Raw genomic sequence first — 60,948 nt, forward strand, 5'->3', positions numbered from 1 at the left:
TTAAATTCTAGTGGAAAAACAATTGAAGTTACTGCTATAGTTATTTCCTACAATAGATTATACTGCAGTGATCCCGTTTCCCGAACCAAGCTAGTCAATATACACACAATTATCTACTGACCTACCAATCAATACTAACTCAACTGGTAATCACAGTGAATATTAAATGTCAGCATTAAATACCATTGTATTTAGTCCTACTGGTATTCATTTCCCCTTTGGACCGGATGTGTTTTTCCTTGTCTCTAATTTGGCTATTACAGAGAGCCTAAACTGAATCATGCTTTTTCACCCTAATATGTATAGTTATGAAATGGATGTTTTAGCTAATGGTAAGGAAAACATTTGGCTCTACATATTGATATGGTAAATACAGAAATAAATAAAATAGCAGGCGACTGATGAATGCGATTAAAAAATGGTCTTTGCAGGGGTCATATACACTATATACAAAAGTATGTAGACAAAAGTAGTGGATTCGGTTTCAGACACCCGTTGCTGACAGGTGTATAAATTTGAGCACACAGCCATGCAATCTCCATAAACAAACATTGCCAGTAGGATAGCCTAGTAGGATAGCCTAAAGAGCTCCGTGACTTTCAACATGCCACCGTCATAGAATCAATCAAATGTATTTATAAAGCTCTTTTTACATCAGCCGATGTCACAAAGTGCTATACAGAAACCCAGCCTAACAGCCCAATCAGCAAGCAATGCAGATGTAGAAGCACGGTGGCTAGGAAAATCTCCCTAGAAAGGCAGGATCCTAGGAAGAAACGTAGAGAGGAACCAGGGTCTGAGGGGTGGCCAGTCCTCTTCTGGCTGTGCCGGGTGGAGATTGTAACAGAACATGGCCGAGATGTTCAAACATTCATAGATGACCAGCAGGGTCAGATAATAATAATCACAGTGGTTGTAGAGGGTGCAACAGGTCAGCAGGTCAGTTGGCTTTTCATAGCCGATCATTCAGAGTCAGAGACAGCAGGTGCGGGAGAGAGAGAGAGAGTCGAAAACAGCAGGTCCGGGACAAGGTAGCACGTCCGGTGAACAGGTCAAGGTTCCATAGCCGCAGGCAGAACAGTTGAAACTGGAGCAGCAGCACGACCAGGTGGACTGGGGACAGCAAGGAGTCATCAGGCCAGGTAGTCCTGAGGCATGGTCCTTGGGCTCAGGTCCTCTGATAGAAGAGAGAGTTAGAGGGAGCATACTTAAATTCACACAGGACACCGGATAAGACAGTAAAAATACTCCAGATAAAACAGACTGATCCTAGCCCCCCGACACAAACTATTGCAACATAAATACTGGAGGCTGAGACAGGAGGGGTCTCCGATGTGCCATATTTCCAACAAGTCAGTTTGCCAAATTTCTGCCCTGCTAGAGCTGCCCCAGTCAACTGTAAGTGCTGTTATTGTGAAGTGGAAATGTCTAGGAGCAACAACGGCTCAGCCGCGAAGTGGTAGGTCACACAAGCTCACAGAAAGGGACAGCCGAGTGCTGAAGCGCGTAGCACGTAAAAATCGTCTGTTCTCAGTTGCAACACTCACTACCTAGTTCCAAACTTCCTCTGGAAGCAACATCAGCTAAATAAATGTTTGTTGGAAGCTTCATGAAATGGGTTTCCATGGCAGAGCAGCCGCACACAAGCCTAAGATTACCATGCGCAATGCCAAGCATCGGCTGGAGTGGTGTAAAGCTCGCTGCCATTGGACTCTGGAGCAGTGGAAACTTGTTCTCTGGAGTGATGAATCACGCGTCACCATCTGGCAGTCCGACGGATGAATCGGAGTTTGACGGATGCCAGGAGAACACTACCTGCCCCAATGCATTGTGCCAACTAAAGTTTGGTGGAGGAGGAATAATGGCCTGGGCTAGGCCCCTTAGTTCCAATGGTTCGGGCTAGGCTCCTTAGTTCCAGTGAAGGGAAATCTTAACTCTACAGCATACAATGACATTCTAGATGATTCTGTACTTCCAACTTTGTGGCAACAGTTTGGGGAAGGCCCTTTCCGGTTTCAGCATGACAACGCTCCCGTGAACAAAGCGAGGTCCATACAGAAATGGTTTGTCAAGATCGGTGTGGAAGAACTTGACTGGCCTGCACAGAGCCATGACCTCCTCAACCCCATCGAATGAGCCATGCCTCAGTGCCCAACCTCACTAATGCTCTTGTGGCTGAATGGAAGCAAGTCCCCGCAGCAATGATCCACATTGATTTTGGAATGAGATGTTCGACAAACAGGTGTCCACATACTTTTGGTCATGTAGTGTATTTTAATAGGACAGTTAATTCTGTATGTTGAAAGTTGGCCAGTAGAGGTCACTATCACCTCATCTAAATCCCAAAGACAAGTGCAGTGACAAGAATATACATAACCACAGAAATGTAGATTCAATATTGGTCTCCTATGTTCATGATAAAACTCTTGGAAAAATCCATATTTTCATAGGTAGGTGTGGTGACCATATAATTATGTAGATGGTTATAACTGGCTACATCCAGAGCCATATACAGTCATGTGAAAAAGTAAGTACACCCTTTCGAATGTGGTCTTTTTTGGGGGGTTTACATATTTGGACACATGGATATTTGAGCTAAATTCCAACCACATTCATTGATAAAGGTAACCCAATTTAACAAATTACACACAAAAACAATTGCTTTGAAAATGTTATACAATTAAAATAAACACAAATGCACAAAAATGTGTACACCCCTACCTTTACCATCACCTAAAATGGCTAAGATTAGGATCAGGTGCCCCAAAACAGGTGCAAATGATTAGGAAATCATTAGAGAATACATTGGGAGGATCCACCCTTCCATAAAGATTAGAAAATTGGTCTGGTTTTGTCTTAACCATATAGTAGTAACACATCATGCCAAGATCAGAAGACCTCAGAGGCCCTCAGAAGAAACATTATTGATGCCATGAGTCTGGGAGGGGTTACAAATCCATTTCCAAGCAATTTGAAGTACATTGTTCCACTGTCCGATGGATCATCTACAAATGGAGAAAATTCCAGACCACTGGCAATCTACTTAGGACAGGTCATCCCACCAAATTCAGCCCAAGAGCTGACCGAAAGATGCTCATAGAAGTCTCTAAGAACCCCAGGGTAACATCATGGGATCTACAGGCCTCTCTTGCCACAATCAATATCTAAGTGCCTGAGTCAACTGTCAGAAAGAGACTTCCCAAACTTGGCCTACATGGGAGGTCAGGAAGGAAGAAGCCTCTGCTCTCAAAAAAAGAATATCAAGGCTGACGTTTGCCAGACAACACCTGGGTAAAGACCAAAACTACTGGAACGATGACCTCTGGACAGATGAGTCAAAGGTGGAGTTGTTTGGCCGCATCTTTGGCGAAAACGAAACACGGCCTTTGAACAGAACCTCATATCAACCGTAAAGCATGGAGACGGTGGCATTATGGTTTGGGGCTACATTAAGTTATTTCAGCAAAAGGGGGCAACACCAGCTATTGAAGCTAGGGGTGTACTTCTTTTTTTTGCACTATGGTATTGCATTTCTGTAGATTCTTTTTTGCAATAATTTATTCATAAAAAGTATAATCTGTTTCATTTGTTAAATTAGGTTACCTTTATCTGTCAAGTGTTGAAGTAAAGACTTCATATACATCTGTCCAAATATTTACAAAAAATTACTACTTTTCAGGGGGTGTACTTACTTTTTCACATGACTGTATGTATTTATAATAATAGATGTAGCCAGAGCCATATCCAACCCATCCAATAATAATATCTAATATTTGTCATATGTAAACAACAGGTGTAGACTAACATTGAAATGCTTACTTACGTGTCCTTTTCCAACAATGCAGAGTTAAAGTGGAATATAAAAATTATAGAAATAGTGACACAGGAAATGAATACAGTGAATAACAATGAGTAAAAAGAACATGGTTATATACAGGGAGTACTAGTACCGAGTCGATTTACAGGAGTACGAGGTAATTGATGTAGCTATGTACATATAGGTAGGGGTGACGAGGCAACATGATAGATAATAGACAGTGGCATCAGCATATGTTGCAAGTGTGTGGCGTCTGTATGCATGTGTGTTCTTCTTGTGTGGGCATATGTAGTCAGTGTAAATATGTTTGAGTGTGTGGGTAGAGCCAATGCAGGAGAGTTAAAAAAGAAAGCTCAATGCAGCTAGTCTGGGTAGCCATTTGATTTAGCTATTTAACGGTTTAGCAGCCATGGCTCGGGGGTAGAAGCTGTTCAGGGTAGTGTTGGTTCCAGACTTGGTGCTCAGGTACCGCTTGACGTGCAGTAGTAGAGAGAACAGTCTATGGTCTGGGGGGCTGGAATCTGAAAATGTTTTGGGCCTTCCTCTGACACCATCTGGTATAGAGGTCCTGGATGGCAGGGAGCTCGGCCCTAGTGATGCACCGGGCCGTACTCACCACCGTCTATAGCGTTTTGAGGTCAAGTTCCTTGCAGCTGCCGTACCAAGCGGTGATGCTGCCAGTCAAGATGCTCTCAATGGTACAGCTGTAGAACTTTCTGAGGGTTCGTGCCAAATCTTCTCAGCCTTCTGAGGGGGAAGAGGCGCTGTCGTGCACTCATCACAACTATGTGGGTGTGTCTGGACAATGATAATTCCTTAGTGACGTGGACACAGAGGAACTTAAAGCTCTCGACCCACTCCACTACAGCCCCATCGATGTGAATGGGGGCGTGCTCGCTCCTCTGTTTCCTGTATTACAAGACAAATATAGTTTGTCTATGTCAAGTGTGTAAACTAAGGGTAAAGCAGTGATTTATTACCTATTTTTTCATTTCAAGATCCCTCGTTTTTTTGACCAGGTGGGTACATGTCACCATCTGGTGGAGCCAGTAGGACAATACACACATTGAACAATTCATCAGGCCTACTCAACTACTTGACATTCAACCATCGTTGGATACTTTGCCCTTGTACTACTATGGAATAATCTGCCATTTTAAAAACACGCTAAGAAATACTACAACACACATTCTTATTTGTTAGAAGTTTGTCTTTTTTACATAAGATCATTAGTAGAATCTGAGTCATTGATCAATTTGTCTTTGTTCTATCCTTGTAGTTGGACTCATATAAATAGCTTTGTTCCTGAATTTCTGTCTATAAAAGTGATATGTGCTGTAATTGCAGTGTAGGGCTGAATGCGTCGTCTCCTACTACATAATAGGTTCAGTGGGGCTGTGCGTGTGGTGTGAGTGTCGGGGTGTGAAGCCCCTGTCCCTGGGCCTGGCAGACGGGCATAGAGAATACGGCTTAACACAAGAACAATGGAGTCCTTTGACCAAAAAGACGCCCCCAAGACATGTGGCCTCCTGTCACCGTGGCAACCCCCCATGGGATAGCGAGCGGGCTGACAGCTGGAGAGGGAGAGTTACAAAAATGGAGTCCATTCTTTCCACTGAACCTCTCCTCGTCTACTCTATCATTCCCTCTCTCAATCATCAACGTGTGTGTATGTAGTAGGCCTATATGTTACACTGCACTTTCCAGCTGTTGCTGGATAGGTCCACTTTATGATCTCAGGTTTTAATATACTATATAGGCCTGGCAGGCCGACCTATTCTTTTAAATAAAAAGTGTGTGTGACACCAGGTGATAAATAACACAATTGTTATTTCCTGCTCATGGAACAATGACATTTACCAATGGGGTCATTGATACTTATGAGTGATTTACAAGATCTTGCAGTACATCTGTTTTTACACATTGTGCAAAAGCTATTCCAACAAAAGAAAACTTTCCTTAATAACAAGATAACACTTGATTTATATAATGTTACATACATTCTACAACACACATCCCTTCTCTGCTAAGGAGGTGAATGGTGTTAACAGTTTTGTTCATATCTGCTCCTCGGGACCTTAGTGTTATAGCAGGATGAGGATATGTGCTCTCAACTCTCTATTATTTATGCTGCGTGGTGTCGCTCTCCCTCAGCTCTGCATGGGTTTCCTGTAAAGCTAAGGACAGCAGAAGGATGAGGGAAACAAAGAGTGGAGGAGACTACTGCAACACCAAGGGCTCCTAGGGCCCCTCCCACTGGGAACACACTGGTTGAATCAACGTTGTTTCCACGGCATTTCAATAAAATGACGTTGAACCAACGTGGAATAGACATTGAATTGACGTCTGTGCTCAGTGGGCTTCCTCCAATCTATTTGTGTTTTTCTCCTGATCTGTCCAGCTGCTATGGTTGTAGTGGTGTTAGTTGGTAGGTGACTCGCCCCAGGGCTCTTATATGAGTAAATAACATACAAGTCTAATTTGAATAGAAGATTAAGTAGAATAGAATTGTGGTGGTCACTTGATTGACAAGTGACTTGCGGTATGTTAACAAGCCAAACCAACATACAAGATGTTCTGCGTGAGGGACAGCCATTAAACGTAAGAGCTGTGCTGCTGCCCAGTTGAAGAATATAGAACACCTCTAAGAGAACAGTTCTGGGCATGTCTGGACTAGATGAGACACAATCTGACAAGGTGTGTCTTTGGGATGAGGTGAGGAACATACCCTGGTTGAATCAAAGTTCTTTCCGCATCCTTTCAAATCAATGTGGGAAAATGATTGGATTTGCAAAAGGTAATCGACGTAAGGCCATTTCCTATCACCTAACTTTTAACGTCAATCCAATGAGATGGTGACATTTTATTTGTATTTTACGTAGAATTGACGTTAGTTGACAACTCAACCAGATAAATCAAAACTAGACGTTGAACTGACGTTGAACTGACGTTGAACGTCTGTGCTCAGTGGGTAGTTCGCCTGTGTGTATCTCTGTGTGTTTCTGAGGGAAGCTCATTCCCCAGTGGACCTATTATAGCATGAGCTTTTCGATGTGGAGAACCTAGACGAGAACGTAATCATGGTTCAAAACACAGGTGGCTGGTGGCACCTTAATTGGGGAGGACAGGCTCATAGTAATGGCTGGAACAGAATTTTAGGAATGGTATCAAACACATCACACACATGGTTTCCATGTGTTCGATACCATTCCGTTCACTCCATTACAGACATTATTTTGAGCTGTCCTCCCCTCACCAGCCTCGTGTGGTTCAGAACCTGATGAATGCACTAATGAAGATGAATGCACTAATTGTAAGTCGCTCTGGATAAGAGCATCTGCTAAATGGCTAAAATGTCAATATAAACATGACACTGGACAAGGCTCCATATCAGAGATGACTAGCCCACCACAGGGATGATACTAACTAGACGCTGTGTGACCTTGAAGGGATAATAGAAGTAGACTACCCAGGAAGGCTTGCAAAAAATATATACTGGGGTCGTATTCATTAGACACCAAACAGAAGAAAACAGTCGGAAACAGAGATGGATGGACTACATGCATTGGTTCAATAACAAACACTCATTTTGGTTGTTGCATTAGGTTTTGCTACGGTGTGCCATAATGAATATGCCCCTGATCTGAATCTGTAGAAATTAACTTTGGGGTGTGACTGTGAGAAATGATGTGTCTCCGTTCATGACAGACGTCAACCATGATAAATTAGCAGATGTTTGGGTCGGTGTTAAGTAAATGGAGTCATTATTGACAACTTAAAGCGCTCTCTGTTTGTGGTGGTATCAGTGAGGAGTCCCAAGCCCTGGCTGGCTGCCCGCAGTAAAAGGGGTTGTTGTGATTCCAAGTGGGTCGGGAGGGAGTGGGACTTAGCCTGGAGGTAAATTGTGTCTGTGATGTAGATGGAGAAAGGTTAAGTTGTGGCGGGCTGATGACCTTATAGAGGAAGTACAGGCAATGGTCTTCTATGGGCATGTGGCAGCTGACAGAGGGCCTGTAGATTAGCTGTGACATGCCCATTTCCTGTTTATTTGAACAATTCTACTATCTCTGACATCATGGCTATAGTACATTATGGGAGACGTTACTGCATCTTATGAGAAAAATATGCTCTAAACGTATTTTCCCTGATCTTTCTAGTTTCCCCTGGTCGACACAGGGGGGAGACAAACATACAGATCTGTACACAAACCTGAGCCTAATTATGTGCTATCTTGAATGGCTAAATGAATAATGAGGATCATAGAATACTTAGCAAGGATAGTCATTCATCCCAACTCATAATGAAGCTAATAAAGCAGAAGCAGTGGTGATACTAGTTATTGAGAAGGCCTATGAGGAGATTATTGAGAAAGTAAGTGTTGCAGGAGAAAATGGGGATATACTATGGGAGTCTGCAAAGACAGAGTGGAAGAGAAGCAGTGCAGACAATGAGCTCCAGAGGTTAAGTCCCCAGCCCGCCAATAGGGCCCACAGGAATGCGAAAGGGTCTTGGAGGGGGCATTGTTGTCTGAGGTGCATCCTGCTCAGTGTCTGAGACTACACATTACAACTCAAGGTCTATAGACTGACTGGTCCATGGGAATACTCAAGCTTATTTTTGTAGGAAGAAGACATACTGTAGAAGACATAAATCACGTGGGGTACACCAATCTCGCAACTTTTTCTGTGTGTCATGTTTGTTTTTTTCTTTTGCAATAATCTAAATAAATATGTAAATAGTAAACAGAAACACTGATCATCCAGGATATTGCAGCATTCTTCTCTGTTTGAAGAACCTTCCGGATAAATACAACTTGGGGCCTCGATATCCCTTGGCTGACTCCTCTCAGGCAGAGCGGCATGTGGTACCACTGTGTATCAGGGACTATAGCCCCAGGGGAGTCCTAGCCTTAACCCAGTTTGTGTCTGGGAAAGACAAAGGGGGTCCAACAACACACTGAATGGACTGGGGGCTGTTTATCCCCCTAGGAACATGCCCATGGCAGAAATGGAGCTAAGCCAGAGTTAAACCACCAAATGTGTTTTACCACCTTCAATAATGTTCCTCTCTTAACACATGAAAAGGGAGGCGTTAAATTATGACATGCATCCCGCTGTAAGGTCTAGACTTGTCTGAGAATTCTGTGATTTTGGGGTATGGCAAACTGGCAGTGTTTTGGAATGATGCCTTGGCAAATGGATTCTCTCCAACAGGGTTTGGCTATGGTAGCAGTACCAAAGGGACCCAAATTGCCTGTACAACAATGAGTATGTCACAGTAATGCCTTGCATTATGACAGAGTAATATTCCTGTTTTCAACCAACAGGTTCCTTCATGGACATGCAGATTTGTTACAGTTGACAAAGCTCTTTGTCATAGATATGTCAGTACTGTAGCGCTATTGTCTGTCATTGTTTCTGAATACAGAACTCCACCATTTAGGATGAATTATATTAGAGTCAGAATTAGTTGTTCATGTAAATGACCTTGTCAGTGGCACATCTCTAAATGTACTCACACTGAAAGGATTGCAAGGCACATTCAGCGAGACAATTGATTTGTCAAACCTCAGAGTTTTCCAAACAACCTCTTCCTTTATCTTTCAATTGGGCAATGTCTATGACAGAGAAGTGTTCTTCAAGGCACTTTAAAAGTACTTTAAGTTACTAGCCGAGGAGTTTGTGTTTTCAGCTGAATTTCAGAAAAAGGAAAGACTGCAGAGTTCTCCACCACTTTGTGAGTGTGTGAGAGGTGTCTGGCTTGACTTTAAATTCAAACCTCAATCCCTGGAGTGTGTCCAGTCAGGCGGGGCCCTGGCTCTGGGTTTCCAACAAGCTGCACTTTACCTTCCAGCTGCTCTCTGTCCCCTTTGGATTGAGGGAGGGGAGGGAATAGGGGCCATGGGGGTGGAGATGGGTGGGGGCATGCTCTTGCCGGACAGGCCTGGAAATGTCCTTTTTATGTTTCAGCAGCCCATTCCAGGATGGGAGGGGTGTGAGCTGTGGGGCTTTGGGACTTGGCTAGGAGCCAGCCACAGCAGGAAGCTTGCTAGTTCACATGGACAAAAGCAGTCCTGGCCACTGCCTAGCTATCTGTGCAGGACTCAACAGCCCTCACTCACCCAACCCCCAAAACAGGAACTTTGCACAGTTATATGGGTCCGGCGGCACCACTGCACAGATTGACTGCAGTCAGTTACTCACAGCTGCACTGACTATTCAACCCTCTTTACACATGAATGCATGTATGTAATGTCAGCAGTGTTTGTCTTCATTGTGTTTACAAAATAAAGTATTCTCTTTGACTAAATGCAACAGGCATAGAAGGATTTTCTTTTCATGTTCCCTTATGTTTTCATTCGTTATTTGATACTCTGTGATATTGTCTTTCTCTATTGCTCAAAATCCAGTTGTTTGACCGTCTTTATAGCTGCCAAGGCTATTGGCAGTTATTGGTTAGTGCCTCTCCTCCTGTCTATGCACCCTGCCTGTCTGTAAAAACCTAATCAAATCAAATCCCATTGGTCACGTACACAGATTTGCAGGTGCAGCGAAAAAGTTGTGTTTCTAGTTCCAACAGTGCAGTAATAATACCTAGCCATTTTTTTTAAGGAAAGAAATAAAGAAATATCAGAATGAGCAATGTCAGTCTGGATATATACACTGCTCAAAAAAATAAAGGGAACACTTAAACAACACAATGTAACTCCAAGTCAATCACACTTCTGTGAAATCAAACTGTCCACTTAGGAAGCAACACTGATTGACAATAAATTTCACATGCTGTTGTGCAAATGGAATAGACAACAGGTGGAAATTATAGGCAATTAGCAAGACACCCCCAATAAAGGAGTGGTTCTGCAGGTGGGGACCACAGACCACTTCTCAGTTCCTATGCTTCCTGGCTGATGTTTTGGTCACTTTTGAATGCTGGCGGTGCTTTCACTCTAGTGGTAGCATGAGACGGAGTCTACAACCCACACAAGTGGCTCAGGTAGTGCAGCTCATCCAGGATGGCACAACAATGCGAGCTGTGGCAAGAAGGTTTGCTGTGTCTGTCAGCGTAGTGTCTAGAGCATGGAGGCGCTACCAGGAGACAGGCCAGTACATCAGGAGACGTGGAGGAGGCCGTAGGAGGGCAACAACCCAGCAGCAGGACCGCTACCTCCACCTTTGTGCAAGGAGGAGCAGGAGAAGCACTGCCAGAGCCCTACAAAATGACCTCCAGCAGGCCACAAATGTGCATGTGTCTGCTCAAACGGTCAGAAACAAACTCCATGAGGGTGGTATGAGGGCCCGACGTCCACAGGTGGGGGTTGTGCTTACAGCCCAACACCGTGCAGGACGTTTGGCATTTGCCAGAGAACGTCAAGATTGGCAAATTCGCCACTGGCGCCCTGTGCTCTTCACAGATGAAAGCAGGTTCACACTGAGCACGTGACAGACGTGACAGAGTCTGGAGGTGCCGTGGAGAACGTTCTGCTGCCTGCAACATCCTCCAGCATGACCGGTTTGGCTGTGGGTCAGTCATGGTGTGGGGTGGCATTTCTTTGGGGGGCCGCACAGCCCTCCATGTGCTCGCCAGAGGTAGCCTGACTGCCATTAGGTACCGAGATGAGATCCTCAGACCCCTTGTGAGACCATATGCTGGTGTGGTTGGCCCTGGGTTCCTCCTAATGCAAGACAATGCTAGACCTCATGTGGCTGGAGTGTGTCAGCAGTTCCTGCAAGAGGAAGGCATTGATGCTATGGACTGGCCCGCCCGTTCCCCAGACCTGAATCCAATTGAGCACATCTGGGACATCATGTCTCGCTCCATCCACCAATGCCACGTTGCACCACAGACTGTCCAGGAGTTGGCGGATGCATAGTCCAGGTCTGGGAGGAGATCCCTCAGGAGACCATCCGCCACCTCATCAGGAGCATGCCCAGGCATTGTAGGGAGGTCATACAGGCACGTGGAGGCCACACACACTACTGAGCCTCATTTTGACTTGTTTTAAGGACATTACATGAAAGTTGGATCAGCCTGTAGTGTGGTTTTCCACTTTAATTTTGAGTGTGACTCCAAATCCAGACCTCCATGGGTTGATAAATTGGATTTCCATTGATTGTTTTTGCGTGATTTTGTTGTCAGCACATTCAACTATGTAAAGAAAAAAGTATTTAATAAGATTATTTATTTCATTCAGATCTAGGATGTGTTGTTTAAGTGTTCCCTTTATTTTTTTGAGCAGTATATAATGCCCTCTCTGAACCCCTCATAGGCCAGTATGTAAACAGCAGCATGGACCAAAACAAAAGTCCCACTGTTGATCTGTCTGGCAGAAAACCATGCATCCTTTTACTCGCATCCAGGGGGTGTTTCCACTGATTTTGTTAAACCAGACTTCTGCATCAATTGATATGATCTCTGTCATAGATCTCTGTCATAGTGCATGACATTATTCATTGATGTTGATTGCTATATGTTTATGTTCATGTTGTGCACTTGGGGGGTTATGGTCTCAATACATATCACAACAAACTTATGTTCAGTTTCATTTAATGATCACTATAGTACTGAAATATTTTAAAGATACAATTTTGTAATATTTGAAGATGTATGCCATTTACAAGCATTTCGCTACACTCGCAATAACATCTGCTAAATATGTGTATGTGACCAATAAAATTTGATTTGATGTGATGGTAGTTTCATGCTGGTTTAGAATGTTTATTGCACTCATATATTTATCTTCTGTCAAAAGCGACTACAATAGCCTGCCTCCTACATTCCTACCTACTTACTGTGTCATACGAGTAGCTACTTTAATGTGCATATGTTTTGTCTCATGGTTTTTCTAACCAGTGAAAACCTCCTATGATCTAATTGCTCCCTTTACGACTTGATAATCCCTCTCTGAGGACTGCAGGGTGCTAATCATTTTAAACAAAGCTTCACATCATTTCATTTAGCGTCCAGGGAGATCATAAGATCATCATGAATAGGGAGTTTTAATAGGGAGGGCTGGTCTTTGCCTGGTTGATATACAGGCAGGCGTTGATGTTTTCTATTCAACAAAGAGCAAACTAAAGAATGTAATTCATTTCTTCAGTTCCAACCCACTGGGCACACACTGGTTGAATCAACGTTGTTTCAACGTCATTTCAATTCAATTACGTTGAACCAATGTGAAAAATACGTTGAATTGACCTCTGTGACCAGTATGATGTGACAATTTTAATGTATTATACATTGTTGATATGATCATATAAAATCGTATAAATAAGATCACTCACTGATAGCATTAAACTGATCCATGCATGGTGTAGCCCTACAAGACATAATGCACTTAACACATAATGTGGCACTTGTAGATTCAGAGATCGTGTAGTGAGATATCAAGAAATGTTCCCTAAATGTCCAAATGATATGCAAATGAAAATATGCTATTATTTCAAACAATACCATTTTGTTTGAAAAAAGCTCCCCTTCTGAAATGCAGAACATTCATGAGCGGGAAAAGGTGTTACAAGATTCACCTGTCAATTCCAATTTATGGTCGTTTCTTCCGGTGTAGGTTGGTGTGGTTCTCTGTTGCTCGGCATTGCGCTCATTTAACATAATCGTTTTTTTGTGGGAGGATAATATTAGCCATAATAATCTGACTGGCGAGGAACCAGCGATCATCCTAAACAGATATACTTTGTCGAATGATACTAGTGTAGTCGGATACTAGTAACAAGCCTCCGATATTTATTTGGGGCACTGTATCTTTGCTGGTTCATTCTCCTGCTCTAATAGATAACAGAGCCTCTACAATAGATTGCAGAACCTACCGGGCTGTGTAGAGCGGGCTCTCGCTTTGATCTTTAAATACCTCTCATTTAAAACCACACTCAGTTGCTTTGATTTTTCTCTCACGAGCCAGCTGTAAAATGTATAAATTCAGACGTTCCCTAAATGACACTCTCCGTGCGCGCGCGCCCAGTGGAGACAGCAAGAACACCTTTCTATCCTTTTTTCTGCTCCACCATCTGTCCCTCCCTTTCTTCCATTTCATGTGTTCAACCGATATCCACCCCTCACAGCTACAACTCCGTTGTTCCCCCCTCTCCCCTTGCATTGAGTTTCCCTGTCCACTCGGCTTTGCAGTTTGAACGACGCAGACGGTCCCTGGCCCCGACTGTTCCCCCCTCCCCCACTAGCTGAGCTGCTGTTTCACTCAAAGATGGCGTCAGCTTTGGAGCCTCTGGTCTCTGGCTGCATTTTTGGGCTTGTTGTTGTCTCGGATTCGAAGGATTTTTGGCACATTCTCTTCGGCAACTCGACACGAAATTCCGGTGAGTAGCGGCTAGTGGGGAGAGGATATTACAAGGTCTCCGAGCTTCCTTTTGAAACCCGAACTGGACCAGTCCTAGCTTTCTGGGAACCGCGAGAGGTAGAGGGAACGGGGTACGGGGAGATGAAGATCGCGAGGGGGGAGGGAGGGGGCGAGCCGAGGCCTACTTCGCTCCAACGGCCTTGTCTTCACCGCAACGCAGTCCGCAGGCACTATGTGGGTGGGTGATGCAGGAAGGAAGTAAGGAAAGGTGAGGGATTGGTAGCCGTGTGTAGAGACGCGTCTTGCCGGGAAATATTTTCACCCAGAGCCGAGGCCAAGGAGGCCGAACGGCCATAGAACATATATTGTAACGTTGAAAAATTATCCACTATGAAGTCGTCATTTTGGCACTTTCCCGATAGCGGTTATGGCCGTTTACAACTTACATTGTGCATTTGCAGTCAGCGATCTCATCGTGAATATCATCCATTCTATTCTAAATTAGATTGTTCCTTGTGATTGTTGCCTGTGTTATTGTTTGAAACCTCGGGCGTTGTAGGAATCTGTCATTGTTGATTGTGTCAAAGCACTGGTTTCCTTAAGACAGCTAGCTAGCTACACGTTGTTACTGTTTTGAGCTATTTCGTTACTGCTAGCAAGCAAATTAGCAATATCAGTTCGCGGGAAGGTTTGTAGCAACACAGCTAATTGCCTATCATATCAGTGAGAGTAAACAGGAGTAGGTTGAGAAAGTGAGACACTTGGCTATTGCTTGGCTAGCTAGCTAACGTTAACTACTGTTAGTTAACTGTGCTATAGTAACGGTAACACCAATCAGTTTAGAAATAAATGGCTAACGTTAACATGGTTACTATAGCTCGCTACCAGTAATGAGACAGATGTTTAGCCAGATAACGCACACATCTAACGTTAGCTACCTTAGGTCACGATGTATCTTAATCAGCTACTGCACAAATGTAATCCAAGATCATGTTTGTTGTGCATGGAATACAAATATATCTAACGTTAGCATGCTTGCTGATATCAAGCCAAGGCACTGAAAACATGTGGATAGCTAGTAGTGTTCTGTTTATTTAGCTATTTCAGTTGATTTGTTTTGCTGTTCAAAGTGAGAACCATGTGGCTTGGCAAAATCATAATGTCAAGGATTCAACAACAATGTTTCCCGTTCTCCATAATCTGGCCTGTTGTTGTTATGACCTTTTATCAATGTCTGTTTCTAACCCAATTCATGAGCCCATGTTGTGAAATTCTTAGGTATATAAAGATAATATACTATAACATGTAAATAAAGGAGGTAGGGCTTTCTTCCGTATTGTTTACTATGACACTTATGAGAGTTGCTCTGGTTTTGTGGTCTGCATTTCCACAAAAATGGAGAACAGAATGTAAAGTTACCTCCATAGCTACATTAGAGATCATCACAGTGGCTGATGTTTACCTACTCAGAAGCTAGTCTGGCACCGTCCTTCTGAGCTAACTATGCCCTCTGCTCAGGGTTTTCTCTTCCCGTCCTAAATGTTTTTGTTATGTTGAGTGTTATAAACGTTGCAGTTGTCAGGTAATGTTGATCTAGACTTCAGGCAGCATGTATCCATCTCATACAAGATGTGTGCTCCCTAACTGTGTGTCTGTGTTTAGTTGCCAAGCATGACTTTGTTTACATGCTGCTGTTGTTTTAGGAGTGTCTTAGTACATGTCTTTTGAGGGTTACATTCAGTAGGCACTAAAGGAAGCAAATGTTTTGAAACGGCAGAATTACCTCAACTCTAATACAAAACTTAAAGATGGTTTTTCTTTCAGTTTTTGCCTGCAGAATGTGTCCGTCTTGCTGCTTTCTCTCTTGCACACAGTTTCTGACCCTTCCGTGTGTGTCCTTTGTTTCTGCAGGGTGCGTTTCCTGCTGAAGTTGACTGTGCATGAAGGTGATCAGCCCTCGCTGCTCCCTGGGGTGATATCTGTCCCCTTCCAGGCCGGAGAACAAGTGGATACCGCTGGAGAGCGAGGGAGAGAGAAAGAGGGTGAAGGACTGGAGCCGCACGGATGAAATACATTTACATCCTTCTGCAAAAGAGTTTATTCCAATAATCTACAGAGAATTTTTTTCCCCCACTGTCCTGACTCTACCCTTACAGTACAACTGATCTTAAACTCAGATGACAGTCAAGGATTCCACATCACACTGAGAGCCTCTTATTTACATTGAGGGGAGACTGAATCGTCAGGTTGTTGCCGTTTGTCCCTGGGCCCTTTGCAACAGGCAGTAGTGGGAGAAACCTAAGTGTTATTGTGTAGTGTGTGTGTGTGGGTCCACCACAGCTCCAGAGTTAGTCTAGTACTTGCTGCTCCACGACACTGCTCTCCCCCAGGCTAACTGACCCTGCCGGGAGAGGGTAGTGGGTGGACCAAGCTTTATTGGGGGGGTTGGCGGGGGAGCCTATGCTATGGTGAGCTGTTCCCTGCCGTGCTGCTCAGGACCAGGCTCTGAGGGACTCTCTGTGCGGCCCCGGGACAAAGGATAGTCTTCGGACAGAGGGGCTAGGAGGAGGCGGCCTGGGCCGCGGGATTCTTACCCTTTGCCCGCTACGGGCGTGTGTTTGTGTGTGTGTCGTCATTGCGACCTCCAGCCGCAGTCATGGTGAAGCTGGCCAACCCAATGTACACCACCTGGATCCTGGAGGCCATCAAGAAGGTGAAGAAGCAGAAGCAGCGGCCGTCGGAGGAAAGGATATGCAACGCTGTGTCCATGTCCCACGGGCTGGACCGCAAGACTATACTGGAGCAGCTGGAGCTCAGCGTCAAAGATGGAACCATCCTCAAAGTCTCTAACAAGGGGCTCAACTCTTACAAGGATCCGGAGAACCCCGGCCGCCTGGCCTACCCCAAGCCCCGCCTGGGCAGCGGTGGAGGAGGGGGTGGTCATCATGGGCATGTGGGCCACGGCGGGAGCCACCATCGCTCTGGGAAGAAACCAGGGCTGGACTGGAACAAGCTGATCAAGCGTTCCCTGGAGGGGCTCCATGAGCCAGGGGGCTCCACCCTAAAAAGTGTTGAGCGCTTCCTCAAGTGCCAGGGGGACGTGGCGGCCTACCTGTCTGGCAGTGGCTCAATGGGGCCCGGGCTGTTCCACCAGCAGCTGAGAGTGGCACTGAAGCGGGCGTGTGCCCACGGCAGGGTGGCCAAGAATGGGCCGCTGTTCCACCTCATCAGCCGTAGCTCCCAGTTGGACGGGACAGGCACCGTGGCGCTGGACTCCCTCCCACCTGTCCGCCTGCTGCCACACGAAAAGGACAAGGTAAGCCACGCACCTACATTCACTTTCTGAAATATAAACACAATGTGATGTCTTTGTAAACCTACAGTGTAAGTGAAAACGGTTAACTGTAAAAAGAGCAATCTGTCATTTTTGTCCCCTGTGGCAGTGGAAAGAATAAGTAATAATGAATTACATTTCTATATCGCTTTTTATAAAAATCTCAAAGCGCTTCAAAAGCAAAAAACAAACAAGCGATACATTATGAGTAGCCTAGCCTTAGTTAGGTCACCCAATAGAGGTCAAGTCTGAGAGCATGCATCCTCCAGAGATGGAGGGACAGTCCATGGCTTGATCAGAGGAAGGTGGTCAGGGAGCTGGTTGAAGTCTAGTGACGATCATGTAGAAGTAAACAAACAATGAAGGCTGAAGGCAGCACACCACACGATCAATCTTAGCAGAGCTAGAATGATCTTTTATAAAGTGCTTTCCCATGTGGTTGTAGGGCTGCCAGGCAAGAAGTAATGCCAAAAATGTAACTTTATCTCATGCAACTAGTAGCCAGGTCGGGCAGCCACGCAGTAGAGTTTGGCAAGCCACAATGTCAAACCTTGAACTGGTTTTCATTTTTAACCAGTCTGTGCACAGTACACAAACAAAATCCCTCGAACTCCTTCCAGGGCATTAACTTCCATATTGCGTGATCACACTGTTTGCACAGCGTGGTTTGATTGATAATGTCTTTGTTGGAGTGAGTGGTGTCAAATGCAGGGCTTTACAGTGCAACCATTTTACTCACATATGCACCTAAATATTTTCCTGTGTGACTTGACATTTGTGGGCAGAGCGCCTAGAAATATTTAAGGATTCTAGCTCTAATATCTCAAATTTTTTATGTTCCTAAATGTTTGTGTCCGCCTACATTTTTTAACTTAGGTGTACACGTGTTCCTTGTAAAACATTTTTTATAAAAAAAGTCAGTTTAGAGCCCTTAAATGGTTTAATACATTTCAAAGATTAGCTTGTGAATATAAGCAGGGGACGTAGCTGATAAAGAGATCTGAGCTCTGGTGCATGTTTTTGTGAGATTTACATGACCGACTTAAAGCAACACGTTGTAGCCAAATTAGCCCTTGACCGGCAGACAGACAGTTGGAGAGCTGTGAAAGAGAAACCCCAGGTAGAACAGGTCCGTCCACAGGTTAGAGAAGCACCATGTGGGAGACGACCAGCGTAGCATCGCTGTGGCAGTCAGTGGGTCCGGCTTTCACTGTCTCTTTCAGGGGGCTGGGTCAGCGTGTAGTGGTGGTGTGTACTCCAGGAGGAAGCAGGGTGAGCGGAGTGCCCTATAAGCAGTGTGCTTAGTTCTCTGTGGGCAGCTGCCAGGGGCGAGTGCTGCTCTACAGCCCTCTGTCTCAGGCCTGCAGCAGGAGGAGAAAGAGAGGGAAAAGAGGTGGTCGGGGAAGAGTCACGTGGCGCCCAGTGAGTATCATGCCAGGACGAGAGAGACTGGTGACCAGCTGCAGGGCTGGGTGAGGGAGAGAGAGAGAGAGTGGTGGACACACACACACAGGGAGAGGGGTGGACACACACACACACACACACACACACACACACACACACACACACACACACACACACACACAGGGAGAGGGGTGGACACACACACACACACAGGGAGAGGGGTGGACACACACACACACACACACACAGGGAGAGGGGTGGACACACACACACAGGGAGAGGGGTGGACACACACACACACACAGGAAGAGGGGTGGACACACACACATACACACACACACAGGGAGAGGGGTGGACACACACACACACACACACACACACAGGGAGAGGGGTGGACACACACACACAGGGAGAGGGGTGGACACACACACACAGGGAGAGGGGTGGACACACACACACAGGGAGAGGGGTGGACACACACACACAGGGAGAGGGGTGGACACACACACACAGGGAGAGGGGTGGACACACACACACAGGGAGAGGGGTGGACACACACACACACACACAGGGAGAGGGGTGGACACACACACACACACAGGGAGAGGGGTGGACACACACACACAGGGAGAGGGGTGGACACAAAAACACAGGGAGAGGGGTGGACACACACACACACACACAGGGAGAGGGGTGGACACACACACACACACACAGGGAGAGGGGTGGACACACACACACACACACACAGGGAGAGGGGTGGACACACACACACACACACAGGGAGAGGGGTGGACACACACACACACACACACAGGGAGAGGGGTGGACACACACACACACACACACAGGGAGAGGGGTGGACACACACACACACACAGGGAGAGGGGTGGACACACACACACACAGGGAGAGGGGTGGACACACACGGAGAGGGGTGGACACACACACACACACACACACACACACACACACACACAGGGAGAGGGGTGGACACACACACACACACACACACAGGGAGAGGGGTGGACACACACAGGGAGAGGGGTGGACACACACACAGGGAGAAGGGTGGACACACACACAAGGAGAGGGGTGGACACACACACACAAGGAGAGGGGTGGACACACACACACAGGGAGAGGGGTGGACACACACACACACACAAACACACACAGGGAGAGGGGTGGGGACACACACACACACACACACAGGGAGAGGGGTGGGGACACACACACACACAGGGAGAGGGGTGGGGACACACACACACACAGGGAGAGGGGTGGGGGGACACACACACACACAGGGAGAGGGGTGGGGGGACACACACACACACAGGGAGAGGGGTGGGGGGACACACACACACACACAGGGAGAGGGGTGGGGACACACACACACACAGGGAGAGGGGTGGGGGGACACACACACACACAGGGAGAGGGGTGGGGACACACACACACACACAGGGAGAGGGGTGGGGACACACACACACACACACAGGGAGAGGGGTGGGGGGGGACACACACACACACAGGGAGAGGGGTGGGGACACACACACACACACACACACACAGGGAGAGGGGTGGGGACACACACACACACACACACACACACACACACAGGGAAAGGGGTGGGGACACACACACACACACACACACACGGAGAGGGGTGGGGACACACACACAGGGAGAGGGGTGGGGACACACACACAGGGAGAGGGGTGGGGACACACACACAGGGAGAGGGGTGGGGACACACACACACAGGGAGAGGGGGGGACACACACACACACACAGGGAGAGGGGGGGACACACACACACACACAGGGAGAGGGGGGGACACACACACACACACAGGGAGAGGGGTGGACACACACACACACACACAGGGAGAGGGGTGGACACACACACACACAGGGAGAGGGGTGGACACACACACACACAGGGAGAGGGGTGGGGACACACACACACACACGGAGAGGGGTGGGGACACACACACACACAGGGAGAGGGGTGGACACACACACACAGGGAGAGGGGTGGACACACACACAGGGAGAGGGGTGGACACACACACACACACACACACACACACACACACAGGGAGAGGGGTGGACACACACAGGGAGAGGGGTGGGGACACACACACAGGGAGAGGGGTGGTCACACACACACACACGGAGAGGGGTGGACACACACACGGAGAGGGGTGGACACACACACACAGGGAGAGGGGTGGACACACACACAGGGAGAGGGGTGGACACACACACAGGGAGAGGGGTGGACACACGCGCACACACACACACACACACACACAGGGAGAGGGGTGGACACACACACACACAGGGAGAGGGGTGGACACACACACACACACACACACACAGGGAGAGGGGTGGACACACACAGGGAGAGGGGTGGACACACACACACACACAGGGAGAGGGGTGGACACACACACACACACACAGGGAGAGGGGTGGACACACACACACACACACACAGGGAGAGGGGTGGACACACACACACACACACAGGGAGAGGGGTGGACACACACACACACACACAGGGAGAGGGGTGGACACACACACACACACACACACAGGGAGAGGGGTGGACACACGCACACACACAGGGAGAGGGGTGGACACACGCGCACACACACAGGGAGAGGGGTGGACACACGCACACACACAGGGAGAGGGGTGGACACGCACACACACAGGGAGAGGGGTGGACACACGCACACACACACAGGGAGAGGGGTGGACACACACACAGGGAGAGGGGTGGACACACACACACACACACACACAGGGAGAGGGGTGGACACACACACACACACACACACAGGGAGAGGGGTGGACACACACACACAGGGAGAGGGGTGGACACACACACACAGGGAGAGGGGTGGACACACACACAGGGAGAGGGGTGGACACACACACACACACACACACGGAGAGGGGTGGACACACACACACAGGGAGAGGGGTGGACACACACACAGGGAGAGGGGTGGACACACACACACACACACACACGGAGAGGGGTGGACACACACACACACACACACACGGAGAGGGGTGGACACACACACACACAGGGAGAGGGGTGGACACACACACACACACACAGGGAGAGGGGTGGACACACACACACACAGGGAGAGGGGTGGACACACACACACACAGGGAGAGGGGTGGACACACACACACACACACACACACACAGGGAGGGGGTGGACACACACACACACACACACAGGGAGAGGGGTGGACACACACACACACACACAGGGAGAGGGGTGGACACACACACACACACACAGGGAGAGGGGTGGACACACACACACACACACAGGGAGAGGGGTGGACACACACACACACACACACACACAGGGAGAGGGGTGGACACACACACACACACACACACAGGGAGAGGGGTGGACACACACACACACACACACAGGGAGAGGGGTGGACACACACACACACACACACACACACAGGGAGAGGGGTGGACACACACACACACACACACACAGGGAGAGGGGTGGACACACACACACACACACACACACACAGGGAGAGGGGTGGACACACACACACACACACACACACAGGGAGAGGGGTGGACACACACACACACAGGGAGAGGGGTGGACACACACACACACAGGGAGAGGGGTGGACACACACACACACACACACAGGGAGAGGGGTGGACACACACACACAGAGAGAGGGGTGGAGACACACAGGGAGAGGGGTGGACACACACACACACACACACACACACACACACAGGGAGAGGGGTGGACACACACACACACAGGGAGAGGGGTGGACACACACACAGGGAGAGGGGTGGACACACACACACACACACACAGGGAGAGGGGCGGACACACAGGGAGGGGGCGGATACGCACCCATGCACGTGGAGAGGGGTGGACACGCACCCATGCACGGGGAGAGGGGTGGACACGCACCCATGCACGGGGAGAGGGGTGGACACGCACCCATGCACGGGGAGAGGGGTGGACACGCACCCATGCACGGGGAGAGGGGTGGACACGCACGCACACACCTATGCACGGGGAGAGGGGCGGACAGAGGGAGGGAGGTGGACACGGACAGAGGGAGGGAGGGCGGTGGACACGGAGGGAGGGAGGGAGGTGAACACGGAGGGAGGGAGGTGGACACGGAGGGAGGGAGGGAGGGCGGTGGACACGGAGGGAGGTGGACACGGAGGGAGGGAGGGAGGGAGGTGGACACGGAGGGAGGGAGGTGGACACGGAGGGAGGGAGGGAGGTGGACACGGAGGGAGGGCGGTGGACACGGAGGGAGGGAGGGAGGGAGGGCGGTGGACACGGAGGGAGGGCGGTGGACACGGAGGGAGGGAGGGAGGGCGGGCGGTGGACACGGAGGGAGGGAGGTGGACACGGAGGGAGGGCGGTGGACACGGAGGGAGGGAGGGAGGTGAAGACGGAGGGAGGTGAAGACGGAGGGAGGTAGACACGGACGGACGGAGGGAGGGAGATGGACACGGACGGACGGAGGGAGGGAGATGGACACGGACGGAGGGAGGGAGATGGACACGGAAATAGGGAGGGAGGGAGGTGGACACGGACGGAGGGAGGTGGACACGGAGGGAGGGAGGGAGGGAGGTGGACACGGACAGGGGGAGGGAGGGAGGTGGACAGAGGGAGGGAGGGAGGTGGCCACGGAGGGAGGTGGACACGGAGGGAGGGAGGGAGGTGGACACGGAAATAGGGAGGGAGGGAGGTGGACACGGACAGAGAGAGGTGGCCACGGACGGAGGGAGGTGGACACGGAGGGAGGGAGGGAGGTGGACACGGACAGAGGGAGGTGGCCACGGACGGAGGGAGGTGGACACGGAGGGAGGGAGGGAGGTGGACACGGAGGGAGGGAGGGAGGTGGACACGGAGGGCGGTGGACACGGACGGACGGAGGGAGGTGGACACGGAGGGAGGGCGGTGGACACGGAGGGAGGGAGGGCGGTCGACACGGACGGACGGAGGGAGGGAGGTGGACACGGACAGAGGGAAGGAAGGAGGGAGGGAGGGAGGGAGGTGGAAACGGACACGGACGGGGCGAGGGAGGGAGGTGGACACGGACAGAGGGAAAGAGGGAGGGAGGTGGACAGAGGGAAGGAGGGAGGGAGGTGGAAACGGACACGGAGGGAGGGAGGTGGACAGAGGGAAGGAGGGAGGGAGGTGGAAACGGACACGGAGGGAGGGAGGGATGTGGACACGGACAGAGGGAAAGAGGGAGGGAGGGAGGTGGACACGGACAGAGAGAGGGAGGGAGGTGGACACGTAGGGAGGGAGACACGGACGGAGGGAGGGAGTTGGACACGGACAGAGAGAGAGAGGGAGGGAGGTGGACACGGAGGGAGGGAGACACGGATGGAGGGAGGGAGGGGGGAGGTGGACACGGACGGAGGGAGGGAGGGAGGTGGACACGGACGGAGGAATGGTGGGAGGTGGACACGGGAGGGAGGAGGTGGAGACGGACGGAGGGAGGGAGGGACGGAGTTAGGGGGGTGGACACGGACGGAGGGAGGGGGGTGGACACGGACGGAGTGAGGGAGGGAGGTGGACGTACATGGAGGGGGGAGAGAGAGAATCGTTACAACACTGTGTATATACTTAATGACATGTAATGTCTTTATTCTTTTTGAACTTCTGTGAGTGTAATGTTTACTGTTCATTTGTATTGTTTATTTCACTTTTGTATATTATCTACTTCACTTGCTTTGGCAATGTTAACATATGTTTCCCATGCCAATAAAAAGCCCATTGAATTGAGGGGTGAGAGAGAGTGGGGTGAGAGAGAGTGGGAGGGAGAGAGTGGGGTGAGAGAGAGTGGGAGGGAGGGAGGGAGTGGTGGGAGAGTGGAAGGGAGGGAGTGGTGGGAGAGTGGAAGGGAGGGAGTGGTGGGAGAGTGGAAGGGAGGGAGTGGTGGGAGAGTGGAAGGGAGGGAGTGGTGGGAGGGAGGGAGTGGTGTGTGAGAGAGAAAAGGCGTTGGTGCCAGAGGAAGAGGCCTGGCTGATGCATGTTCTGAGAAAGAAGAGGCAGACATGCAGGCGACAGAAGACACACCCACAATGTAACCCGATAGACATCAGCCGGATGTGAACTAACCTCTCCTAGGGGCAGGACCGCACTCATACTTGCACACTAGCTAACATACATTACATTCAGGAATGCATACACACGTATGGCATGCATACGCACCTCTGTGTGCACTGTGAACAAACACAAGTGCACGCAAGCTGGCATACTGTACACACATGTACACAGACAACCATGTGCTTATACACACCCTTACACTAATGCACTGAGTGTACAAAATGATGCCTGACTGACCAGTGTAACCAGGTAAAAGCTATGATCCCTTATAGATGTCACTGAATCCATCTCTATCAGTGTAGATGAAGGGTAGGATTTTTAAGCCTTGAGACAGTTGAGACATGGATTGTGTATGTGTGCCATCCGGAGGGTGAATGTGCAAGACAAAATATTGAACTGCCTTTGAACAGGGTATGGTAGTAGGAGCCAGGCTCACTGGATTGTGTCAGGAACTGCAACGCTGCTGGGTGTTCCACACAAGTTTCCCATGTGTATCAAGAATGGTCCACCACCAAAAGGACATCCAGCAAACTTGACACAACTGTGGGAAGCATTGGAGTCTGTATGGGCCAGCATTCCTATGGAAGGCTTTCGACAGCTTGTAGAGTCCATGCCCCGATGAATTGATGCTGTTCTGAGGGCAAAAGGGGGTGCAACTCAATATTAGGAAGATGTTCCTAATGTTTTGTACACTGTGTGCAGTACACACCCTTATCAGCCATGGGATGATATCCAGGTCACAGCAGGGATGACAGGGCTGCAGTGTATAGGGATCTGAAAGGTCCTCCTGCTTTCCAGCCAGACTCTGTACGTTTCGGTTCTGCTCTACTCTTCTCTGCCGTACAAGGGGTTTGTCTTTCAGTTCATACTGCAAGGCGTTGTCCCAAATGCTGCCCTATTCCCTATACAGTGCACTACTTTTGACCAGGGCCCTTAGGTCTCTGGTCAAAAGTAGTGCACTATATAGGGAATAGGGTGCCATTTGGTATGCACACCAGGATTATTTCTGCCAGGTGGTGGGAGCAGCCAGGAGTCACGTGCCTGACTGACCTGCTGGTTGTTTGCTATGTAGGCTACTCACGACTGACCCTCTGGCCCAGATGGCCTCCACTTATAGGGATAATCCACCAGAAATAACTTGTCACGCCTGTGTTCAGTGGGTAAATAAAAACTTTCCCCGTGATTTAACTTCTATGTGGTCCGTCTGTGAAATCCGGAAATCGAGTAGGAACGCATCATAGCTACTGTACTTGGTTCTTGTCACTGTAGATAAGGGATAACATTTAATAATGCTTTTTAAACAATTACCTACTTCCAGATTGCCAAATCAGCCAATAGATGGTATGGACATACTGTCTAAAACACGTCCGTTTATATCCTCATGACTAAGTAGTTTAGTTGATTTTTTTATTTTTACAGGGACAGTGCACATTAATCAAGGTTTCAGTAAAAGTGCCGGTTTTAGCCAGCCGGCTAATTTTCAACCGCAGTCCCTGGGCAGGTTATTAAAACAATTACAATACAGACAATCATTGAACAGTGAGCACACGCAGAGTAACATAGGACAAGCAAGACATAGTATACAGACAGAGTAACATAGGACAAGCAAGACATAGTATACAGACAGAGTAACATAGGACAAGCAAGACATAGTATACAGACAGAGTAACATAGGACAAGCAAGACATAGTATACAGACAGAGTAACATAGGACAAGCAAGACATAGTATACAGACAGAGTAACATAGGACAAGCAAGACGTAGCATACAGACAGAGTAACATAGGACAAGCAAGACGTAGCATACAGACAGAGTAACATAGGACAAGTAAGACATAGTATACAGACAGAGTAACATAGGACAAGCAAGACAGTATACAGACAGAGCAACATAGGACAAGCAAGATGTAGCATACAGACAGAGTAACATAGGACAAGCAAGACAGTATACAGACAGAGCAACATAGGACAAGGAAGATGTAGCATACAGACAGAGCAACATAGAACAAAAAGCAGCAAGACAAAATCCATAAAAACAACAAAGTGTTTCCACACCTCACAAGCTACAGACACCAGCCAACATGGAAAGCGGCAATACACAGCTAGTGATTATGTTCACAAATCTGATTGACCTTTATCCATGTCTTCATGCATTTTGTGAAAGTGTGATATGTGGTGCAGTTATGTGAGTCTGATGGCAGTGTATTCCAGACATGGGACGCTCTCACAGAGAAAGCGGATTTACTAAAGGTGCTTTTCCTTAAGGGAACTATACAGTCACCTCTCATGGCAGACCTTGTGGATCTGCTGCTATATGTTTGGGTTTTCTGTTTAACAAAAATACTGAGTGGAGGGGGAGCCAGGCCATTTAGGATCTTGAATACAAGACATGCGTCGGTGTATTGCACAAGATTTTTCCATCTCAGGAGCTCATGCTTTCTGAGGATGTAACAGTGATGATAGCTATTGGGCTTCCTATCGAGCACTTTGAGAGCCTGTTTGTAGACAGACTGAATAGGTTTTAATGTTGTACAGCAAGCTTGGGCCCAACTAGTCAAGCAGTATGTTAAGTGGGGGAGTGTCATCGATTTGAAGTACAGTCTTGCTACCTCTGTGGTCAAACAATTTCGTATAAATCGGAAATAGTAGAGTAGAGATTTAGCTTAGATGTGCTCATTCTATACGGTGTACCAAATGATTCAACTCAGTTTCTCTTTCAAGTACCATCTTGCAATGCGGCTTGTGTGTCTGTGGGAAACGTGGGAACTGGCCATTGTTGCCATAGCAACGTACTCTAGGCAGAGAGGAACTGCAAGCTGAACTTGGTGAGACTCTTAAATTGATAGTGCAGTTTGTTTAGGAGATTTCACAGGTAGCTAGCTACTGTACTTCACATGCTGATATTGACTTGTATTATTGTGTGTAGCTACGCTAGTTGGTAGCAACCTTTGCATTATGGGTTTTGTAGTCCGCTTGAGCTTCAACCAACATGTTCCTACCAATCTTGTTCTAATGACAAAATGAAACATTTGTTCTCCAAAAATATAGTTTTCACGTAGTAGTGTTAGAGATGGGGGGGTCGATACAGTTACATATCAGGATATTATTTTTTATGCTCTCTATCGTATCATTTTGACAATATTCAACATTATTGCACTAGTTGGCTGTACTTGCACCAAAACACCAGTATTTTTCCTTCATAGCTTGTTCTCCAGGTTAAATAAGGAGCCAATTTGTTTTCAGCACTTTCATTTCCTTTTTTTGTAAGATTATAAAATAAAATTAACAATACAAAACATACACATACACGGTGCATTCAGAAATTATCCAGACCCCTTGACTTTTTCCACATTTTGTTAAATTACAGCCTTATTCTAAAATGGATTTACATGTTTTCCCCTCATCAATCTACACACAATACCCCATAATGATAAAACTAAAAGTTTTTTCTTTTTTATCTTTGCACATTTTTTTAAGTATGTAAATGTGATAAGTATTCACACCCTTTACTCAGTACTTTGAAGGACATTCAGAGACTTGTCCCGAAGCCACTCCTGTATTGTCTTGGCTGTGTGCTTAGGGTCGTTGTCCTGTTGGAAGGTGAACCTTCGCTCAGTCTGAGGTCCTGAGTGCTTTGGAGCAGGTTTTTATCAAGCATCTCTCTGTACTTCGTTCATCAAGGATATCTCTGCTCCGTTCATCTTTCCTTCGATCTTGACTAGTCTCCCAGTCCCTGCCGCTGAAAAACATCTCCACAGCATGATGCTGCCACCACCATGCTTCACTGTAGGGATGGTGCCAGGTTTCCTCCAGATGTGACACTTGGCATTCAGGCCAAAGAGTTCAATCTTGGTTTCATCAGACCAGAGAATCTTGTTTCTCATGGTCAGTCCTTTAGGTGCCTTTTTGGCAAACTCCAAGCAGGCTGTCATGAGCCTTTTACTGAGGAGTGGCTACCGTCTGGCCACTCTACCATAAAGGCCTGATTGGTGGAGTGCTGCAAAGATGGTTGTCCTTCTAGAAGGTTCTCCCTTCTCCACAGAGGAACTATGGAGCTCTGTCAGTGACCATCGTGTTCTTGGTCATCTCCCTGACTAAGGCCCTTCTCCCCCAATTGCTCAGTTTGGCCGGACGGCCAGCTCTATCAAGAGTCTTGGTGGTTCCTAACTTTTTCAGTTTTTAAGAATGATGGAGGCCACTGTGTTCTTGGAGACCTTCAATGGTACCGGTCCCCAGATCTGTGCCTCGACACAATCCTGTCTCTGAGCTCTACGGACAATTCCTTTGACTTCATGGCATTGGTTTTTGCTCTGACATGCACGGTCAACTGTGGGACCTTATAAAGACAGGTGTGCCTTTCCAAATCATGTCCAATCAATTGAGTTTACCACCGGTGGAATCCAATCAAGTTGTAGAAACATCTCAGGGATGAACAATGGAAACAGGATGCACCTGACCTCAATTTAGAGTCTCATAGCAAAAGGTCTGAATACTTATGTAAATAAGTTATTTCTGGGGCGGTTTTTTTCATAAATTTGCAAAAATGTCTAAATCTGTTTTTGCTTTGTCATCATGGGGTATTGTGTGTAGATTGATGTAAAAAAAAAAAAAAAAAAAACTTTAGAATAAGGCTGTAAATTAGCAAAATGTGGAAAAAGGGAATGGGTCTGAATACTTTCTGAATGCACTGTACAAAAGACATCACACAAACATCAGCTACATCACACCTGCCCAGACCCACATGCTCACACCCCCATCTCAAGTGCCTGCATCACTCTGCGCCACCTGGCCTCAAACTGCACCATTTTGTTTCTCTCCGTTGCCCACGCACTTTCAACATTTAGATAATAAAGCATTTAAACTTTCCATTGTGTTAACAAGAAAAGTGTCTCACTGCACCCTCATATGCCATGTCTTGAAATATGCAGACAGATGGATTAAAAGTACATTTACATTGTAATACTTCTGACAGCCAACTTTAACTCGGCCCAGCACTTTTATTTCCATGACTGATCAAAACTAATTTTCTCATGGCATTTCTGGCCTTCTGCAACAAACATATGGTGAGCAATATGTTTGGAACATCGAATCTCAATAAAATCACAGTATCGGAAGCGCAATACATATAGAATGGTGAGAATCGCAATACGTATTCTATCGGCACCTAAGTGCCAATACAGTTCCCTGTAGCTCAGTTGGTAGAGCATGGTGTTTGCAACGCCAGGGTTGTGGGTTCGATTCCCATGGGGGGCCAGCACAGAAAAAAAATGTATGAAATGTATGCATTCACTAATGTAAGTCGCTCTGGATAAGAGCGTCTGCTAAATGACTAAAATGTAAATGTCTAAGTATTGTGATAATATCGTATCGTGAGGTCCCTGGCAATTCCCAGCCCTAATTAGTATTATTTAACACTGTTAATCATTGGAATTAGTGGTTTGGGGTGGATTATCCTTTTAAGACAGTGATCCCTCTTTGACTTAGTTGAGTAAACAGGCTCATTCGTAGTGGTGCTCATTTGTTGTTTGGAGCCGTTGCATGGTGAACTCTGGATGTACTAATACTAAAGCAGCTTCCTTGCTGGCTGAGAGTGATTTGAATGTTTCTCTTTGGCATTCAGGCAACCTCCAGACCAGACAGCTCTGTTCCTCTTATGCTGCTATTTGCAGTATTAAAGGAGCTGGCTCACCATGTCTCTGCCATAGAGCCTCTGTCAGCCTCATGTCCTCTAGCTTATCCCACTGTGTGTTTGTGTGTGTGTCTGGTGGGCTGTGACGCTCACGCGTCCCTCTTCTCGCTCTCCCTCTTCTCGCTCTCCCTCTCACTCAGGCGAAGGCTCATCAGTGCCATATTGCCTTCATGATTGCTAGTGGTTGTAATTTAGAAAGGGAGCGGTGGGTGAGGGGAGAGATGGAAGGGGAGGGGAAAAAAGCAAAACAAATGGATAAGCACCGGCTTTGACCCCATGGCAGGGAAGATTTGTGTACTCAACACCGAATGACTGTGTCACACAGCTCCATTCAAACATTATTGCAGACCCACTCTCTCCCCCTAATAGGGGGTCACTACCGGGCCATATTGGGGGAGGCAAGGGGGGTGTGGAGTCAGTCAAGGGTCACAGATGTATAGATAGCAAACCTCATTGCTTTTCCTGAGATGAGCCACCCAGAGCCAGCTGTAGTTATGAGCCTAGTGGGCCATTAGGAGGCTATGGGACGGGGACAGGATGGGAATTGTTATGTCGTTGGGGAGGGAGGTGAGGCGAAGAGCGATTGTGGCCCTGTGCTTGCCCTTTTCACAGCAGCTGGACCCGGGTGAAGCAGAGTTCTCCTCACTGATGTTGCTGTGTCAGGGGAGGGACGTGTGAAAATATAAGCAACTGATTGGATTGGGGTGACCGTGTAGGGTTCTCGCTGACCTGATTTGTTCTGTTCAGTGTGCTAGCAGGTTGGTTGTCTGCCTATGAATGAGTTGTAGGCCTAATTGGAGCCTGATTGTGTTTTTATCTCAGTCACTTTCAAACCGTAATGGCATACGCATGTACCGCTCGCCCTGTGTAGGCTAATTACTGAAACGTCTCACATGGATATTAGCTCCCCCTTTTAGCTAACATTACAACCCTCTAGTGCTTTTATCTGCTAAGTAAAGGCTTAGTGCAACACAGGACATAAACACAACATACCAGTAAACAAGGATTATGTGCCTTGGGTCAGTACGGTCTCCCCCACCGCTGCATCGTCAGTGCGGTCTCCCCCACCGCTGCATCGTCAGTGCGGTCTCCCCCACCGATGCATCGTCAGTGCGGTCTCCCCCACCGCTGCATCGTCAGCGCGGTCTCCCCCACCGCTGCATCGTCAGCGCAGTCTCCCCCACCGCTGCATCGTCAGCGCAGTCTCCCCCACCGCTGCATCGTCAGCGCAGTCTCCCCCACCGCTGCATCGTCAGCGCAGTCTCCCCCACCGCTGCATCGTCAGCGCAGTCTCCCCCACCGCTGCATCGTCAGCGCAGTCTCCCCCACCGCTGCATCGTCAGCGCGGTCTCCCCCACCGCTGCATCGTCAGTGCGGTCTCCCCCACCGCTGCGGTGTCTCTGTGTGTGTCTGCCGTGTCTCTGTGTGTAGAGAGGCGCTGGCCAGGTCAGAGAGGTGTCTGGACTGAGAAGTGAGACATTTGTCTCAGTAGTGGACAGTGGACACCACTGGGGTCCAGAAAGAGGGCCATATCCCAGAGCCATGATGACAATATCTTTGAAGCCCGTTGAGTATCAGGTTTGCAATAGAGAGAGCAGATGTTTGTTAGCAGTCTGCTAAACCAATGGATCAAGTATGGTTTAGGAAAGTATTGATGGACAATACAGGGCTGATTTATTTGTTAGTAGACTAAACCATATTATGGCGAAGTGTGGAGTCTGGGGAAAGTGCAGGTTGATTTGCATTGGAGACAGGTATTGTTTACATTTAACCCAATGCATTACCTGGAGTCCTTAGATAGGAGACATCATTTGAATTTGCTTCTACTCTGTGCTCAAAGGCCATGTCCATTGACCTATACTTCTCTCAGGTTATGGATGTATTTAGCCTATGCTTGGCCTTTAAATAGGGATGTATTATGAGCAGGTTGTTAGTGTTGTCACTAATGAAATCTAACAGAGCTCATATTTCACTGGCCAGGTGTTCCCACTTGCCCTAGTGACACCGGAGGGGTATGAGTCACACACACACACACACACACACACAGACAGCATCTGGGCAGTAGTCTGGTGGAGTGCCATTATCAGCCTGACTGGGGTTAAAGTGGCTACGGCAGGAGAGAGTGATGAGAATGCTTGTTGGCGTAGAATGACTGCAGGGCTATGTAGAACTAGAACCCAGCAAAGAGGGCCAATGTGTTCTCCATCTGGGAAGTCTTTAGCTGGCACACACACGGCCAACTCATACCTTTTTGATACAGTGATTACTGATTTAGCCATTTACCTCGTTAACCTCCCTACTGTATGGTGCTTCACTGCTTCTAACAGCTAGACCGGCAGGAAGCACGTCTATTTCAACCAAAATCCCAACGCGTATAATAAGGTCATTTAGTTAATGCTGTTATCCAAATGGACTTTCAGCCAGTAATACAGTGATTCAGGATATGTAGTCCTTTGGCCCATGCAGGAGTCAAACCCACTTCTTGGGTGTTCCTAACACCATTCTCCACTCAACCATTTGAGCCATCGGAAGATGTATAGCTAGCTATGTTAAGTCATCCACTCCCACTCCATATTCCTGCTATGGCCTGGAGGTTGTGTGTTTCATGTGTGTGTTCCTCGTGACGAGAGTGTGCGAGTGGCCGAGTGTGTGCTACGGAGCAACTGGCCTGTAACAGTGATCAATGAGGTTGTGGTGAGGGGGCTAGGTCTGTATTGGGGACGGGAGGAGGGGCAGCTCAGCGCTGCCTGGTGGTTGGATGGTGAAATAGGTTTCACATGTTAATGAGAACCTTGACTTGAGATGAGACAAGGACAACAGGGCATCTTTTCTCTCTCCCTCTCTCTCTTTCTCTCATCCTATTTCCTCCCTCCCTCCCTACATCCTTATCCTTTCGTCCTCTCTTCATTGTTCTCTCTCTCATTATCTCCTCCTTTGTCCTCTCCCTTTCACTTGTCCCTTCTCTATTACACCCAATGCAAATGGACAAGGAGAAACCAGGCCACTCTCACAGTGCATCTCTCAGCTAGGGTATTATACACCACCGATTCTCAACTGGTGGGTCGAGACCCACATTTAGATCGCAGAAGATTTTGAATGGGTCGCGATCTATCTTATAAACGACTAAAACCAGGTCGAAAGTGTGTAGCAATGATAATTCATAATTGAAAAAAAATATTTAATGGAGTTAAGCAATTTTTCTTCAATCACAGTATCTTCAATGTAGAGTTATTAGCAGAGCTATTTAGAGGATTTGGTTGATTTTGTGGTCTCAAACCAGCGAGCTTAACCTTCTGCATCAAGAATATAGGTAAAGTGAAATTATTGACAGTGAAAAAGGTGGGACTATTGTTCCCTTGTTATATAATTGGTACATTTACTATCAATATAGCATTAAACAGTAAAAAATCTGTTTTCCAGATTGCATTTTGCCAACCAAAAAAATCACATTTACATTTACGTAATTTAGCAGACGCTCTTATCCAGAGCGACTTACAAATTGGTGCATTCACCTTATGATATCCCAATGTGAATATTGGATTGCGACTGAGACAACCTGGTTCAATTTGAGTCCTGAGGCAAAACCAGTTGAGATCCACTGTTGTACACTACGGACATCTGCTACCATAGCATGAGCCAGTGTATCTTTCGTAATGGGACATCTAACGTGGAAAATCTAGGCCTATACTATAAATCCTTATTAACTAGGCTCTGTTTTTGCTCAAGTGTCGGCCTTAGTAAGACAGAGGGCTAGATGTCAGGACAGAGTAGGGGTAGGGTTACTTCTACCCTTTATACTCACTCTAACCTGAAGGATGCTTATCAAGTCTCTGTCTGTAGTTGTTCAAGCATGTAGAGATTACTCTGCTGTTGTGTTGACATGGTGAGATGAGTTATAAGCGTGTCTGTGTTGTGACTAACGTTTCCTGCAGAAATCATCTCTTATTTAGTGTGTACATAGTAGCATACAGGTCCAGTCTGTAAGTTTATGGCTAATAAAGTACAAGACTATCTCTTGAGGGAAATGTATTGCTAACCTTACAGAAGGTTAGGGCTGTAGGTAACCTAGCAGTTAGAGCAATGGGCCAGTAAGCGAAAGATCGTTGGGTCGAAATACCCGAGCCGACAAGGTGAAAAATCGGTGTATGTTCCCTAGAGCAGGGCACTTCACCCTAATTTGCTCCAGGGGTGCTGTACTACTATAAAAGCAACCCTGTAAAACAACACATTTCACTGTACCTATCTGGTGTATGTGATAATAGCATTTTTTGGGGGCTTTTAAAAAAGAAAGCATGCCTCCGTGAGGAATGTCAGGGAGATGTATACCATTTGTCCCACACATATTGTCTTGGAAAACGATTTATTTCTTCTTTAGTGTCAGTAATTGAGTCATATCACCAATGAAACCCCACACTGTAATGTGTATGTATGAAAGCCGATGTCTGTGCTCTGCATGCGCTAGCTGCTCGAGCGTGGAGAGAGCAAGCGAGTGAGTGAGCACACACAGGGCAACCTCCACTGGGAGGGATGGGGTTAACTGGCAGGAATGATTGAGGTGTTGGTCTCTGGGAGACTGCACAAAGGACTGCTGCCTTATTTTCCCTCCTTTCTCTTTTCTACATTTTTTTTCTCTCTCCTCGCTCTTCTCTCTCTGTTCTCAATGTGAGGTGTCCCTGCATGCAAGCGGGAGCCTGAGTCAGAGGGAAATGAACCCAATAAATCAAGCTCTTCGGACTGTCTCTTCTCCTCCTCTGCCCTGGTTGGACCTGCTTTTCCATCCCTGCGTGGAGCTATGTGCAGTCAGCCAGGAATGTCTTTGCACCTGCCCCAGCCCCCAGCCTTATCCTACCCAGCAGGGTTTCCGTCAGGAACATTTGGCGACATTTGAGAAATGTACCGGACATCCATATGTATTAGGGCGTCCAGCCACGGTGCTCACAATGACATTTCCATTATTGTAATTCATCTTAAAAGAATAGAAAGTTGTAATAAAATAAAGTAGAACGATGTTCTTATACCAACATGACAGGTTTTATTGAAGTCTTCATTCCTCCTATAAATCATACATTAATATAATTTAAAATCAGAAAGAAACATTTAGCCCAGAACAAGTTGCCTACACAGTAATAAAACACAACTTCAAAATATACATTTTGTATAGAAAACGACCTGACCTATAAAATGTATGAACAAAACACCAATGTTTTCAAATACAATTGAGGCCTGTCTAATTTAATTTAGCCTAGGCATGAACATTTTAATTAGGCCTAATAACAAAACGTGGCTGTCTAGGAACACCAGAGCCGGGCCGTCCCACTTCCCATTCCCGCTGCGATTCAGCACCACAGCAGTGGGAAGAGGCTGCTCTAGGCGGCCACAAAATGAAGAAATTAGAAAACTGATGTTGGACAATCAAATTCAATATGTAAATAAACTATTCGTTAAGGCTGGTTCATTGAGAGAAAGCTTATTTTTCCAACGGTCCTGTGAAACGAGGCCTGTGAAACGAGGCCTGTGAAACGAGGCCTGTGAAAGTAGGCCTGTGAAAGCACTTTTTTCAGTTCTACTGGATGATGTTAATAAATGTTCTGTTTATTGTAATTTGAACTATCGTGGGGTCATGACTCTGGTCATGTGATATACATGGCTATTGATAACTCTGTTTCCTACTATAGGCAGTTGGCTGCCTAGTGATTGCAGCATTGTAACTCTCCGACGTGAATAGTTTTCAACGATGTGTTGTTTCCAAGTGCTACTAAATAAGCTCAACTGAAATGCACCAATTGCGCATGATCCACATTATTACTCTACTCGAGTCTGTCCAATCCAAATCTTTATACTATCTATACATGACACGGGCTTGATATCTTGCTTAGGGCGGCAGTGGAACTTCAAGGACCGGGCCTGACCAACACAATAATATGCCTCTACAACATTCGCAGAGTACGACCCTGCCTCACACAGGAAGCGGCGCAGGTCCTAGTCCAGGCACTTGTCATCTCCCGTCTGGATTACTGCAACTCGCTGTTGGCTGGGCTCCCTGCCTGTGCCATTAAACCCCTACAACTCATCCAGAACGCCGCAGCCCATCTGGTGTTCAACCTTCCCAAGTTCTCTCACGTCACCCCGCTCCTCCGCTCTCTCCACTGGCTTCCAGTTGAAGCTCGCATCCGCTACAAGTCCATGGTGCTTGCCTACGGAGCTGTGAGGGGAACGGCACCTCCGTACCTTCAGGCTCTGATCAGGCCCTACACCCAAACAAGGGCACTGCGTTCATCCACCTCTGGCCTGCTCGCCTCCCTACCTCTGAGGAAGCACAGCTCCCGCTCAGCCCAGTCAAAACTGTTCGCTGCTCTGGCACCCCAATGGTGGAACAAGCTCCCTCACGACGCCAGGACAGCGGAGTCAATCACCACCTTCCGGAGACACCTGAAACCCCACCTCTTTAAGGAATACCTGGGATAGGATAATGTAATTCTTCTACCCCCCCCCCCCCCCCCCCCCCCCCCCCCCGAAAGATTTAGATGCACTATTGTAAAGTGGTTGTTCCACTGGATATCTTAAGGTGAATGCACCAACTTGTAAGTCGCTCTGGATAAGAGCGTCTGCTAAATGACTTAAATGTAAATGTACTTGAGTTTGCGGGGGACCTTGAGCTGCTCAAAGTGAGCCGCTGCTGTTGGGAAGTCAAAACTCTCCAACTCCTTGGAGCGGCTTAAGATGTGCATCAGCCTCGTTACTTTGTCCTCAAGAAGGTGCGATCTTGAGGCCGTCTTCTACTCGGTTTTGGAGAAAGAATCCCCCCCCCCCCCCCCCCCCAGCATCCAGCCCTTTGCGCCAGCTCTATAGCCTGACCCCAGTCCAGGCTTCCTACCTCCCAGCCCCCTGGGCTTTAGTCATCAGCCTCCCTCCACCACTGACTACTCCCCTGGGCTCCAAGGCTCCAGGGACATTGAAGGAGAACCATCCCATCCCTCCTCCTGTTTCTATGTGCAGGGAAGACAATTGTGTGTAGCTGCCCTGTGTCTGATATGAGTGTGTGTGTGTGTGTGTGTGTGTGTGTGTGTGTCTGTGTCTCAGAGAAAGGGTCCTGGGTGGCTCTCCTCTTCTCATGCTGAATGATTTATGGCGTCCCAGAAGCACATGTCAGATGGTGTGCTACAGTATAAGCATCAAAACAGAACATGGCCTTTAGTGACCTCAGACTCAAGGCTGGGACGATACCAGGATCACTATATTTTTTCCAAGGCAAAAATGAAGTCACGAAGCAGATGTAACTGTTTCGTCATTTTAAAAACCTGCTGTATATAAAATATTGTGTGCTATAGCTTGGAAAATAAATAAATGTGACTCTTGATTACAACATAATGTTGTTTCCAACATTAGGGCTGTTCTACTAAAGAAGTTGAATCCGCTTGTTGTTTTGTTTCCTTGCCACGATACTAACAGGTATCCCGTTCCTACTCACACTACACAGCGCTGCTCTGGAAATGAAATGGGAATGTTGTGCAGCCATTCAAGCTGAGTCAAGGGAGGGACGGTTCATTCAGGTCATGCGACATGCTCTAGTATCAGATCAGGTCTGATCAAGCAGTCAGTTAGGAGCAGAACCAAGACCTCTGGGCCCATATGTTGGAGTTGGACTGCCGATCTAAGATCATGTCCCCCGTGTCCGTTCATTATGATCAAAAAGGCAAAACTCATCCTAGATCCTCACTCTTACTCTGAGACACTTTCTGAATAATATGGGCCTTGATCTTCTGTAGTATAGGCAGGCTTTCATCATCATCATCATCATAGCCTTTAATGGTCATCTGTTAGATCACAACAACCTCACCAGGGAAGAGTCTGCTGCCTCTGTCATTCACTTAATCTCACTGACAAATTAACTGTGTTCATTTCCTGTCTGATTGAACTTTAACTGCTGTCTCTATGGCTGGTTCAAACCTTCTCACAGCAGGCTCATTGACAGTGATCTGAATGTGTTTTACCCCTCTGTCTGGTACAATGGAGCTGTTAATAAGTGACTCTCCCTCTGTTTGTGTGTGTCTCTCTCTCTGCCCCCCCTCCCTCTTTCTCTCTCCATCTCTCAGCCTGTGGCAGAGCCCATCCCTATCTGCAGCTTCTGCCTGGGCACTACGGAGTCGAATCGAGACAAGAAGCCAGAGGAGCTAATCTCCTGTGCAGACTGTGGCAACAGTGGTGAGTAGCACTGTGGCAGCACGGTTTCTATACGCTGAGACATCAAGGCAGCACTGCCTGCTACTTCTGCCTGCACCTTGTTCTATTGGATTTGTCTTCGGTTTAACTGAAGTTATAATTTGACCGGTTGGGTCTCGTAGATGTCTGCATTTGGTAGTTTGTTGTCATGGTTGATTTTGGCTCTATAGGGCCTTTTGAGTGTCATTTGTTTCTATTGTGAGGTGGTGGTGTCCTGTGGTTGTCAGGATAGTGAGTGTGTGTGGCTCTGTTGATCTGTGTCCCCTAGGCCACCCGTCCTGTCTAAAGTTCTCACCAGAGCTTACTGTGCGAGTCAAAGCTCTGTGGTGGCAGTGCATCGAATGCAAGACCTGCAGCAACTGTCAAGATCAAGGCAAAAACGCAGTGAGTGTTTGTGTCCATGTGTCTCTGTGTCAGCCAGTGTGCCTGCCTGTACTTCAGCACAATACGTAGGAATCAGATCTGTTGTTTTTCAACAAACTGAGAACTATTTTAGACAGCTGCTGCAGATGGTTCTCTCTCTCCTCAGACCTGCCAAGTACAGTACAGTTCTGGTTGGAGGGAAATATGTAAATGGTGGAAATGTCAACTATGTAAATATGACGGCAGGGAGTGACCAAATGTTTACTGTGTGTGTGTGCGTTTAGGAGAACATGTTGTTCTGTGACTCCTGTGACCGGGGGTTCCACATGGAGTGCTGTGACCCCCCACTGATGCGGATGCCAAAAGGTAACCCCCCTTCTCCACTACTTCTCCTCCTCCTCTCTCTCTCTCCTACCCCTGACCCTCCTAATGTACCTAATAAAACCCACTTAAGCATGCGCTGTCCCTGGAAATTCCTACCTCTGTGCAGTAAATGGATCCACTGTGGCCATGAGATAATTGGGAACAAATGACAAAGCTCAGAAGGACCACAAACCAAGACGGTACCCCTTTCCACCAGTGTAATGACATGGATCTTTATTGTGGTTTTAATGCTAGTGGTACTGTGTACTTCATGTCAGTGTATGGTGGTACTGAAGAAGCGGTTTTATGCCAGGCCAGCTAAGCTAATACACTCCTGATCTCTTCTGATCGGATCTCTTCTGTTCTGCTCTCCCCCCAGGCATGTGGATCTGTCAGATCTGTCAGCCCAGGAAAAAGGGAAGAAAGCTCTTGCATGAAAAGGCAGCACAAATCAAACGGCGCTACAACGCACCACTGGGACGACCCAAGAACAGGTTGGTAACGACATGGAGAGAGCAGCACCGTCTGGGAGCTAGCAGTACGACACGGTGTTAGACCTGTAAAACACAGCAGATCAGCCCCACTAGAGTTTCACTGGCCAGTCAGACTGTTTTTAATGACTGCCTATTGGTCTAAGAGCTGAGTTTCATGCCATAAATGAAGCTTCTTTGGAGCATAGAATCTAGCTATATGACACTCGCTGATCAACCAAATGGAGATGTTTAATGTGGGAGTGGGAAACCTAGCTGAACTCTCTTTTGTTGACACTACTTGGTCATTGGAAACAAAGCCAAAACACTTTTGTCTGTCTTCTGTTGCTCTTGTTGCTATGTAAATGTCTTCCAAATGACCAGGTCTTGGTCTATATAGGGTGTTGCTATTAGCTGGTGGGTGTCTGAATAGTCCTGTCTCCCGTTGCAGACCGGGCAGGCCATTCAAGAAGCTGCGAGGGCCGGGTGGGCGTGCCAGGCGGAAGGGGGGCCGTCGCTCGCAGGGCTCCTCCTCCCCGCACTCGTCGTCCAGCTCGTCCTGCGAGGGTTATCCTGGTGACGACCGGCTGCTGTTCTCCCTACGAGAGGACTCGTCGGAGCAGGGAGGCCTTCGCTTCAACAAGAAGACCAAGGGCCTGATTGACGCCCTCACAAAGTTCTTTACGCCCTCGCCCGACGGACGCAAGGCCCAGCACGAGGTGGACTACTCCCAGCAATACCGCATCCGCAAGAAGGCCATACGCAAGGAAGAGGGGGACGACAGGACAGGTGAGGAGGGTATGCTGAATAATGCATTGAATACTGAGGGTGAATGAGGGGTTGTAGTGGCTGTATTTGTATCAGTCAAAAGCTGCACTTCATACTATGTCCTTCAGACAGACCCAACACCTGTATAGTGGTTGTTGGTCTTTGAGAACTGGCCCAGTGTCCACACAGTTGTCAGTTCCAGCACTTTGTGTGTCAGTCAGAACCTTAAAACATGAATATACTGTCCCCTTTCTGGAAGTGTCCCACTGACTTACTGTCCCCCTCTGTCTGTTCTTCACAGACAATCAGGACAGTAGTGACTGGCGTGAGGATGAGGACAAGCTGCCAGGACACGAGAACCTGACAGAGAAAGACGTGGAACTCTTCAGACACATCCAGGAGCTGGCGCTACAGGTAACCACAAAGACGGAGACAAAGAAAGTGTTTTTGTGTGTGTGTGTGTGTGCATGTGTGCGTGCGTGCGTGCGTGCGTGCGTGCGCGTGAGAGGGGGCACTGTGGTTCAGTGCATTGTCAGAGCAGAGCTGATCTGTCTATTCGTTTGTGATCCTTCACTGGCACAGACAGAGCAGAGCTTCAGATCACTGCCGTACATCACAGGAGAAACGCTCGGTCCCAACGCAGGGTTTTATTCTTGTCTTGGTCAGTAGGAGAATAGGGAATGCTGGTGAAAAGTAGGTGCAAGCTCAGCGTTATTTCAACTTTGTATTTTATAATTGATGGTTTCCTGTTGTGGTTTGTTTCCAATTACATTGTAGACTAGACACATTGTGAAACTGATTGTGTTCCTCTGAGAGTGGATCCTCTCTCACAGCAGTCAGTGAAAAAGATTCAACGCAGACCTGACTGTAGGCAGGGGTGACTGTTGTGTGTGTGTGTGTGTGTGTGTGTGTGTGTGTGTGTGTGTGTGTGTGTGTGTGTGTGTGTGTGTGTGTGTGTGTGTTTGGGAGCGTGTGGTTACCAGCGCGTGTCAGCAGAACCCAGTGGCAGATGCTTGGCGTTTCCACTCAAGACAGACCAGAGAGCTAATAATAATTATGTAAGCAGGCGTCAGGGTGCCAGCTGCACAGGAGCCGGAGTGGGTGTGCCTGTTTGTTTTACTGTGTGGGTGTGCCTTGGCGTGTGTATATGTCTTTCTATCACTGTGTGTTTGAGTGCCGGTGCGTGCCAGGCCCTAGTGTGTGTGGCGGGCATACCGTGCTGGGTTAGGCAGGGCCAGTCAGCGGCCCAGTAATCCCTGCTGTGTAATCTCAGTCTGATCCATGTTCTTTTCTTAATCCCCTGTTGGAAAACCTGGCCTTCACTTGATACTGGAGCTCCAAACCTGAACCCCCCTTCTCTGCTCTCGTTTTCTCTCTCTTTCTCTTGCCTATGCAGAAAGTGGGGGTGACCGGCCCTCCAGATCCCCAAATGCGTTGCCCGTCTGTCATCGAGTTTGGCAAGTTTGAGATCCAGACTTGGTACTCCTCTCCGTATCCGCAAGAGTACAGCAGGTAAACGAGCACAAACATTTCACATGCTCCACTCTGAGTCAGTCCACTGTTAGTTTGTGTTCGTATAATTGATGTTAATGACTTAGTCAGCTTTGCTCTTGTCTGGTCCTCATCAATTTCCCTCCATCTTCTGTCCCAGACTGCCTAAGCTCTACCTGTGTGAGTTCTGCCTGCGTTATGTGAAGAGTCGCAGCATCCTCTTCCAGCACATGAGGAAGTGTGCCTGGTTCCACCCTCCAGCCAATGAGATCTACAGGAAGGATGGTGTCTCCGTGTTCGAGGTGAGACAGACTGAGAGAGAGAGGAATACAGACAGAGAAAGAGAGAGAAGCCGATGGAGGCCACCGCCCTGCCACAAGCCACACCGCTCCTGCCACATCCTGTGCTCAGTGTCACAAAGAGACTCTGTGGACTGAAGGTTGAGAATTGAGAACGCTACATACTGCGTTTACACAGGCAGCCCAATTGTGATCTTTTTTTCACAAATGTGACTTTTGACCGATCAGATCAGCACTGAAAAAGAGCTGATGTAAAAACATCTGATGTGATTGGTCAAAAGACCAATTAGTGGAAAAGAGATCAGAATTGGGCTGCCTGTGTAAACGCAGCCTAATTGAGGGGCAGTCCATCTGTGTGGTAGGATGGCGTCTGCAGCTCTGGTTTCATTGCCTCTGCAGCCCGTCCCGTCCTGACTCGTCCGCTCCTGACTCATCCTCACTCAGCAGCAGAGTAGAATAGCTGGGATGTCAGGCTATGTGCCAGGGAGCCCCTCTCTCCTTCTCTCTCTCTCCCAGCCAGGGACACCAGAGATGCCATGGCTCACATCATTGGCATTATTGTCTGAGACTACTCCCCTCCTCCCATATCCCACGTGTGTCTGTCTCATAGTTACTCATTTTAAGGTTCGGAAACGGGCTGAATGGTGCAGTCAAGACTGTCCTTTTGAACTTGGATCATTGTAGTCAAACTCATGTGTAATAGTTGTATTTGTTATATTCATGTGCACGTTTGCCTCGGCAGCTTGGTGGTTGCTCTCTGTGCTCATGTCGTGCAAATCAGATTCCTTTCGGGCAATACAGGTTTTCAGTCATTTCATTTATTCATGGTGTGTTTGTTTTGTTTTCTCAGGTGGATGGGAATGTGAGCACAATCTACTGTCAGAACCTGTGTCTGTTGGCCAAGCTGTTCCTGGACCACAAGACGCTGTACTACGACGTGGAGCCCTTCCTCTTCTACGTTCTCACACAGAATGACAGCAAGGGCTGCCACCTGGTGGGCTACTTCTCTAAGGTACGTCTAACCACCAAATCATCCAAATAAACACAACCGGTTAAACCCTAAAGTTGCCTTTAGGGACAGATCTAGGATCAGCTTACCCTCCCCAAATCCTAACCTTAACCATAAGTGGAATTGCACAAGTTGTCTTTAGATCAGTGTCTGGACGCACCTTCATTCTGTTCTAGTGAAATACCGTAGTATGCAGAGAAACCTCTGCTGCTTTGATGCTCTGTCTCACTGCTTACTGTCTGTACGGATGCAGGTGCTCCAATTAACATACAGAATAGCTGCCAAAACACTGCAAGGATCTTTACACACACACACACACACACACACACACACACACACACACACACACACACACACACACACACACACACACACACACACACACACACACACACACACACACACAGGCCTCTACTGTGCTAGCACAGTCTTTCTCAGAGTACATTACCATGCCTTTTCCCCCCTCATTGGAATCTCTCTCTCACGCTCTCTTTCCCCCTCCAGGAGAAGCATTGTCAACAGAAGTACAACGTGTCCTGCATCATGATTCTTCCCCAGTACCAGCGCAAAGGCTACGGTCGCTTCCTCATCGACTTCAGTAAGGAGCTCCTCTCAGGCTCAGCTACAGCTCCTCTTCCCAGTCCTCTTTGATGCAGTGCAAGTTGCTCTAAGCTGCTGTAGAGTTTTGGGTCAATGCCATCAGAATAGCAGTCAATCCCATTGAATTGAACTAGCACCGCGTTGGGATCTGATTCAAAGTGGCTGTAATGAATAATGTCTGGTCCAATTCCTTGTTGAGTTGAATAAGTGAAACCTCATTGGCCCCTTCTTACTCTGCTTAGCTGTTTGGAATGGGATGCTTTAGAAGGTGCTTGTTTTGAGGAAAGCTGCACCACTATCATGTTGTGGTAGAAATAGTAGCATTTATTTATAATACGCAGTCAGACTGAATTATATACACCAACAGTCAGACTGAATTGTATACACCAACAGTCATAGACTGAATTGTATACACCAACAGTCAGACTGAATTGTATACACCAACAGTCAGACTGAATTATATACACCAACAGTCAGACTGAATTGTATACACCAGCAGTCAGACTGAATTGTATACACCAGCAGTCATAGACTGAATTGTATACACCAGCAGTCATAGACTGAATTGTATACACCAACAGTCATAGACTGAATTGTATACACCAACAGTCATAGACTGAATTGTATACACCAACAGTCATAGACTGAATTGTATACACCAGCAGTCAGACTGAATTGTATACACCAGCAGTCAGACTGAATTGTATACACCAGCAGTCAGACTGAATTGTATACACCAGCTGTCAGACTGAATTATATACACCAGCAGTCAGACTGAATTGTATACACCAGCAGTCAGACTGAATTGTATACACCAGCAGTCATAGACTGAATTGTATACACCAACAGTCATAGACTGAATTGTATACACAACAGTCATAGACTGAATTGTATACACCAGCAGTCAGACTGAATTGTATACACCAGCAGTCAGACTGAATTGTATACACCAGCAGTCATAGACTGAATTGTATACACCAACAGTCATAGACTGAATTGTATACACAACAGTCATAGACTGAATTGTATACACCAGCAGTCAGACTGAATTGTATACACCAGCAGTCAGACTGAATTGTATACACCAGCAGTCATAGACTGAATTGTATACACCAGCAGTCATAGACTGAATTGTATACACCAGCAGTCATAGACTGAATTGTATACACCAGCAGTCATAGACTGAATTGTATACACCAGCAGTCATAGACTGAATTGTATACACCAGCAGTCATAGACTGAATTGTATACACCAACAGTCATAGACTGAATTGTATACACCAACAGTCAGACTGAATTGTATACACCAACAGTCAGACTGAATTGTATACACCAGCAGTCAGACTGAATTGTATACACCAACAGTCATAGACTGAATTGTATACACCAACAGTCATAGACTGAATTGTATACACCAACAGTCATAGACTGAATTGTATACACCAACAGTCATAGACTGAATTGTATACACCAACAGTCATAGAATGAATTGTATACACCAATGTCAATTGACCTTGTATAGCCTACCGATTTTAACATTGATCTTGTTCTCACCCTGCACCCTTCCCTTCCAGGCTACCTGCTGTCCAAGCAGGAGGGCCAGCCCGGCTCCCCAGAGAAGCCCCTGTCAGACCTGGGTCGTCTGTCCTACATGGCCTACTGGCGCAGCGTGGTGCTGGAGTGTCTCCATGAGGTCCGCGACCGCCAGCTCACCATCCGACGCCTCAGCAAGATCACGGGCATCTGCCCCCAGGACATCACCGCCACGCTGCACCACCTCAACATGCTGGAGCAGAGAGGGGAGCGGTGAGAAACTCTCTCACACACACTCAGAGGCATAATCATGATGACAACACAAATTCAACGATGCAGAAATTAGCAACAACATGCTAAACTACAAGCCCATTGAAAGCTGGCGAGACAATTCTACAGCATAGAACGCGTCTGTTTGGCAGCCGTCATTTGTTCAGAGTAGTTCTTCCCTCCCTGTAGGGATAACCAAACTGTCTCTGTCCCCCTGTAGGCTAGTCCTGGTGCGTAAGGAGAAGCTGGTGTCCAGCCACATGGCTTGTCTCACCGCCAGGCCCCGGCTGCTAGAGGTGGACCCGGACTGTCTCCGCTGGACCCCCGTCATCGTCACCAACACCGTGGTTTCAGAGGAGGAGGAGGAGGAGGAGGAGGAGGAAGGAGATGATACCTGCAAGGAGGTGCAGACAATGATGCTTCAGTATATTTTTTGATTTCAGATGAATGACATTACAACAATGACTTGAATGGATTAGAGGTAAATGTAGTTATTATTTTACAGATCAAGCCTAGCCACAAGGTGTCTCCACTCTCCTGGCTCGTCCGAGGAGAAGAGGAAGAGGAGGAGGAGATGATGATAAAGTGCTTCCCGGGGTTCCCCACCAGCCAAAGCTCTCCGGCCTCCTCCCCAGTCCGCTGTCCCCCGCCCGTCCCCGACCACCGGTCCCCTCCCCCCGCCAACGGAGAGCGCAGGGGCAGGGGCCGCCCACCCAAGAACTGGCCCTGGGGCAAGGTGAAGGACGGGCCACGGACTGAGAGGAGGCCGGGACCGGGACGACCTCCAAAGATACGGTTGGAGGTGCAGGATTTCGATGAGGAGGAGGACAGGGCTGAGGGCACTAAAATCAGCCCCACCTCTGGCAGCAGCCCACCCTCCCTGTTCTCTTTAGACAGACAGCTGGCTGATTCTACAGGTACCTTCAGGCCCCTAGAGATGCTTGGCAGGCACCCTGCTGTCCCTCCCCCACGCAGCAGAGGGCGCCCTCCCAGGAAGAAGAGGGGCCCCAAGCGCAGGCTGAGTGAGGGTCCTGGAGAAACCTTGCCCCAGCTGCCCCTGGCGCCCAGGCTCAGCGACCCGCCTCCAGTCAGACGGAGCTGCTTCAGTGAAAGCAGCGAGGAAGAGGAGGAGGAGGATGAAGATGATGATGATGAGGAGAGGGGGACTCACTCCCCACCCATCCTCACAAAGCCCACCCTGGGGCTCAAATGCAAGGTGAATGGAAAGAAAAAAGTTATTCAGGTCACTTGAAATGATGAGATAGTATGAACCTCTAAAGAAACATTTGCAAGATTATTTGTTACTACTTGTTTGCAAAAAAATGTCTGTATTATATTTCAATAGCTGTTCCCATGTCTCCACAGAAGCCGTTGAGGAAGAGGCGCATGCGTCAGCGCAGCCACAGCCACGCCCACAGCAGCGTGGTGACAGAGACCATCTCTGAAACCACCGAGGTGCTGGACGAGCCCTTCGTAGACTCTGACTCTGAGAGGCCCATGCCCCGGCTGGAGGAGGAGAGCCCCCTGGGACACCCCCTGAGGTGTTACCCCCCGGCCCGCTCCGCCCTACGACACACAGAGACACCGCCCAAGAGAGCCCAACGAGCCAACCTCACAGAGTCAGAGGAGGATGGTGAGGCCACAGGAGTCCTTAGGGCAAACAGAGCAGTTATTTATATATCAAGGTGTTGGTGTATAGTACATGTTGGAGCAGAGCTGTATGTTAGCTAGGCATTGATATAAAGTACTTGCTTGAGTAGATATGCATGTGTAACAATGGAGTTCTCTCCCGTTCTCTGTTCTTGTACAGAACCCACTCCTGTTCTGAAGCCAGCGTCCTTCCTACGGAACCCAGAGCCCACGGCCTCAGCAGAGCCTCCGGCGGCCAACCCAGAGGCTCCCGTCAAGAAGAAGAAAGGCTGGCCCAAGGGCAAGCCCCGTAAGCCCCTGCACTGGAAGAAACGGCCGGGCAGACCCCCTGGCAGCGGGGCAAAGCCAAATGCAGGGGACACCAGCCTGACCAACTTAGGGGACCCTCCACCCCCCAAGATCAAGATGAAGCCGGGCCGCAAGCCCCGGAGCTGGTACCTACAGCGGGCCCAGGAGGAGGCTGAGAGGCAGGAGGCAGAGAGACAGAGGCTGGGTCTGGGAGGGGTGCAGCAGCTAGACAAGCCCCTCCAGCAGCTAGAGGACCGAGCATGCAAGAGGGCCTCCAGAGCCACAGCTACCGACAACGACAAACACAAACACAAAGACTCTGATGAAGAGGATGACTACCTCCCCAAGCCCATTGAGCAGAGAATCCCCAAGAGGCGGGGGAGACCGCCCAAAAACCCAGCCCTGCGACAACAACCTGTCCCAAAGCAGCCCACTGTCTCAGAGCCAGAAGAGGAGGAGGAGACAGAGAGGGGCTGGGTAGAGGACAAGCCCAGCCGTCCACCGTCCCGTTCCCTGCTCTCTCCTTCCTCTACCGGAGGCCCCAGGGCCCCCCAGCCCAGTAGACCAGACACGGACAGAGTCATGGCCGACAGGGATGAGGAAGACGAGGAGAGGGAGGATGAAGAGTGTGCCACCCTGGGCACCAGCAGCAGAAGGACTGCGGCCACGCCAGGCTCAGGCAGCAGACGCAGCGACGACCACGATGCAGACGATGAAGGAGACGGACACCTGGAGGACAAGAGCAAAAGCAAAAAGCGGAAGAGCCAGGACTCTGAGGAAGAGGATGAAGACGATGAGGAAGAACCTACCTCCCCAGCCAGCTCTCCACCCGTCAAAGAAGAACCCCAGGGCGGGGAAGGTTTTTTAGACATGCAGGGCAGTGTGCAGGCCAGAGACTCCTATGTCAGCAAGCAGGAGGAGGACGAAGAGGAGGACGAAGAGACGGAGGAGCTGCAGGAGGTAAAGTGCCGGCCTCTGGACGCGGCACAGGACGAGAGAAGGCGGCGGGAGGCAGAGGAGTCAGCAGCAGCGGCCGCGGCAGTGGAGACGGTGACAGCCATCTCAGTCCCCTCTGAGCCCCTTGAGCTGCAGCTGCTGCACCCCGAGGACAAGACTGTCACGCTGCTGATGGAGCCCCAGCACCCTCACCAGCACCCCGACTCCTTCAAGGAGGAGCTGAGCCACCACCACGGGTCCCACCATGGTCAGCACCACCACAGCAACGAGCTGGACCTGGAGACGGTGCAGGCGGTCCAGTCTCTGACCCAGGGAGAGGCCCAGGACGAGGAGCCAGAGAGCCACGGGGTCTCCCACGGAGCCTACCAGGACTGTGAAGAGACGCTGGCCGCCTGCCGCACCCTGCAGAGCTACAGCCACGCCGGGGAGGCCGAGGAGGAGACTACCCACCTTGCCATGGTGGAGGAGTGTGGAGCCTCCCAGCACAGCAGCCCCCTGCCCCACACTAACCCCCCCATGCCCCCATTACCCAGCCAGTCAGTCCGCTCCATCAACAGCCCAGCAGGCATGATGGAATCTGGGCTGGGGCAGCAAAGAGGGGGCACACCAGGCCCTACTGGGGGAACAGGGGCAACGGGAGGAGGAGGGTACACACAGATCACTCCTGAGCACCCCAGTTCCTTGTCGGCCCCATCCCAGCAGAACATGGAGACCAGTCCCATGATGGACGTTCCGTCGGTGTCTGACCACTCCCAGCAGGTGGTGGACAGTGGCTTCAGCGACCTGGGCAGCATCGAGAGCACCACGGAGAACTACGACAATCCCAGCAGCTACGACTCCACCATGGGCGGTGGGGGCAACGGGGGAGGGAACAACGGCAGTAACCATGCAGCGGTGGCTGTGGCTGCCTCTTCCTCGTCGTCAACAGGCTCCTCTTCCTCCAGCTCGGTCACACCCTCCTCACAGGGCAGCAGCTGCTCCTTTGTCCCGGCGCCCTGTCTCACGTCTTCCAGCGGCGCAGTGACATCACAGCTCGCCATGGGCAGCTGCAGTCTCATCCAACAAACTGGACCAGGGCCCAATAACGGGCCGGGAGGCAACAATGGTGGCAACAACAGCGTGCCCCCGCCGCCACCCCGTCCCCCATCTGCCAACACCCACCAAGGCATCAAGTCCCCTCAGAGCTGTGTGATCGAGAGGCTGCCCAGCGCCAGCCAGCAGTCCCAGAAAAAGGTGCAGCATCAGCCCCCTCAGCAGCAGCAGGCTCCCCACCCCCCGCCCTCGGCCCCTCCAACCCCCCACCCGCCCCAGCAGCAGCAACCTCTGTCCCAGTGCAGTATGGGGAACGGCTTTGGCTCTACCCCTATGATCATGGAGATCCCTGAGAGTGCCTCCCAGGGAGGGGGCCGCAGCCTGTACGAGCGGATGGGCCAGGACTTTGGTGCAGGGGGTTACCCCCAGCCCTCGGCCACGTTCAGCCTGGCTAAGCTGCAGCAGCTCACCAACACCATCATGGACCCCCACGCTATGCCCTACTCGCACTCGGCCTCTGTCACATCTTACGCCACCAGTGTTTCTCTGTCTAACCCCGGGCTGGCCCAGCTCTCCCCCTCCCCACTCCCTCCCTTAGCCCAGGGCCAGGCCACCATGACCCCCCCTCCCCAACTGAGCTCTGGCTCCATGAACTTGGGCTCCCTGCAGCTGCAGTGCAACATGCCCTCCAGCAACATCGGCCTGCCTCCCCCGCCCCACACCCAGCGGCTGCAGGGCCAAATGGCCACGGTGAAGGGCCACATCTCCATCCGCTCCAAGGCCCAGCTGGCCCCCGCTCCCTCCCCGCATCAGCAGCAACTGTACGGACGCAGCTCTGGGTCCGTGGCCATGCAGGGCTCGCCCCGCACCCTGGCTGTGCAGCGTGGCATGATGCCCAACCTCATGCCCACGCCGGCCGGCTACAACACCATGAACATGAACCAGCTGAACGCCATGTCGGCTGGCTACCGCATGCCACAGCCCATGATGAACAGCGGTTACCATGGGAACCCCCCTTACATGAACCAGCCCGCCCAGTACCCCATGCAGATGCAGATGGGCATGATGGGGGGACAGGGGTACCCACAGCAGCCTATGCAGCCCAATCACCACGGCAACATGATGTACACGGGCCCCACCCACCACAGCTACGCCGGCGTCCCCAAACAGTCGCCTTACATGAGCAGATGAGCAGAGCACCGAAGAACAACAGCTCTAGAGACAGAGATGGGAGGAACACTCTCCAACCTGACCTGACACTCGCTGATGGAGGGAGGGACTCTGCCTCTCTTTACTGAATCACTTACTGTTGTATCCACCCTCTCCAAAGCCCGAGCGAGCGAGCGCAAAGAGAGAGGGAGGACTATGTTTTTCTGTTTTGTATGTTGTCATTTTGTTCCATTCAGTTGGACACATTTCCCCCCCCAAGCTGGTGGTGTAGGGAGTGAGCTGGCAGAGCTGGGGCGATACATCACGGCTAAATGGTCCCCTGGTACTATATGGCAGACTGCTCTAGTCTAGTCAGACCTAAACGACATGCTCCTCTGGCACAGTTTCTACGCTAACGGAAGAGCTCCTCCACTGTTTACCTGGCAGAGAGTGGAGGAGGTGGAAGAGGAAGATGGACTTTGGAGGACCTTACATTGTCAAAACTGAGAAAGGAAAAAAAAGTGGTTAACTAAATATATGAAACCATGCACACAATCTTTTAATTGAAATAGGAAGCCTTACCTTTAAAAAAGAGACTATGATTATAATTGTAGATGGACTTGTTTTTTTTAATTTTATTATTATTTTGAATACTTTTGTTTTTATTTTGACAGCTGTTGAAAAGAACTTGTGTGCAGTCCAACCTGTCTATGCTTTGATGGTGGCATACTGGAATGGTGGTTCACCCTCTAGCTCCAACACGTTCTCACACACACGCATCTCCATTGCTTCTGTGAGCCGTGGCATTTGTCTCAGATATGAGTAGAAGTGGGGCCTCATTGGAGAACAACATAGTAACAAGTATGGAGGGTCTTCCAGCTAGGACGGTGTGTATCAGGGCAGAACAGAGGAATACAGTGATGGAGGAGAGACGAGGGGTCACTGTCCATTAGTCTGTCCATAAATAAACAAACCAGTAGTGTTCTCAGCATCACCCACAGGATGCTGTAGCTGTTTGTTCTGAAATGATTAGATGTAAATGTTCTGGTACTTCCTGTTGATTCACAGCACAGTCCACCAGTCTCCCATTGCAGCATTCACACATTTTTCATCACACTCCACAGAAGGCTATTAGGCCTTTTTACCCCATTGATGGTGTACATCTGTCAGCCCCATGCAGTTTACCTTCCATGGAATAAATATATACACAGAGATTTGAGGTCAAACTCACTGCTTTAAGGAACATCAGCTGTTGGATATCAGCTGAGCCGCTTCGTTAAGTGTTAGTGACAGGCATCCTCTCTGAAGGGTGTTTTCTGTTAACCAGTTAATCTGTGCAAGTCTACCGTGCACTCCCGTTGACTAGTAGAGATGTCTGAGCTCTATGGACCATCAGCATCTGGAGCGGTGGCCAATGCCAAATACTGTGCATTGTGTACGCCCACCACACACGCAAACATCTGGATGGTTACCGTGTTAGGATGGGGAGGGTGGGTTAAGAATTTACCCAGTTGTCTCAGTGTTCCAGTATTCAAAGTCAAAATGAGGATACTTTTCTTACAGACCTGACGTTTCGTATATTATTTGTGTGTATTGTTTTTTGTTTGTTCGTTTTATTTTCTCTGAATTTTATCAGACTGGGCAGCTTTCTTTTATGACACAAGCTGACTCTTTTTGACTTTAGAACCTATTGTAGAGAATGTTTTTTCTATAATATAAAGAAATTCTGACGTTGATATTGGTACTGTCATTTTTTTCACTTCTGTTTCAGGAACAAAAACAATACATATTTTTTAGCTTGACTCTTGAGGTAATATAAAGAAATTCAAAAAAAAAAAAAATACCACTCACTTTTAGTGAATTTAAGATGCCTTTAACCTCTCCATTCCACTCATCTCTAGAGTTTTCTATCTTTGTGTAGTATATTAATGCTATTTTAAAACGAAAGGAAAAAACAAATATCTAAAGGTCACTTAGCTGTTCTTTTTTTTGGGATAATTTGTGTGTGAATAGGACGACTTCTTTACATTTAAGAGGCATGTAAAAATGAGCTCAGTATATTTGTCTGTTTATATCGCTTCCCTTTTTGTATCCTTTGTAATTGTACATGGTGCGTTGTAAGCTAAGAGAGAGCGCAAGATATAGAGAGGAATGGGGCTGGCTGGGTGCCTTGTGAAGGTTGATAGCGCCCGGCTGCCTCGATCTCTCTACTTAGTCCCTGTATGTATTTCCATTTATTAGTTTTTTCTTTCTTAGCAAGTACTTTCAAAGAACTCTGTACATTTTAACATAAAACAAAAATAAATTATGTTGAGCCATTTATGTTGTCATGGTATTTCTTGGATCTATTGTTCTGACTCCTACCAATTCTAATAATTGCTGCTCCTTGGCAATGATAATATTTTCATTATTTAGAAACTAATGTTGCTTGCTTACATTATTTGTGCTTCTTTGCAGATAAAAAGCCTGTAAATATTGCTATGCGAAGCGGGCTCATATAAGATCCAGTGCACAGAAGAGTGGATCAAAGGCTAGTCGGTGACTGCAAAAAGTCAGACATTCCATTCAAGGGAACCCTATGAAGAAAATGTACATTCATCCCCTTCAACAGCTTTCTACTTGTCAAGACATCTTCAATATAAGCCAGAGCGAACGATTCTATTATCCTATTTATCATTTACAGAATCACATACGGAACTGTCAAAGGGTCAGATGATATACTGATTTAACAGTTGGCCTATTATCTCTATTGCACATATGTAAGTATCACATTCGTGGCCTATTATGTGTAACATATATTCAAGTAGCCTTCACTATTTTAAAATACAAAAATATAATACTATCCTGGCGTCGCAAACACCATGCTCTACCAACTGAGCTACAAAGGACCATTTTCTATTGCATTTCTCATTAATAGAATGTATCTATTTTGTATCCACAAAATGTATCCACAAGATGAAATCTGATACGATCTGTGGACGATGTCTTGACACAAAATGTCAGGCACAACCGTCTTGGTGAGCCAATCAAGGTGCATGTTCATCTGGCGTTTAATAGGCGCTGTCCAATTACAATCGAATTCCAAGTCTGACGTTAAGAAACATCCGCACTATGGACCAATCACTATTTGGGAGAGGCGGGCATTCTTGCTGTTTCTCATCTCCAATTGGTCCTCTCTAGTGTCAGCTTCCTCATTCCGTTCCAGCTAACGGAGAAGAAGCGACGGCCTTTTCTAATCTTTCATTGAGAAAAGGTGAAGGCGAGAGGAAAGCACCAATAGATTGTCTTTGGTATGTAATTACACTTTCTAAACAGACGGAATAGCAGTAAAATATTGAGAGCAATGCATGATTAATTCCGTTCTCGGTATTCACCATCGCTGAATGACGGGATCGCCTGCTGTCACAAGACAACTGTGTGGCGGGAGGAGGGTCTGAATCACGGATGTTGTAGGGATACAGATGCAGGCCTGTCTTCCAGTAAAATACCATATTACCGTCGACTCATCTTATTACCGCACAGGTTCGTGTGCATGCAGGTAACCTACCCGTAGCACGGCCGCCCACTGCGGAACCTGATAGCAGGACCGAAAATTTAATGAACTCGTGTCACCTGTCACCCTACATGAAACATTGTCACTGCTCATAGATATATGTCTATATTTATTGACGGTACCACAAGCGCGGTGTAACTCAGACTTTATTCCAACTGCATGGGGTGGTATAGCTAAAACCGTTTTAAGAGTCGCTAAATTCTTCTTATTTTCCTATCTCAGCCTCCAGCCAAAATGATCCACAGCCTGTTCCTCGTGAATTCCTCGGGGGACATTTTCCTGGAGAAACACTGGAAGAGCGTTGTGAGCCGCTCCGTGTGCGACTACTTCTTCGAGGCGCAAGAGCGCGCCAGTGAGCCAGAGAATGTGCCCCCCGTCATCCCGACCCCCCACCACTACCTCATCAGCGTCCTCAGGCACCGCATCTACTTTGTGGCGGTCATCCAGAGCGAGGTGCCGCCGCTCTTTGTCATCGAGTTCCTACACAGGGTAGTTGATACATTCCAGGTTTGTACTTGGTATACTAACTTTTCTTCCTTTCACTTGTACTTGTTCAGGCTCTTCATCACCACCACCTAGGTCTACCTTACAATGTAATCTGTCCAGCAGTCTAAAGTCTTCGAACTGGTAACTCTCTGAGTTACTGATTGTCTTATTGTTAAGTTACAAGTGTTTTTACTTTTTAAAGGAAGTCGTAAGTCATTGATCAGAATATACTCATCCCTCCCTGTTATTAGGACTATTTTGGGGTGTGCACAGAGGCAGCGATCAAGGACAATGTGGTGGTAGTATATGAGCTGCTAGAAGAGATGCTGGACAATGGCTTCCCCCTGGCCACAGAGTCCAACATCCTCAAAGAGCTCATCAAGCCACCCACCATCCTGCGCACAGTGGTCAACACCATCACAGGTGCCTGAAGATTACCATGTCTGCCTCTACACAGTCACTATGTCATCACTTTTTCCTGACCATGAAAAACCTCAACCTCCATAGAATTATACCACATAACCTGACCATGAAAAACCTCAACCTCCATAGTATTATACCACGTAACCTGACCATGAAAAACCTCAACCTCCATAGTATTATACCATGTAACCTGACCATGAAAAACCTCAACCTCCATAGTATTATACCACATAACCTGACCATGAAAAACAGGCCCTTAGTCATGACATGTGTGTTCATCATTATTTACATTATTTCTTAATTATTCATCATTATTTACATTATTTCTTAATTATTCATCATTATTTACATATTATTGGCAGCATTGGAAATAATACTGTATGTTTTTAAACTTTTCATTTAGACCCATGTCACTGTACACAACAATCTGAATGTGTACATCATGTTTGTGTCATATTTGACTGTTCTGTTGTCTGTAGGCAGCACCAATGTAGGGGAGCAGCTCCCTACTGGACAGTTGTCTGTGGTGCCATGGCGACGCACTGGAGTCAAGTACACCAACAACGAGGCCTATTTTGATGTAGTGGAGGAGATTGATGCCATCATTGATAAATCAGGTATAGTTGGCCCACTGCCCCATTATGCTGTCAGCTAAACCTGTCCTGACCCATTAAAAACAACAGAAACACAGAACTTGACATTCTGATTGACTCTCCTCTCTCTCCATATTTCTCTCACACACTTTTAGGCTCCACTATTACAGCAGAGATCCAGGGGGTGATTGATGCCTGTGTGAAACTGACAGGCATGCCTGACCTCACTCTCTCGTTCATGGTGGGTCCTCTCTTTCTCTCTCTAGCCTAGGGGTCGGTCATCATTTAGGCTCGAGGGCCACATCGGGTTTTTAAAATACAGCGGATGGCTGCACAGATTTTCCCCAGACCTATTTGTTTTGTCAAAAGCAATTTGAGGTCAAGAAAAAGGCCAGTTATTTGAAAATATAAGTTCTACATACTTTCTATCTCGTTTTAGATGTTCAAGAGTAGCCTGGAGTGTAGTTTGCCCACTCGTGCTCTAGCCAGTAGTTTATATCCACTCTTGTCCTTAGCAAATAACCGTTCCCTCTCTTCCTCTCCGTATGAAATAATTCATGTTTGTAATGTTTTTGACCTGTGTTGTATAACTGTAAACTTCCTGTCTGTTTCTCTTCTGTCTTGAAACCATATTTTTAACTGTTGTACTGAATAATTGTGTCAAAATTGTCCTGTCTGTTTGTGTCTCTCCCCCTCTCTATCTTGATACACCTGTCTGATCCTGTCTCAGAACCCTCGTCTGCTAGATGATGTGAGCTTCCACCCGTGTGTGCGGTTCAAGCGCTGGGAAGCTGAGAGGATCCTCTCCTTTATCCCCCCAGACGGAAACTTCCGGCTGCTCTCCTATCACGTCAGCTGCCAGAAGTCAGTACTGCGCTCTCTTTACCTCTGCAAAGCCAGACTAAACATCATGTTATGTGCTCAAGGCATAACACACACACACACACACACACACAAACACACACACACACACAGTATCTGAATGTTTGCTTTTTCTTTTCATTGTGTTAATTCAGTCTCCACCCATTAAGGTCAACAAGGTATTTCAAAATTGACATTGTAGTTGGGGCTCGATCTAAAACTAGAGTTGTAAAATGTTAGCTAGATGAAGTCCTGTGTTTGGTTTAACGTTACGTTAATTATTAAAAGGATGTTTTTGGCAAAGCATTATATGTAAGTACAATAGTATAGTGTCGGTAGGGGACATCTATTGGTATAGATTGGATCATTATTCACTTGTGGTTTGGCTTGGGAAAACCCAGAAACAGTATTTTACAGCAATGCCAGTATGGTAATGCTCCTAATGTTTACATTATATATCCACATTTTTTGTTTGAAGTTTCATGTTTGAAAGTTGTAATAACAATGTAACAAACTGCCATCTGTGCAGAAAATAATTCACTTGTTCTTTCAGTATTATTCACTTACTTGCACACTTTGTGTTCAGTGTGCTTTGTGCTGTTTCTGTCTCTGTGCCCATCCTACCTGTGTTATTCTGACAGTCTCTGTGTCTGCCCCTCAGTCTGGTGGCCATCCCAGTGTACGTCAAGCACAACATCACGTTTAGGGAGGGTAGTTCTCAGGGCCGCTTTGAGCTGACCCTGGGCCCCAAGCAGACCATGGGGAAGGGGTTAGAGGCTGTTCTAATCAGTAGCCAGCTACCCAGAGGAGTCCTTAACACCAACCTCAACCCCTCCCAGGGGACATACAACTTCGACCCTGTCACTAAGGTAAGGTGGTGGGAAAAGGTGTGTGTGTGTGTGCAGACATGGATTTACCTGACCAGTTTAGTGTATGCTGTAAACATATACAAAAGGGTATACAGTGCATTCGGAAAGTATTCAGACCCCTTGATTTTTTCCCCACGTTTTGTTACGTTACAGCCTTATTCTAAAATGGATTAAATAAAAATGGTCATCAATCTACACACAATACCCCATAACGACAAAGCGAAAACAGGTTTTTCTAAATGTTTGCAAATAAATACAAACAGAAATACCTTATTTACATAAGTATTCAGACCCTTTGCTATCCTGTTTCCATTAATCCTCCTTGAGATGTTTCTACATCTTGGAGTCCACCTGTGGTAAACTAAATTGATTGGACATGATTTGAAAAGGCACACACCTGTCTATATGAGGCCCTTCCCCACAGTTGACAGTGCAAAAACCAAGCCGTGCGGTCGAAGGAATTGTCCGTAGAGCTCCGAGACAGGATTGTGTCGAGGCACAGATCTGGGGAAGGGTACCAAAAAATGTCTGCTGCATTGAAGGTCGCCAAGAACACAGTAGCCTCCATCATTCTTAAATGGAAGAAGTTTGGAACCACCAAGACTCTTCCTAGACTCACCCGGCCAAACTGAGCAGTCGGGGGAGAAGGGCCTTGGTCAGGGAGGTGACCAAGAACCTGATGGTCACTCTGACAGAGCTCCAGAGTTCCTCTGTGGAGCTGGTTGTCCTTCTGGAAGGTTCTCCCATCTCTGCAGCACTCCACCAATCAGGCCTTTATGGTAGATAGGCCAGACGGAAGCCATTCCGCAGTAAAAGGCACATGACAGCCCACTTGGAGTTTGCCAAAAGGCACCTAAAGGACTCACAGACCATGAGAAACAAGATTCTCTGTTCTGATGAAACCAAGATTGAACTCTTTGGCCTGAATGCCAAGTGTCACGTTTGGAGGAAACCTGGCACCATCCCTACGGTGAAGCATGGTGGTGGTAGCATCATGTGGATGTTTTTCAGCTGCAGGGACTGGGAGATTAGTCAGGGGGGAAAGATGAACGGAGCAAAGCACAGAGAGATACTTGATAACCTGTTCCAGAGTGCACAGGACCTCAGACTCGGGTGAAGGTTCACCTTCCATCAGGACAACGACCCTAAGCACACAGCCAAGACAACGCCAGGAGTGGCTTCGGGACAAGTCTCTGAATTTCCTTGAGTGGCCCAGCCAGAGCCCGGACGTAAACCTGATCAAACCTCTCTGGAGAGACCTGAAAATAACTGCAGCGACGCTCCCCATCCAACCTGACAGAGCATGAGAGGTTCTGCAGAGAAGAATGGGAGAAACTCCCCAAATACAGGTGTGCCAAGCTTGTAGCGTCATACCCAAGAAGACGCGAGGCTGTAATCGCTGCGAAAGGTGCTTCAACAAAGTACTGAGTATAGGGTCTGAATACTTTTGTAAATGTGATATTTTTATAAATTAGCAAACATTTCTAAACCTGTTTATGCTTTGTCATTATGGAGTATTGTGTGTAAATTGATGAGGGATTGTTTTAGAATAAGGCTGTAACGTAACAAAATGTGGAAAAGGTCAAGGGGTCTGAATACTTTCCGAATGCACTGTATAATCTTACATTTAATGGATTAGTTAATTCCTCCTCCCACCCACCTGTTTGCGTTCAAAACAATACCCTTCTCCCTGTGTGTGGTAATAACAGTGGAAGGCTGCTGTGTTGTCCCTTTGCAGCTCTTGTCATGGGACGTGGGTAAAATCAACCCTCAGAAGCTGCCTAGTCTAAAGGGCTCTATGAGCCTGCAGGCAGGGGCCTCCAAGCCAGACGAGAACCCCACCATCAACATTCAGTTCAAGATCCAACAGTCGGCCCTCTCTGGTAAAACACACCTCATCAGAATTGGTTATTACACTCTAGAGTAGCAGTTGCTTCTTAGCCGCTGAACCAGTATTAGTTAACTTTACCCATATTTTTAACCGTAATAATTCTGTGATTAAAGAAATATCTAACCCTAGATCATATATTGTATCTACTAACTCCATATTAGTCAGCCACATGACATCCACACAGTTTATTCACAGTGACACCTTCTACCACTAGATGGAGACAAGATACTCTATTTGTATTTGTATTTGCTCTATCGGATCCCCACAGAGGTTTGCTTCTGTTTCCAAAAGGGATGTGGGCTACTTCTCTTGCAATGGCCAAATCAATGATTTATATGACTTTCTGCAGAATACATATTAAATAGCAATGTGACACCTCTCTTTTAATTGACTTGTTCTTCTCTAGGACTGAAGGTGAATCGGTTGGATATGTACGGGGAGAAATACAAACCATTCAAAGGCATCAAGTACATGACCAAGGCCGGCAAATTCCAGGTGCGGACATAGAGGCTCGGCTCTCTGCTCTCTGGCCTCTGCACCAATACTACTACTGTAAAAGAGAGAGGGGGAGGTTTCCGATGGTGGGGAATAAATACAGAAAATATAGGGAAGGGAGTGGCTATGGTACATTCCCTGTGTAAATGCATTTCAGGATTTATCCACACAAACTGTGTTCTCTACTGTCTAACTGAACTAGCTACCACAGAATGTGTGACACGACACACAAAAGCCTATTTAATGGAGTTGTTTGCACAGTCAAATAGATGGCGATAAGAGACTATCATCCTCAGTGTATCTACAGCATTTTTAGTAAGCTAAAGCCTGGAATTGGTCTATCTGTTGTGTGTCATTTCTGGTTCCTTTTCCAATCTCATTGATATCCTTTGAGTTCCTTTTGTGAGCGAGAATAGCAGGCAAAATGGTTTGGGTGCTTCTACTGCTACTACCTCTCTTATGTTCCCATCCATTCCTTATAACCAACGGCCCAGAGTTAACACAGCCACAATGGCAGAATTATTTATTGAGTTTAAAAAAGGCAAGTCAGTTAAGTCAGCAAGTCAGTTAAGAACAAATTCTTATTTACAATGACGGCCTACC

General features: G+C 47.9%; 2 protein-coding genes across 5 annotated transcripts; both read left to right on the forward strand.

Annotated features, from left to right (window-relative positions):
• Positions 1–13,820: 13,820 nt before the first annotated feature.
• On the forward strand, positions 13,821–53,493 carry kat6a (K(lysine) acetyltransferase 6A). 2 transcript variants are annotated; one of them, XM_029763339.1, is made up of 17 exons: positions 13,821–14,142; positions 16,035–17,439; positions 38,806–38,914; positions 39,201–39,316; positions 39,580–39,661; positions 40,038–40,152; positions 40,580–40,926; positions 41,198–41,310; positions 42,293–42,408; positions 42,548–42,689; positions 43,537–43,698; positions 44,200–44,293; positions 45,870–46,101; positions 46,319–46,502; positions 46,604–47,314; positions 47,464–47,731; positions 47,909–53,493. In XM_029763339.1, exons 2-17 carry the CDS (start codon positions 16,780–16,782, stop codon positions 51,214–51,216), a joined length of 6,759 nt encoding a protein of 2,252 aa, XP_029619199.1. In that variant the 5' UTR covers positions 13,821–14,142; positions 16,035–16,779; the 3' UTR covers positions 51,217–53,493. The 2 variants fall into 2 exon arrangements, with proteins under 2 accessions (XP_029619199.1, XP_029619200.1); XM_029763340.1 differs by having other exon boundaries at positions 40,580–40,917.
• Positions 53,494–54,359: 866 nt separating this feature from the next.
• Positions 54,360–60,688, forward strand: LOC115200350 (AP-3 complex subunit mu-2). 3 transcript variants are annotated; one of them, XM_029763342.1, is made up of 9 exons: positions 54,360–54,464; positions 54,950–55,234; positions 55,465–55,636; positions 56,116–56,253; positions 56,385–56,470; positions 56,960–57,093; positions 57,752–57,959; positions 59,698–59,842; positions 60,257–60,688. In XM_029763342.1, the coding sequence occupies exons 2-9, from the start codon at positions 54,962–54,964 to the stop codon at positions 60,355–60,357; spliced, it is 1,257 nt and encodes a 418-aa protein (XP_029619202.1). In that variant the 5' UTR covers positions 54,360–54,464; positions 54,950–54,961; the 3' UTR covers positions 60,358–60,688. The 3 variants fall into 3 exon arrangements, with proteins under 3 accessions (XP_029619202.1, XP_029619201.1, XP_029619203.1); XM_029763341.1 differs by having other exon boundaries at positions 54,364–54,712; XM_029763343.1 differs by having other exon boundaries at positions 54,364–54,696.
• The last annotated feature ends 260 nt before the right edge of the window (positions 60,689–60,948 follow it).

The sequence above is a fragment of the Salmo trutta genome, chromosome 9 (assembly GCF_901001165.1).
Source record: "Salmo trutta chromosome 9, fSalTru1.1, whole genome shotgun sequence".
NCBI lineage: Eukaryota > Metazoa > Chordata > Actinopteri > Salmoniformes > Salmonidae > Salmo > Salmo trutta.

Bases quoted from the DNA above. Each gene is read 5' to 3' on its own strand.
- kat6a (XM_029763339.1), top strand. From the start codon at position 16,780: ATGGTGAAGCTGGCCAACCCAATGTACACCACCTGGATCCTGGAGGCC. The intron at 46,102-46,318 runs GTGAGAAACTCT...GTCCCCCTGTAG, and splicing joins CTGGAGCAGAGAGGGGAGCG to GCTAGTCCTGGTGCGTAAGG. The intron at 46,503-46,603 runs GTGCAGACAATG...ATTATTTTACAG, and splicing joins GAGATGATACCTGCAAGGAG to ATCAAGCCTAGCCACAAGGT.
- LOC115200350 (XM_029763341.1), top strand. The intron at 56,254-56,384 runs GTATAGTTGGCC...ACACACTTTTAG, and splicing joins TGCCATCATTGATAAATCAG to GCTCCACTATTACAGCAGAG. The intron at 57,960-59,697 runs GTAAGGTGGTGG...GTCCCTTTGCAG, and splicing joins ACTTCGACCCTGTCACTAAG to CTCTTGTCATGGGACGTGGG.